Raw genomic sequence first — 71,719 nt, 5'->3', positions numbered from 1 at the left:
CCAATCACTCCTCCTCCTCATCTGGTCCTCTGAACTCACACCAACACCATCCATGGTCTTCACTGGTGTCTTCTGAGATCGAACCAATGCCAAGGAGTCAAGCTGATTGCAGCCAGAACATACCCAGATCGCCAGTATCCGTTGATGCTTCAAATGCACCATTTGCAGCCAAGCTCAGTAAAAAAACCATTTTGTCTTATTCCTCTGATAGACCTTAATTTGAATTCAAGCATCGTCATGATACCTGCAACCTGTAACTCAAAAAGCTCACAGCAGATCGTTAGTTCAGAGAAATCAGAAGTTGCAGAAAAATAGCAGAATACAAGTGACATCGCTGTGGATCGGTCAACAGACCGATCCATGGTTCTCTGGACCGATCAGGACACATCCTGATCGGTCTGGGATGGTGCTGATCGGTCTGTGGACCGATCAGGACTTAGGTGGATCGGTCCAAAGACCGATCCCCTCTTTCTTCTTCGATCTTCTTCGCTTCTGTATGATTACTGATCGGTCACCAGACTGATCCAGGTTTAGAGCTCCCAGCCCTAAACCCTACCTGGTCCTGAGAACGAGCTACCGAGCCCTCTCTAACCTAGTCAAAGCTACCGAGATACCGAGCTACCGGGCTACCGAGCTAACGAGCTACCGAGCTACCGAGCTCTCTCCGACTTCGTCTGGAGAACGAGCTACCGAGCCCTCTCCGACTCCATCTGGTCCAGAGAACGAGCTACCGAGCCCTCTCTGACCTAGTCCGGAGAGCGAGCTGCCGAGCTACGAGCTACTTAGCTACCGAGCTACCGAGCTACCGAGCCCTCTCTGACTTCCCATGCCAAGCTTCCTGCTTGGACTTCTCCGTGCCAAGTCTCCATACTTGGACTTTTCTCGTGCCAAGCTCCCTGCTTGGACTTTTCACCAGATGTCTGGTCAACCTTGACCTATCTGGATTTCCCTTGCCTGGCTTCACTCACCAGGACTTTCCAACTGCCTGGATTCACTCACCAGGACTTTCACCTGGCTTCACTTACCAGGATTTCCCGAATCAGGTCGACTCACCTCGGGTCAACCAGGTCAACCTTGACCAAAGATTGCACCCACAATCTCCCAAGTTTGTATTCTGTCAAACATCATAATACAACTTTTCTATTTTCGTCAAACATCAGAATAGAACTTTTCTATTCTCGTCAAACATCAAAATATAACTCGAGTCAGGTCAACTCGAGTCAGGTCAACCAGGTCAACCTTGACCTAAGGTTGCACCAACAGCAGGCTCATTCTTTTGAGTCGAAGATAAACTCTGCCAATGTCAGAAAACTCCAAGCCATCGAAGACCTAGGCAATAAAAACAAAGAGGCTCAAGTTTTGGCTCAAAATCTCAAGGAGGCAGAAGCTGCTATAGAGGCAAACGAGCTAGCCGAGTCATAGAGCAACCGGCAACCACGCTCAGGCTTGACACAAAAGATGTCGAGTTGGCTTCATTAAAGGTTTAGTTAGAGGCATCCTGAACGGCTTTCAATAAGTACCAGGAGGAGGAACCCAGTTGGTTGGAGGTTTTCAAGATAAATTATCTCTGCTTTGACCCATTCAATGATAAGCTCACCGACAGGGCTCTTTGCCTCTTTAATTATGGCATCGATGGGACCCTCCAATAGTTGAAGGACAGTGACTATCTCTCTTCAGAGTTGACCAGCAAAATTATAAACTGGGAGAAGCTCACCGAGTCGCTCCCGAATGACGTTCTCGACTACCTCGACTATCACTCTTTTTATATTTCTATGTAGTTTTTTGTCAATGAATGTGCGCCCATTCAATGGTTTCGAGTTTTTACTATAGGGTTTTGTTAAATATTCTAAGTATCCTTCCATGCGTCCCCACTCAGCTCTTTATAGCTATCCAGTTTCTCGTTTTGTAATCTCGTAACACTTGTGAAAATCTCCTAAGTATGAATCTTTGAGATCCTGCTCTTCTAAGTAATTATTTGCTAAGGTATCCAGCTGATCCTCCCAACTTAGGCCGAACAACCTGTTTACCTATAAATTACCTACTCGGGTCCAGAGTCTTCAGGCGCGAGAGCAAAGCTTCCTTATAACTCACCTGATTGGGTTGAGAGCCTTTGACGTGCCCGATTTGAACCCCGTGGTAATTATATTCAGGCATGTGAACAACACTATCTTATAACTCACCCGATCGGGTCAAGAGTCTTTTATGCACTTGGTCAAATCCCCATGACAATTATCTTCAGGCGCGAGAGCAACGTTCTCTTATAACTCACTCGATAGGGCCGAGAGTCTTTGACGTGCTCGGTCTGAACCCCGTGGCAATTATCTTCAGGTGTAAGAGCAACGCTCACTTATAACTTCCCCGATCGGGTTGAGAGTCTTTGACATGCTTGGTCTGAATCCCGTGGCAATTATCTTCAAGTGAGAGAGCAATGCTCGCTTATAACTCGCCCGATCGGATCGAGAGTCTTTGACGCGCCCGGTCTAAACCCTGTGGAAATTATCTTCAGGAACGAGAGCAACGCTCACTTATAACTTGCTCGATTGGGTTGAAAGTCTTTGACACGCTCGGTCTAAATACTATGGCAATTATCTTCAGGTGCGAGAGTAACGCTCACTTATAACTCGCCCGATCGGGTCAAGATTTTTTGGCACGCCTGGTTTGAACCACGTGACAATTATCTTCAGGTGCGAGAGCAACGCTCGCTTATAAATTGCCCGATCAGATTAAGAGTCTTTGACGCGCTTGGCCTGAAGCCCGTGGTAATTATCTTCAGGCATAAGAGCAACGCTCATTTATAACTCGCCTGATCGGGTCAAGAGTCCTTAACGTGCTAGATCTGAACCCCGTGGTAAGTATATTTAGGCATGAGAGCAATGCTCACTTATAACTCGCCTGATTGGGTTGAGAGTCTTTGACACGCCCGGTCTGAACCCAGTGGCAATTATCTTTAAGCGCGAGAGCAACGCTCGCTTATAACTCGCCTAATCGGGTAGAGAATCTAGGACACTTAGCATTTTTTCATTCAAAATTTTCTATATCCATAGAATGAATAGCATTATAGGTTATATCATTGTAGTTACAAACTTACTACCCAGTCCGATAGGACTGTAGATGATTCACGCTCCATGGTCGGTCAAGCTTCATTTTGTTCTCATCTTGTAGATAATATGACCCTGAGTTGAGCTTCTGAACTACTTTGTAGCGCCCTCCCTATGGGGTTTTCAACTTGCTAACATCGCCGACCGACTTGACTCTTTTCTAGATAAAGTCGTCGGCCTAGAATGACCTCGACATCACTCATCTATTATAATTTTGCTTCATCCTTTGCCTGTACGCTATCATCCGAATAGCAGCTTTGTCTCGCCATTATCTTCATCGTAGAGCTGCACCCGATCGGACTCCACTCCCATCTCGACCAGCACTACAGCTTCCCCACCGTATACTAAGTAGAATGGGATAATGTCGGTTGTCTCTCGAGGCATGGTACGGTAGGCACACAGCATGCTCAACAGTTCATCTGCCAGCTCCCCTCGGCGTGGTCGAGCCAGGTCTTGAGTCCCCAAAGGATTACTTTATTGGTGACCTCTACCTGGCCATTGCTTTGGGGGTAAGCCACCAAAGTGAAGGCTTGCGTAATACTATAGTTGGCGCACTACTCTCTGAGTCTTCTTCCTTGAAATTGTCTTCCATTATCAGAGATGAGCCTATGATGGACGATGAACCGACAAATGATATTTTGCCATAGAAATTTTATGACTATCTGCTCAGTTATTTTGGCTAGCGGCTCAGCTTCCATCCATTTGGAAAAGTAGTCCACCGTTACTAGGTGAAACCTCCTTTGCCCGGTAGTCATCAGGAAGGGTCCTATAATGTTCATACCCCATTGGTCGAACGAGCATGACACTACGAATGCCTTTAGTTCTTATGTTAGCATATGTGGTATGTTCTAATATTTTTGGCAAGAGATGTAGGTCACCACTGTCCATGCGGCGTTGGCTTATAGAGTGGGCCAGAAATATCCTGCCAGTAGGATTTTTCTTGCCAATGACCGTCCAACCGGGTGACTTCCACAGGAGCCTTGGTGAACTTCTTGCAGAATGTATTGAACATCATCCGATCCGATGCACTTGAGTAGGGGTCTTGAGTAAGCTCTCTTGTGCAGGTGGCCTCCAATCAATGTGAATCGTCTGACTCTCTTTTTTTTAGTATCCGAGCCTGCTTCCGATCAACCGGCTTGTTCCCTGATCGGAGGTACTCGATTAGAGACATCCTCCAGTCGTCAGCACCTCCAACGGTTAGCCTATCGATGTGGGATACCAACATCACCTGCTCGATCGACTTATCTAACACCACCGGAGTCAAGACACTTGCTAACTTTGCCAATTCGTACATGTATTGGTTCTCCACTTGGTAGGGGGGGTCTTTTGAATAATGACTTCTTGAAATCCAGCCTTGAATTTCTCGAATGCTTTCGTATATAACCTTAGCCTAGCATTATTTATTTCAAAAGTCCCTCAGAGCTGCTGCACCGCCAATTGAGAGTCGGAGTGGAGCATCACCTATGTAGCTCCCACCTGCCTTGCTGCTTGCTGACCGACTATTAATGCTTCGTACTCTGCCTTGTTGCTCATGGCTTTGTAGTCCAACTGAATGGGCAATTGCATTCGATCTTCATGTGGTGATACCAGAAGTATGCCCACGTTGCTACCTTGCCGAGTGGATGACCCATCCACATAGATATTCCAAGTTGCTTCCGGTTTGACGTTTTTCACTTCCGTCACAAAATCAGCTAGGGCTTACACCTTGATCGTCATTTGGAGCTGATACTAGATGTCAAATTCGCTCAACTCCGTAGTTCACTTAATTAGCTGCCCGGATGCTTTGAAGTTGATGAGTACCCGCTCTAGAGTGTTGTTAGTCAACATGATGATTGGATGTGACAAAAAGTATAGGGGCATAACCTCCGAGCGATGAGGACCAGCTCGTACGCCAACTTCTCGAGACAGATGTAGCGACATTAAACATCTTTTAATATATGACTTAAAAAAATACACCGGCTATTGTTCAGTGTCGTTCTGCCACACCATCGTAGTGATGAGCTTCGCCAATACAGGTAAAGAAGTTAGATAAGTCTTGAGCTCCTCCAGCATTTTATTGCATTCAGTGTCCCATTGAAATTTTATAGCCTGGCACAGAACCTTGAAAAACTGAAGGCTTCGATCAGACGATTTAGATGTTGGAACCCCAAGGTTGTTTTGGTGTGATCAACAAGTTAAGTTAGGTCCTGTATTGTTTTAACCTTGTGTCTAAGTGTGCAGGAGCTTAGGAGCACAGGTACTCGAGCGGAAGATGCAACTAGCGAGAAGGACGGCACGCGGTGCGTCCGAGGGACGAGGTGCTGCGGAAGAGTGCCCCGGTGGACGAGAAGGAAGCGTGTGGTGGTTCCGAGGGACGAAAGCCGAAGCGGAAGATTGCTCGGGGAGCAAGAGACGCAGCTAGCGAGAAGATCGGCACGGGGTGCGACCAAGGGACGAAGACTGCGGATGAGTACGCTGGTGGACGAGAAGGAAACACGCGGCGATTCCGAGGGACGAAAAGCCGGAGCGGAAGAATGCTCGAGAAGACCGGAAGTTGGATTCGGGTGAGCCCTATTCCGGATGGCAGAGATCACCCAAGTAAGCGGATCCGGAGCGGAAGACCCGGACCGAGGCGGGACTGAAACGGAGCAGAGGTCCCCGACGAAAAAGTCAACCAGAGTTGACTTTCGGGGCCCAGGGCGCCCGGAGCTAACCGGGGCGCCCGAACCCCTCCAGGGCGCTCGGAACCCTTCCGAGCGCCTGGACCAGCCTTTTGACCAGGATCGAGTTTTGACTCGATCTAATCGTTGGGGGATAAAATTTATCCCCCCCCAGGGCGCCCGGAACCCTTCGGGGCGCCCCGACCAAGGCTATAAATATAGGCTTGGTCCAGAAGCTTTTCAACAATCACGAGCATTTCATTTCCAAACACTTGTACGCTTTAGTTGTAGTTAAGCTTCTGTTTCTGCGCTTTAACGTTGTACGAGGCTTCTCCGCCTGAAGGAGTTTTTAGTGAGCTTAATCTTCCTTGGATTAACGACCACATCGGTTGTAACCAAGTAAATCCTCGTGCCTCACTTTTTCTTTATGCTTTTAATTTATCAGCTTACTTTATATATACAAGTGTTAGCTTAAAGAGTTCGAGGAAGGTTGTTGTTTGCTTTTTGTGTTTACAGGACTATCCAACAACCCTCTCATAGCCGGCCCAACGGTCCTACATTAGAGATGAACCTAGATAATGTTGTGATTTGGCTAATCAATCGCTGAGCTTCCTTCAGGTTGTGAGGTGGTGACATGTCTTGAAGAGCTTTTACTTTACTGGGATTCACTTTGATCCCCCGCTCAGTCACTATGTAACCAAGGAAACGTCTACTTCTTGCTCCGAACAAACACTTGTTTGGATTGAGTTTGATTCCATACCTTCTTAGCGTTTGGCAAGTCTCCTCAATATCTGCACAAAGATAAATGGCTCAGAGGGATTTTATCAAAGTATCATCGACATATACCTCCATATTTCTATCGATCTGCCATCGAAACACCTTGTTCATCAGTCTTTGATAAATGGCTCCTGCATTGTTCAGTCCGAACGACATCACATTATAGCAAAAAGTTCCGTCGGTCGTTATGAAGCTGTCTTTCTCTTGATCTTCTCTGGTGAGTGGCACTTGGTGGTATCCCTAGTATGCATCCAGTATGCATATCAACTCATAGCCTATCATCAAGTCCACCATTTGATCAATGCCCGATAGCAGGTAGTAATCCTTTGGGCAGGCCTTGTTTAGATCTCAAAAGTCGATGTAGACCCGCCATTTATTTCCCAGCTTGGGGACTAGCACCACATTAGCTAGCTATTTCGGGAACTTCACCTCGCGTATATGACTAGCCCCCAACAATTTGTCTACTTCTGCTCGGATGATCTAATTTTGCTCCAAGCTGAAGTCTCTTTTCTTTTGTTTAACTGGCCTAGAGTTCAGTCAGACGAGTAGCTCGTGTTGAGCAACGATCGGTGAGATGCCCGGGAGCTTGTGTGTCACCCATGGGAACACATCATGATTTTAGCTTAGACAAGCAACTAGCTCCTTCTTCTTTTCGGCAGCCAGGTCAGCGGCTATGAAAGTGGCAGCCTCTGGGCAAAAGGGGGATTATTCAGAGCAGGGGAAAATTGATTTTACGGTATAGACGCTTATTCGGGTTGGATGAATTTGGACTTCTTCCTTCTCATCGTACACCAATGCGAGAGGTTCCTCCATGATTGCATTTACCTCAAGCCGCTGGGCCTTCCAAGCGGCTTTCAACTCGGTCTTGATTATCTCAATGTAGCATCGCAGAGCGACCAACTGATCACCCTTCATTTCTCTGACTAAGTTCTCGACGGGGAACTTGATCTTCTGGCAAAAGGTGAAGACAACCGCTTGGAATTCATTCAAAGTAGGTCATCCCAGTATGACATTGTAGGCAGACGGAGCATCCACACGATGAAATTCGTCATTCTTGTCCTCTTAAGTGGTTCTTCTCTGAGAGATATGTTCAGCTGAGCCTGGCCGATCGTGAATCCATATAAGGGAGTCATCATGGGATATAACTACCTCTGGTCAATTTGTAGCTGATCAAATGTCTTTTTGAAGATGATGTTCACCGAACTATATATATTTACAAAAGTACGGTGAATATATGTCATCGTAAGGGACCTCCACTCCCTCTAAGTCTCAAGGACCAAAACTAATCTCCGATTCGACTGCTGCTGCTTTGCTGCACCGATAGTGTGGATTTCCAGGTGTCGGGCTATGACTTCTGGGCTCGATTGGAGTCGCTATCGGTCGGGCCCCCTGCGATCATTCCTATCTCACCCCGAGCGGCGTTGTGGTGGTTCTCCTCTTCCCAAGCTAAGGTTCGTGACCACTCAGCTGATGCTCTCCAGTTCTACGTCGGTTGTCGATGTTCTTCGACTAAGTGCCTTCTCTCTTCCCGTCGTCCTCCTGATCACCTGTGATAGTGACGGTCAGGAGATGAGAATCGACAATGTGGTCATGACGAGGTCACTTATCGGGCTTTCGGCTTGAGACTATAACAATCTCTAGTGTTGTGTGTCACCATCCAATGAAATGAGTAGAAGAGTGGTTTCCATGGTCGTCTTTCAATGGATCTTCCCCGTTTGGCTTCCACATGCTGGACCGTGTGTGTACGAGGTTCTTGTTGTGATGCTCCTACTCGAGGCCCTTTTGGTGATGGGTTTGAATGGGCTGTTCGAGGTTCCGATATGACTGCTAGCTCAGGAATCGGTTCTCTCCTCCGAGTTACTTGGGCCTCCTCCATATTGATATACTCGGTAGCATGTCTAAGCAGATGACCAAAGTCCTTAGAGGGCCTCCGGATGAGCTAGCGGAAGAACTCACCCTCCAACAGCCCTTGTGAGAATACACTCACAAGGATCTCTGGCGTGGCCGAAGGGACTTCCATAGCTACCTGGTTAAATCTTGTGATGTAGGCCCGTAGTGCCTCCTTAGGCCTCTGCTTGACCGCGAACATATTGACGTTCGTCTTCTGATGGCGGCGGTTGCTCACGAAGTACTGTAGGAATACCGCTCGGAAGTCTTTAAAGTTACATATAGAGCCGATCAACAGTTGCTTGAACCACCTCTAAGCCGATCCAGAGAGTATAGTGACAAACACTTAGCATTTGACCCTGTCGGAGTATTGATGGAGCATGGACATGTTGTCAAATTTGATGAGATGATTCTCGCGATCGGCCACCCCCATGTATTCTCCAATGGTTTAGCTGCACATAGTGTTACGGTAGTCAGTCGTCCAGGATCTCTTGAGAGAATTATCTGTTTATCTGTTTGAGGGAGTCATCGAGCCTTGGGGCTTTACCCTTGCACTCATCCCAAGCAAGCACTTTCTATTATGAGGATCCTTGGGTCCTATCTGCTTAGCTTTATTCCTCTGAAGGGGTGTGGAACAACGCCCGATGATAGGGAATTGGCGCATCTGATATGTCTCTGAATGTGCCGACTGGCTTTGTTCGGTAGACGAGCGGTGGCATTTCCTGCTTAGTCTCTATGATCGACTTGTTGACCTGTTGCCGATGCCGCAAGTTCATTTACTTGGCGACCGACAATTGCATGTTGTTGCTCCAACATTTTCACCGCTCGTACTTGCACCAACATGTTGAACTCCTCTTGCGTCAACATCACCGCGGTGAGTCATCCATCGTCCTCCATCCCAGTGTTTCAATTTTATGTAAGGTTCCCACAGATGATTCCAAATATGATCATCTCCAAAACTAGCTAAAATGGCAAGTGTTGGGATATACCCGATGTGGTGTGTGCTAAAACATGTTTCGTAAACATGCGCAGCGAAAATAAAACAATAATAATTCCTAAATTATTACATCACACGCACCACACACATACAAGGATACAACATGCCAAACATGATCATATAATTAAATTTTTACAGAAAGTAAGTTTACGCTGGGTGTACCTTACGGATGACCTGTAACGATAAGGACATCAACCATAGCGACGTTGTTGAACCTCGCCTCTATTCATATCCATGCCGAGCTTCTCAAAACAACTCCTTGAGTACAAGTCTCTCCTTCAGAAGTTACTAGCCACGAGTAAACAAAAGGGATCAAGAGGAAGAGGAAGAGAAGCACACAAGGAAGAGAGGTCTTCCTTGTGGTGGTCACAACAACAACGGGAAAGGCTTCCCTTTGTTGGCGACGGCAAAGAGAGAGGGGAGAGGAGAAGAGAAATTGGGTTAAGGTTTTCCAAAAACCTTACAAGCCAATTAATAATCTCATGTGTATAATCTTCTCTAAACTATATCAATATATAACCTTCATTAATGAGTTAGATTAGAAATCCCTAATCCAATCCATTATCCCTTAATCAAAAATTTGCCCATTAACCACTTGGTTTGGTTCACAACTAAACCAAGTTGGTTCATAATTAATTCATAATTAAACGAAATATGATCCAACTCTTCCATAAGAGATGTGATCCATCCATGCTTCTATTGCGATAAATATTGTTAGGATCCTACGTACTCGGCTAGAGAGGGGGGGTGTGAATAGCCGCCCCAAATCGATCGCGTTTCTTCCTACGATTAGGTTAGCGCAGCGGAAAATACAACAAAGAAACGAAAGAGAAGAAAATCAAACCTTAACACAGCGATGTACGAGGTTCGGAGATGATACTCCTACTCCTCGGCGTGTCCGTAAGGTGGACGAGCCCTATCAATCCGTCGGTGGATGAGTCCCCGGAGAACCGGCTAATATCAACTCCTTGTGGGTGGAGAAACCTCGCCACAATCACTTGCAACAGCAAGCTAAGAGTACAAGAGAATAGCAAGAACAAAATGAATGTAAAACAAACAAGCTTGCCTTCTCGTCGACTGAGGTCCCGGATGAAGTAGCAACTCCACGGACAGATTCAACAGCAAGCCAGTCGAGAAAACTGTCGGGGAAGCTCACGCGAAGCTTCAGCAGCGGTTGAGCTCAGCAAAGCTCGGAGCACCAGAAGAAGCGAAGTGGAAGCAAGAACTTCGAAGGAAGAAGAAGAAGAAGGAGGCTCGCAGCGTCTCCTTTATAACTGCGAAGAAGGCGAAGAAAACACGAAGAAATCTGGCGGTTGCGTCATAGCGGCTGGTACTGAATCGATGCGTGGACCGATCGGGCTCCATGTGATCGGTCCACGGACCGATCCATTCCTAACCGCTTGTTCGTCTCGATCGGTCCATGGACGATCGAAACTCTGATCGGTCCGCGATCGATCGGGAACCTCTGATCGGTCCGTAGACCGATCGGCTCTCTCTCGAACTTCTGCGCCTCGATGCGTTGTCGATCGGTGCGGCGGGCCGATCGGGAACTATCGATCGGTCACGACCGATCGATGGCAACAGAGCTTACGTTGATATCGATCGGTCACGGGCCGTCGAGTAAACAGTATCGGATCGGTCGGTGACCGATCCAGGATTTTGCCCAAACCAAGTCCCAAGACTTCAAACCAATATCCGGTCAACCTTGACCTATTGGTACTTCATCCCTAGCATCGGTCACTCCCTTGACTGCTAGAACTCCTCGCCAAGTGTCGGTCAATCCTTTGACCTACTTGGACTTTCAACACCAGGTGTCCGATCATCCTCCATCCAGGATTTTCCCTTGCCAGCTTCACTCACGGGACTTTCACCGGCTTCACTCACGAATTTCCAGCCTAACATCCCGTTAGGACTTTCTCACTGCTTCACTCACGGGACTTTCCCACTACCTGCTACTCACCAGGACTTTCCACGCCGCCCAACATCCCAGTTAGGACTTTCCACTGCCTGGCTTCACTCACCAGGACTTTCCCACTGCCTGGCTTCACTCACCAGGACTTTCACCTAGCTTCACTCACTAGGATTTTCACCTGGCTTCACTCACCAGGATTTTCCAATCGCCTAACACCCCAGTTAGGACTTTCCCTTGTGCCAAGCTCCCTGCTTGGACTTTTCCCGTGCCAAGTCTCCATACTTGGACTTTTCGCGTGCCAAGCTCCTTGCTTGGACTTTTCCGTTACCAAGTCTCCACACTTGGACTTTTCAGGTCAAGGTCAACCTTGACCTAAGGTTGCACCTACAATCTCCCAAACACCTATTCTTGTCAAACATCAAGAATACAACTCTCTCACGAGTGTCAAACATCAACATGCAACTCAACTAGGTCAATCTTGACCTAAGGTTGCATCAACAATCTTCCCAAGTCAAACATCAAAATACAACTCGAGTCACGTCAACTCGAGTCGGGTCAACCAGGTCAACCTTGACCTAAGGTTGCACCAACAATCTCCCCCTTTTTGATGTTTGACAAAACCATAATCAAGTTAGGTTAACCCGATAACCTAACTTAGGTTTTCAATCATCTTCCAATGTCCAATGTTCTTTCCTTGAACATTCTCTGGACATTCTCCCCTTAGGTTAACCCGATAACCTAACTTGGGTTCTCCAATAATTCTCCCCCTTTTTGACACACATCAAAAAGAATTCCAATGTTCTTCCTTGAACATTCCTTGACATTCTTTCCCTAACTTAGGTTAACCCGATAACCTAACTTGGGTTCTCCAATAATTCTCCAATGAACACTCTCCCCTTTTTGACACACATCAAAAAGGAAAAGGAGAGTATCAAGGTCAAGAGTTTCTTCCTAATGAAAGTCCCATACCTTTCATTGAAACTCGTAATTTCCCCCTTGATACTAAACTCAACAATCAATTTAGTGATAATCCCATATCACTAATCCTCAAAAGTCTTAAGGAGTACAAACTCCCCCTAAAAGTCAACTCCTCTTGACAATTAGGTAAAACTCCCCCTAAAGGTCAACTCCCCCTTGACCATTGCACCAACAATGTCTTTGAGATTTCCAAACCTTTAGAAATCCACAAAACCCAACTTCCAGCTGAAATTTCAGACCAACAGCAGAAAATCAGTCCCCAGACCGATCAGAATCCCCCTGGATCGGTCCCCAGACCGATCCACGCTTCACTTATCGCACTGGATCGTCACTGATCGGTCACCAGACCGATCAGTACTTCCCTGGATCGGTCCGGTGACCGATCCACACTCTGAAATCAGAGATTTCTGATTTCCCTTCCCGGAAATTCAGAAACTCCTAATAAATTCCAGAAAATTCCAAAAATCGTAAAATTTTGAGGATACACTCCTCATACCATATACTATCACGGAAAAATAATTGTCTATGGAAATAGTTTCCATTTTTCAATCTTGATACAAAGTTCAAAAACTTTGAAATAGTTCAAGTTTAACTTAACTTTGTATCACAATGTTCAATGATGAATGCTATCACTAGGAAAGCTTCATCAAGGTTTTTCAAATCAATTTTAAAATGCTTTTAAAACCATTTGAATTTAGGACCATAATCTTAGGGCTAGATGTACATGACTTGTACACAAGCTTTCCCTATGATCCTCAATTTCTTGAATTAGAGTCATCTAGGTACAAGAACAATGCACCTTGATCCTAACTCATGATCCTAATATCTCACACACATCTAAGGTGTATCAAACCACATTCAAGTCAATTTGATGTGAGATATGGGTTAAGGTCAACTTAGGCTAAGTTCTCATGCATTTTCTAAACACCAATTTGATCTCAATATCAAAAAGTGTTTTTATCCTTAGATCAATTTCATTGATTATTAATGCAAGAGATGATGACATGGCATAAAATGGTATCATAAATGAAAACATGTGCCAATGTCATGATGTCATGGCATAAAGTTTGAAACTTAAATAAACATGACATAAAAACTAGCCTAAGCATTATCATGACATTTCAAATGATAATAAATTAAATATGATGTCATGACATGGCATATGGCAAACAATCATGGTAAGTTAGCACAAATGAAATACCTAGATTACCTATCTAAGTATCCTTAATCACTTAGCTAATTTAACTTCTAATCCTAGATTGCCCTTATATCCCTAAGAGAAACCAAAATCTCAATTATGGTATTTCTCTAGGTTTTCCTCAAATTGTACCACTTAAGATTAAAAATGATATTTCCACCATTAGGCACATTTAGCTCTTCAAAGGAGTAAATGATAATTCCACTTCATTTTCAAAGGTTCTCAACACCTTGAAAATGCTCCTTGAGTGTCAATTTCCTCAAAGTTGGGTTAACTACCCTTCTTATTGGAGTTGACACTCGCTAACCCATTTATGGGGTAGAGAAGATGCTCCTAGGAACCCAATACCTATTTGAGCTCATTGGGTTCACTAAATATTCACTAGGGATAACTTCCCTAGCAACCCTCCTAATGACCCTCTTAGGCTTTAAAGCCTTGGTCATTTGGGTCTCATCAAGATCAACTTTAGCGGTGACTCCCCTTGTGACCTTGGCAATGGTCTTCCTAGCCCTAGGTTTTGTTCCATAATCGAATGGAACATTATGATAAGTGGGCTTGACCATTTGGGACTTAGGTTTGTGACCCAAACCTTTCTTGTCCTTGGACTTGGGTTTTTGACTCTTAAACCCTAGAGATGACTTCTCCATGTTTTTAAGAGCCTTTTCTAAATTATCAAGTCTTGACCTCAAGACTTGATTTTCCCTCTCTAATACCTCAAGTTTTAATTTGTCATTTTCTCTTGAGATATTCCTAGGCATGTGTCTAGTTTTCTTGGGATTTCTACCTAGGTTTTCCTTAACTTTAGAAGCGTTAATCCTAGGGTTGGTATTTCTAGTGTTATCCTTACCTAGGCTAACATGTTTAGCTCCTAAGCACATGTATTGGTTCCTAAAGTTAACATGCTTATCATTATTAACAATTGCAACAAAACTACTAGCATGAGTTTTATTAGAATTGCAATAATGAACCTTAGAGATTACCTTAGGGTTTGCCTTAGCTCCCCCTATTGATGTGCTCGGTCTCTTGTCCTTGTGAGATTGCCTCCCCCTCGGACATTGGCTCCTATAGTGTCCCCTTCGCTTGCATTGGAAACACACCACGTGCTCCTTGCCCTTGCGTGTCGGGACTCCGGCTTCCTTGACTTTTGGCGCCGGTGGAGTCTTTCTAACCCTCTTTGGACACTTACTCTTGTAGTGCCCAAATTCCCTACACTCAAAACACATTATATGCAATTTACTTGAACTTAAAGTGTTTGAGTTACCTAGGGTTGAGGATGAATGGATGCTCTCTTCTTCATCCCTCCCGGAGGTAAAAGCTTCTTCTTTGTGCTCCGATCTTGAAGAAGAACTCACTTCCTCTTCTTCTTTAGATGTTGAGTAACCCTCAACTTCCAATTTGCTCCCTTCATGATGTGAGCTACTTGGCTCACTAGGCTCCTCTTCATGGCTTGAAGTGGAGCTCTCTTCATGGTACTTGGCCAAGTTATCCCATAATTCCTTGGCATTGTTGTAACCTATCTTACACAAGATGTTAGTAGGCAATGAAAATTCAATTATTTTCGTTACCTCTTCGTTGATTTCGGATTTGTGAATTTGTTCTCTTGTCCACTCCTTCTTCTCAAGTGGTTTTCCTTCCTTATCCACCGGAGGAGTAAATCCTTCTTGTACACAAAACCAATTCATTATGTTAGTCATAAGAAAATACTTCATCCTTACCTTCCAATACGCGAAGTCGCCGCATTCGTAGAAGGGTGGAATGGTGACATCTTCTCCATAGAGATCCATTCTCTAGCTTTGCTCCCACGGGTGTTGATCCGATGAAGAGCGAACCTTCGCTCTGATACCACTTGCTAGGATCCTTCGTACGGCTAGAGAGGGGGGGTGTGAATAGCCGCCCCAAATCGATCGCGTTTCTTCCTACGATTAGGTTAGCGCAGCGGAAAATACAACAAAGAAACGAAAGAGAAGAAAATCAAACCTTAACACAGCGATGTACGAGGTTCGGAGATAATACTCCTACTCCTCGGCGTGTCCGTAAGGTGGACGAGCCCTATCAATCCGTCGGTGGATGAGTCCCCGGAGAACCGGCTAATATCAACTCCTTGTGGGTGGAGAAACCTCGCCACAATCACTTGCAACAGCAAGCTAAGAGTACAAGAGAATAGCAAGAACAAAATGAATGTAAAACAAACAAGCTTGCCTTCTCGTCGACTGAGGTCCCGGATGAAGTAGCAACTCCACGGACAGATGCAACAGCAAGCCAGTCGAGAAAACTGTCGGGGAAGCTCACGCGAAGCTTCAGCAGCGGTTGAGCTCAGCAAAGCTCGGAGCACCAGAAGAAGCAGAAGCAGAGGAGAACTTCGGAAGGAAGAAGAAGAAGGAGGCTCGCGGCAGCAGCCTTATAACCTGCGAAGAAAACGAAGAAATCTGGCGTTGCGTCGCGGCTAGTACTGAATCGATGCGTGGACCGATCGGGCTCCATGTGATCGGTCCACGGACCGATCCATTCCCTAACCGTGCTTGTCTCCGATCGGTCCATGGACCGATCGAAGCTCTGATCGGTCCACGGACCGATCGAGGAACCTCTGATCGGTCCGTGACCGATCGGGCTTCTCTCCGAACTGCTGCGCCTCGATGTTATGCGATCGGTGCGGCGACCGATCAGAACTAATCTGATCGGTCACGATCGATCAAGAACAACAGAGCTTGTTCGATATCGATCGGTCACCGACCGATCGAGTAACAGTATCCTTTGGATCGGTGCGGTGACCGATCCGAGCTTGGTTTTTGCCCAAACCAAGTCCCAAGACTTCAAACCAATATCCGGTCAACCTTGACCTATTGGTACTTCATCCCTAGCATCCGGTCACTCCCTTGACTGCTAGTCCCCGCCAAGTGTCCGGTCAATCCTTTGACCTACTTGGACTTTCAACACCAGTCCGATCATCCCGATCCATCTGGATTTTGCCCGGCTTCACTCACGGGACTTTCACCAGCTTGGCTTCAATTTCCACACTGCCTAACATCCCGATTAGGACTTTCTCCTTTCCCAGCTTCACTCACGGGACTTTCCCACTACCTGGCTTCACTCACCAGGACTTTCCACACTGCCTAACATCCCAGTTAGGACTTTCCACTGTCTGGCTTCACTCACCAGGACTTTCCCACTGCCTGGCTTCACTCACCAGGACTTTCACCTAGCTTCACTCACTAGGATTTTCACCTGGCTTCACTCACCAGGATTTTCCAATCGCCTAACACCCCAGTTAGGACTTTCCCTTGTGCCAAGCTCCCTGCTTGGACTTTTCCCGTGCCAAGTCTCCATACTTGGACTTTTCGCGTGCCAAGCTCCTTGCTTGGACTTTTCCGTTGCCAAGTCTCCACACTTGGACTTTTCAGGTCAACCAGGTCAACCTTGACCTAAGGTTGCACCTACAATCTCCCAAACACCTATTCTTGTCAAACATCAAGAATACAACTCTCTCACGAGTGTCAAACATCAACATGCAACTCAACTAGGTCAATCTTGACCTAAGGTTGCATCAACAATCTTCCCAAGTCAAACATCAAAATACAACTCGAGTCACGTCAACTCGAGTCGGGTCAACCAGGTCAACCTTGACCTAAGGTTGCACCAACAAATATTTCCATATTTGTTTTATGTATGGTCCAACCAAACATTTATCTCTTGATCTAAAAATCCTATTCTTTAACTTGTTTTACGTCTTTTAGAGACTTGTTAGTGTGTGTGACCCAATAGGTTCCCAGTTTATCTTGGTCGTCCATAATTAACTACTTAATTATAGAACGATCATGAGTGACACCTAGTAGTACATCATGATTCCCAAATAGTCAGAAAATCATAGTTGTTCTTAGAATTAATTCTAAACCCTTCAGCAGCTATAGTGAGTCGTGTCTCGTTCCTTTCACTCGTCTTACACTCACTTGGTTCAAGACATAGTCTATGTGTCTTGTCCCCACTAGGCTGACTATGTCACACCTAGCCTAAGTAATACTTCCTCGTTCTACGGATTCAAATTACTCATACATGTGTACAAGAGTCTCACACTCTTAACATGTGGTACTTTGGCCAAAGACTTTGAGTAATAATCCTAACAAGTGACCATAGGGTATACGTCTCCTCGCAAGGAGCGGTGAATCCTCTGTGGGCTATTCAAACACCTTCGGGCACTTCAACTTATACCCAATCATCCCGGGTCCACATCTCAATGAGATGGTTGCTTAAGATGTCAAAGTATAAGTCTCTATGACCAAGATGACTTGTATACCTCAAGTCGAAGGAAACTTATACTTGTGCTGCAGTAAGAACTTCACAGACATATCTATATATATATAGAGAATCATATGAAGTCTTACAGTGAGTCACTCCAATAAACTAGTTACCATAACCAACATCCACGATTAACTCTCAACATCCTAATGTCTCCAGCTAGTGAGAAAATAACTGCTTGGCCGAACCAAGGAGTATAACCTGTGTTAGTCTTACAGAATTGATGATGTCCGAATGCATCAATTCAACGACTAGGGAAATTTTAATATATCCATAATTGCACATGTAGTGATATTCACTAGTTGCGATTCTATCATAAATTCTCTATTATTATGAATTATATTACGAGCATTCAGTAAATGAGTTTAAGACAATCAAACATATAATATGCACTCAAATAATGAATCTATACTTATCAAATAAATGGAAAAACCGTAAGGCAATTGCCTTAGTGAATGTGCCAATTGGCTTGTTGTTCGGCCGACAAGCGGCAGCATTTCCCGCTTGGTCTCTATGATCGACCTGTTGGCTTGTTGTCGATGCCACAAATTCTTTTACTTGGCGACCGATAATTGCTTGCTGTTGCTCCAACATTTTTGCCGCTCATGCTTGCACCAGCATGTCAAATTCCTCTTGCGTCATTGTCACCATGGTGAGTCGTCCAGCGTCCTCCATCTCAGCGTTTCAATTTTAGGTAAGGTTCCCACAGACAACGCCAAATATGATCTTCTCCAAAATCAGCTAAAATAGCAAGCTGGGGATGTACCTGTGCGGTTGACACGACAAAGATTCCATGTAGCTCAGCAAAACAATAAACGTCAGTGCCGGGCCGAGAAGGGGTTCTAAGTGTTGGCCCTCCGACGCTCAAACCAGTGTCCGGTGATCTAAAGAAAGGGGAATTGTAGCAAATAGATGTAGAAGATGAAATTGTGCATACCTTTCCCTATTGTTAGGAACCTCCTTTTATAATGTCAAGATGGTACTTGTGCATGCATCTCAAGACATAGGTACATCTTCCTAGGTATTCTAGGAAGAGGTAGGTCAAAAAGTGTCCCTGACACTATACCTTAAGCAGTCATGCAATCCTCTGATGTGACAGTCTGAAAGCTTCTAACGTATGATTGCCTGTTGGACATGCCCTACTGTCAACGGCACAAACTCCTAAAAGGATTTGACAAGATACTTATTGGGGTCATGCGCAACCGATCGGGATTCGCTCGGCTGGGCAGCCTCTGCTCGGCGGTGTGCTCAGGATTTGCCGACTTGTCATTTTCCTTGCTTCCTGATTGTCCACGGTTATCCCCCTCAGACCGGACGCAAACCTTGGTCGACGAGGCCAGCTATTACTTATTTCTCTTTGTTATCGAAGGGCCATTTTACCTGGTCTGGGCGGAGCTTGGCTTACTTGTCCATGTAGCTATCACCATCCGCTCGATCGTAATCGGCTCATTCGCTCAGCACTGAATGGTTCGCTCAGCACTGAATGGTTCGCTCGACGGACTAGATACCCCGCTCAATTTTATCTTCAAAGTCAGCCGGTCTTCCTTACTTTGACCCACCTTTGATGGTACCCCATATCATCACCGGATCACATACCATTGTAGATGATGAGAAGCAGAGGCTAAAACACCCATCATACCTTCTCACTTCATTATGAAAAGAAAGTATTGATTTTGAAACTTTTGACGTCGCCTAAGAGGGACACACAAAACATTATGGCAAAAAAGACGAATACGCTCGCCTCTAACGTCCCCACCAACCCGTCCCAAGGCCAATACGGATGAGGTAAATCACGGACGGCTACTAACCTTTAGAATAGTCACTAGTACATAAGGGAGATATTTATCTCAATTTTACCAAGATTCGAACCTCAGACTTCATTATGATAACATCTCATGCGCTAGCCACTAGATCCATCCGAGGGGACAGAGGAATCGAAATGAATGTGTGCTTTGCTAAATTGCAGAGTATACTGATCAATTTGGAAATCTGAGTGTGTCCTTTAATAAATTACCGATACTTCTTAGCCGATGTCAGTTTAATATAATTTAAAAAAGAAAAATTAAACACTAAAAAATGAACTATTTTATCTCTTCTAGCCACATACAGTTAGACCCGACCCCGGGCCGGGTCTGGCCCAGACCCGGCCCGGGCCCGTAACCTGGTCAACGGGCCAGTTGCCCGTTGACCCGGTTCGCCGGGTCGAACCGGAACAGGCCCGGTTAACCGGCGGGTTGAACCGGCGGTTCAGCCGCAAATTTTTTTTTTTTTTTTTAAACGGCTTGAACCGCCGGTTAACTGCCGGTTCATAGCCGTTGTGAGGGTTTTTTAGGTATTTTTTTTCAACGGTTAGGATCATTTGATCGTTTTTTGATCAATGACTATGATTTAGTGTCCGTTACTATCAAAACTCTATAAATAGAGAGCTTATTTTATCATTTTTTACACACATCTTCTCTACTCTTAATCTCATTTTCGTATTCTCTAATCTCTACACGCTTTCGTTTTCAATTTTCAATTACAATGGAAGGAGGCCGCGGAGGTGCATCATCTCGAGCTCGGAAGGGAAAGCAAATAATGAATCCGCGGGAGGAGGACCCCAACATTCAATCCATCGATGATGAGATCGAGCATCTTCCGAATCCGACACCCGACACACAAGGAAGTACCGATGCAATTACTTCTAAGGTTCGGGAACTTCCTCCTCTAAAGTCTTCTATTTTTACTAAACATTTTGAGAATGTCACTCTTCCGTCGGGAGAAATGCGTGCAAAATGTAAGCACTGCAATGCTTCCTACAAATTCCAAGCCGGCGACGGCTATGGGTCGTTGAAACGACATGTAGAAACGAAGCACCCGACGGAATATGGACTCGACCGTTCTCAAACACAATTATCAAGATTTTCTTCAACTAGCGGTAGTACCGATTCCGGTTTATTTTTATATTCGGATAATAAATTAAGAGAATCATTAGCTAAATTTGTTTCCGTAGAACATCTTTCTTTTAGTTTTGGATCTAAATGCACATCTGAAGATTTTTGTAAAGAATCTCTTAATTCATGTGCTAAACGTGTTCCTAAGACTACACTTACTCGTACAATTAAAAAATTAGTAAAACAAGGAAAAAAGAATTTAATTGATGAATTTAGTAAATTAGATAATAAAGTTTCTTTATGTTCCGATATTTGGAGTGATCATTGGCAAACACATTCGTATATGGGTGTGATTTGCCATTGGATCGATAACTCTTGGAACCTCCAAAAAAGATTATTGGCTTATAGAGTTTTTGATGAATCACATAATGCTCATAATATCGCACAATTATTATGTTTAATTTTAGAAGAATATGGTTTAACTCATAAAATATTTTCAATATCATTAGATAATGCTAGTTCTAATACCGCTTGTATAGATGATCTAAAATTTGTTTGTCAACTTATTATTGGAGGTTTATTTTTTCATATTCGTTGTGTATGTCATGTTTTAAATTTATGTGTTCAAGATGGTTTAAAAATTTTAGAAAGTTATATTAAACCAATTAGAATTGCAATTTCTTATTTATGGTCTCATCCATCTATAATGAAACAATGGGGTAGGTTTTGTAAAATTAATGGAATGAGACCTAAAAAATTTCCACGTGATGTACCAACACGTTGGAATTCAACATACCAATTATTACAAGATTCATTTCAATATAAAGAATTATTATGTTCATTTTTTGCACAAAACACTAATACTAATATATATTTATTTTCACAACAATGGAATATTTGTAGTAGTATTTGTGAAATTTTAAAAGTATTTAATGATGTAACCGAACAACTTTCCGATGTTTATTATCCCACTGCTCAATTAGTTTTAGAAAAATTTTCTAATATAGTATTAGTTTTAAATGAACATATTAATAATGAATCTTTATCTCCTTACATCTTAGCTATGAAAACTAAATGGGAAAAATATTTTTATTTAATTCCTGAAATTTATTTAATTGCGTTTGCTTTAGATCCTAGATTTAAATTAGAAGTTTTACAAGAAATGTTAACTTTATATTATGATGTTTTAATTCCAATTAAAGATTCTTCTCCTCCTGATCCAGCTAATATTATATATAATGTTAGAATTTATTTATATGATATTTATAATCAATATTATGCAAAATATGGAACGCAAATTAATATTTTTGAAATTCAACAAACTACTAGTAGTAATTTAAGACTTACAAAAGCACAACTCTTATTAAAAGAACAGACAAAACGTCCACGGGGATCCTCAAGTTCCACACAGGAACTTGAGAATTATTTTACGACTTCTTTTGATTTTAATGAAGCGGATAGCGAAAACTTCGACATCTTAAAGTGGTGGTCACAGAAGGCTCAAAGCTTTCCCGTTCTCTCCGTGATCGCAAAAGAAATTTTAGCCTGTCCAGTGTCAACTGTTGCTGTGGAGCAGACGTTCAGTGCCGGCGGCAACATATTAGATGAACGACGATCAACTTTGTCTCCCGACTCATTGGAAGCCCAAGCATTACTGGACGATTGGACCAGAGCGGAGAAAAGAATCCAAGGAATGCAACTTTCAGATGACGAAGTTGAAGATTTTGATACTGAAGTGAATGAAAATATAAAAGGATAAAAATATAAAAGAACTACTGTGGGCTTTGATTCCCCTAAAGGGATATGTAGGCAACTTAAGCCCTTTTTTTAATAAATTTTAATTTCTAATTTTTAATGTTTAATTTTTAATTTTTAATTTTTAATTTTTTTTAACATATTAATCTTGAACTGTGACGAACCGTGAACCGGCGGCTCTGAACCGTGAATTGTAACCGTCTTGGACGGTTAAGGTTCGACCTACCTGAAACCGTCGAACTGGCGATTCCGAACCGTGATCAGGTCTACATACAGTTTTAGAATCATGTTAGGAGTTCGCTGTGAAGTCCGATGTCAGTTGAATTTGAAGAGTTGCTTCGACACCCAACATCTAAATTTATTCATCTGTAAATATGAATCTTAATCCGTGTTCTCAAGGAGGACATAAAAATCGTGTAACTTGAAATAACTACGAAAAGAACTAAATGCAGATGATGATAACTTCAAACACGAAACTTAAGCAAAAACAATACGTAATTGAAGTAAAATTCCAAGTTGATATTAGAAAACCATCAAAAACTGCTATTGATTTCTAGACTACCAAGACAAATAGATTGTCAATGAACTGATAGGACACAACCAACTGGCAAAATCAAGAAACACTACCGCTAGGTCCACTAGCACTCCAAACTCCAGCAAACAAGTAGAGCATCAAAAAGCTTAGTCAACCTCCTCCATCTTGCTCTCCTCAGCGTCGCCTTCCTCGAGGACAGGCATTTCAGTGTCTTCTACCTTATCATCCTCGTCGATGCTGAGACCTAGCTTGAGCATGCGATGGATCCTGTTGCCAAAAGTGTTAGGATCATCGAGGCTGAAACCAGAAGTGAGGAGGGCAGTCTCAAAGAGCAACAGCGTCAAGTCCTTAACAGATTTGTCATTCTTGTCAGCATCTGCTCGCTTCCTCAACTCTTCCATGATTGGATTCTCTGGGTTGATCTCCATGGTCTTCTTGCTCGACATGTAACCAGACATGGAGGAGTCCCTCAGAGCTTGTGCCTTCATTATCCTCTCCATGTTTGCAGTCCATCCATATTCACCAGTGACTAGGCAACAGGGTGAGTCAACAACACGATCAGAGACAACTACCTTTTCAACCTTATCGCCCAGAACTTCCTTGATGACCTTGCAGAGCCCTTCAAATTTCTCCTTTAGATCTTCCTTTTTCTTCTTCTCATCCTCACTCTCGTCCAGCTTCAGTCCCTCTTTTGTCGCAGACACCAACTTCTTGCCTTCAAAGTCCTTCAGCTGGCCAACTGCATACTCATCAATTGCATCAACCATGAACAGAACCTCATAGCCCTTCTTCTTCAGCTTTTCAAGGAAAGGAGAGTTCTCCACAGCCTTTTTGCTCTCACCAGTGATATAGTAGATATCATTCTGGCCCTCCTTCATTCTTGTAACATAGTCCTTGAGGCTTGTCATCTCATCACCACTCTTGGTGGAGTGGAACCTCAACAACTCAGCAATCTTCGACCTGTTCTGAGAGTCTTCATGAATACCAAGTTTGAGATTCTTTGAGAATGCCTCATAGAACTTATTGTAATCCTCCTTGTTCTCAGCAATTTCAAAGAAGAGCTCAATACATTTCTTCACCAGGTTCTTGCGGATAACCTTGAGGATTTTGTTTTGCTGGAGCGTCTCTCTTGAGATGTTGAGGGGAAGGTCCTCGGAGTCTACAATTCCCTTGATAAAGCTCAAGTACTCAGGAATCAATTCCTCACAGTTGTCCATGATGAAAACACGACGAACATAAAGCTTGATATTGTTTTGCTTCTTCCTTGTATCAAAGATATCAAAGGGAGCCCTTTTAGGCACAAACAGAACTGCCTTGAACTCAAGTTGGCCTTCAACCGAGAAGTGTTTCACAGCCAAATGCTCCTCCCAGTCATTGGTGAGACTCTTGTAGAAAGCAGCATACTCTTCCTTTGTGATCTCTTCAGGCTTCCTCATCCAGATAGGCTTCTGCTTGTTGACCAATGACCATTCATGGGAAACCTCCTTGATCTTCTTCTTTTTCTTCTCTTTCTCTTCCTTCTCCTCATCAACATCTTCCACCTTGCCTTCCTCAGTGTCTTTCTTGTCTTCTTCATCCTCATCATCTGAGATTTCTTTCTCTGTGGTTTTCTCAGTCCACAGGGAGATGGGGTAGCTGATGAACTCAGAGTGCTTCTTGACCAAGTCTTTGAGGCGCCGTTCCTCAAGATATTCCAACTATAATAATGCATACAAAGTTAACAATCAGTATCATCAACTATCTTATTTTTCAAGCATGAAAGATCAAACAATGAAACCAAAATGAATAGGCAACGTGTAAATTACATCTCCAACACAGTTGCTATAATAGCTAATAGACTGCAAATATTAACAACCTCACACAGTGTCATCCATATATTTGCTAAAATATTAATGTGTCAAACATTGGTATATCTTGAAATAACACATGATGATGCAAAGAGATCTGCAGAGAAAAATAAACCCAATACATTTTTTCAGAATAATTTGCTATATGGAAGATTTCTACCCATCTCCATCTCCAATGTCATTTCATAAATAATTTCTCTATGCTTCCATGTTGACATATAAACTAATTCAATACCCTTATTTGAATTCAAGATATACCAGTGTTTGACATTGGTATTTCAAGATATACCAGTGTCAAACACTGGTATATCTTGAAATAACACATGATGATGCAAAGAGATCTGCAGAGAAAAATAAACCCAATACATTTTTTCAGAATAATTTGCTATATGGAAGATTTCTACCCATCTCCATCTCCATCTCCAATGTCATTTCATAAATAATTTCTCTATGCTTCCATGTTGACATATAAACTAATTCAATACCCTTATTTGAATTCATATCCACAAATTCTATGATTCCAAATAGACCATTCGTTGACAGCTTGTTCCAAAATTGATAGAATAAAAAAATTATACTATGTTCAAAAGGAAACCATATATATCGTATTTGGTAAACAAAACATACAAATAATATCAAATCAATAATACAAAGAGTTGCTTTTCTCTTACTTCATGATAAAATACCTTTTGTCACGCAATAACAAATATATATACACTTCATAACTCACAAAAAATTAACTTTTAATTATAATTTTCACACATATCCAAAATAAAATTAAAGAAAGTGAATGGAAAGCTGAAAAATTCCCAACTGATAAAACAATGTGAAATTGGAGTGTATACACAGCAGAAGCTGAATCTATATATGCATTAAACTATTCAAATAATTCTGAACTTTTCTTCTCAAGTCCGGCGAAATAAAATGTTCATGTGACGACAAACCACAAAATGCTTCATTCATTTTAGAGTGTACCTGATCCTCCTTGAGGAAAAGAGTTATCTTTGTTCCTCTTCCGAGGTTCTCCCCTGAGGTATCCCGTGTAACCGTAAAGGAACCCCCTGCTTGAGACTCCCAAACGTACTGCTCGTCATCGTTGTGCTTGGTCGTGACCACGACCCTCTCAGCCACCAGATATGCAGAATAGAACCCTACTCCAAATTGACCAATCATGCTGACATCAGCCCCAGCAGCGAGAGCCTCCATGAACTCCTTTGTACCAGACCGAGCAATTGTACCAAGATTGTTAACAAGATCGGACTTCGTCATGCCGATACCGCTATCGATGATAGACAAGGTGTTGGTTGCCTTGTCTGGAATGATATGGATAAAGAGCTCAGGCTGAGCATCGAGCTTGCTCTTGTCCGTGAGACTCTCGAACCGTATCTTGTCCAAGGCCTTCATTACGAAACATAGCGGAAATAAAATACGATTTTTTAGTAAAAAAAAAAACAAAAATCTGTGTTGATGAACGAGATTATGGAGAACGAGAACTCACATCGGAGGAGTTGCTTATGAGCTCGCGAAGGAAGATCTCTTTGTTGGAATAGAAGGTATTGATGATGAGGCTGAGAAGCTGGTTGATCTCCGCCTGGAAAGCAAAGGTCTCTGTCTCGGTCGCCATGGCAGAATCCGAAGGTAGAATGCGATCTAATTCGAAGATGCAGGCGGCGTTGAAACTCCGTGCGAGATTACGGACTAGGGTTGGAGGAAGAGGAAGAATATATAGCGGAGAGAAGAGAAGCAAAGACGTGCTTCTAGATTTTTCTATAGACCCACAAGACTAGATCAAGCAACAAAATTGCAGGATCCAAATCCGATAAGGGTTCTAGATGTTTCTATGGTAATTAAAAGACTATCCATACTTTGTCTAATTTATTGAAATAATTATCTATAAATAAAAATAAAAAGCAATAAACATTTTACAATGTTATTTAATTATATAATTATATAATTAATTTGACAGACAATAATTAATATTAAAATTGTAGAGAAATATGAGAGAAAAAAAATCCGGTATAAAGCCTACTTTTATTTTATTATTGTCTTCTTTAATTAAGCGAGAGAAAAACACACCCATTAAAGCACGGGAGTTGTTTTTCGCACCCCTTCTGACGAGGTAAAATTTTCTGTACTATTTTTTGATTCAGAATATGTCATTTGTATTTATAGTTAGATCATGGTTATAATCCGATCACAAATAATTATGATCTTTTCTTGGAGTTCACTGTCTCAACCTGGTTATAATTTTTATTCGGAAGTCGTCCGGAGGACATCTTCGTTCGACGCTCAGTAACTTGGCCACTTATCCATTACCGGAGGCCTTCGGACGGCCTCTGGCTATCCGATTCGAAAAAAACTATAACATGATGGGGACGATGGACACAGGAAGGGATCACAACCATTTACGATCGGATCACGATCGTAATCCGACCACAAATACAAATGGCACATCTTCTAAATAAAAAAAATGGTCCAGAAAATTTGTGGCACACCCTTCCGTCCACCCCATCTCCCATTTTAATTTTCTTTCGTTTCTATTTTTTTTCCTTTATTCGTTTTTTTTTTAGTTTGGTCCCTTATTCGTTTTCGTGTTTTTTTTTAAGTTTTGTTTTTTTGTTTTTTTAATCAGTTTTTTAAATTTTTTATCAATTTTATTTTTTATATAATTTTTTATTATATATTTATAATCTTTTATTTATTTTTAGTTATAAATTTTAAGAAAGGATTATTTTGACATGTATCAAGGATTGGAAGATGGGTAATTTAAAGAGAATAAGAAGTTCTAAGAGCAACCACAGTGGGAGCTCTTTCCGAGCTCCCACTGTGACGTGGAACAAGTGAAAAACCTCCCTCCCATAGTGGGAGGGAGGTTTTTTGATTAAAACGAAGAAGCGGCTCTGCCGCTGCAGAGCCGCTTCTTCGTTCTTTTAATTTTTTTTTATTTTTTTAATAATTAAAAAAAATCAAAAAATCTGGATACCTGCTTCTCATTTCATGAGCAACGGCTAATTTTTAGCCGTTGTTCAACGGTTATAATTTAATTTTTTAATATATAAAAAATCTATAAATATGAGATCTATTTCATTCATTCCATTCATTCTATTGCTATCTTTGCTCTCAATTCAATTCTTCCTTTCATTCCCTATTTGTATTCGAGATGGATGAAAATCTCAATACTTCCTTTACAAATCTTTTGAATTCTTCAAATACGGAAGGAAATACATCTTCTCAAAATACTCGCATTCCTCCAAATATCCAATATCCTCAATTTTTCTCTCAACCACAATATCCTCCAAATTTTCAAAATATTTCATATGTTCCACAATATTCTCCAAATTTTCCAAATTCCCAAAGTTCTCAAAATTTTTTTCAACCGTGGAATCAAAGTAACACCGCCTCAGCTCCATTTGGTATGTATCCATCCCAAGACTGGTCAGCAATGGGTAGCCAACTTGGGATGTCTTATCCTTACGGGGTTTCTCCTAATCAACCACCTGTCATACTTTCGAATGAATCTAGAAGGGCGACTATTGATCCATCTATCAGCGACAAAGAATCTCTAACGCCATCATCTGTTCCAGCAACTCAGGTGCCACCACACTCATCACAAGAAGAGCGTGAAGTTGAGCTGGAGGAAAATGAATCGAAAAGAAGATTCTGGTCTCCCGATGAAGATGTGGTCCTTGCGAAGTCATGGGCAACTATAAGCACTGATGCAATCATTGGTAATGACCAGAAGGATCAAGCTTTTTGGAAACGTATTGGTGATTACTACAACAAACATCGCCCCGCTGGATCTATGATGAGAAGTTATCAGCGTCTGAAATCACATTATTACAGGTTTGCACCGATGGTAAATGAATTTTCTGCAACTTATAATAATTTTTATACTCATCGGCAAAGCGGTTGGAGTGACGAAAATGTGTTGGAGAATGCACTGAATATGTGGAAAGCCAACAACAACAACAAGGATTTTAAGTATATGCATGTGTGGAGGGTTCTCAAAGACTACGAGAAATATATTCCACAATCAGTTGCTCATTACTCTAACAAGAAGGCAAGGACATCCGAGTCAGGAGGAAACACTTCAACATCAAATCCAGATACAAGTGTTGATTTAGATGACTCTGAAGTCCGCATTCGTCCGATAGGGCAAAAGGCAGCGAAGAGGAAGGGCAAATCTAAAGCCAGAGAGGGCGACACAATGGAACATAACATCGACAAAGAATGGCAAGATATTAAAGAATATCAAATGCAAAAAATGGCTCTGCGGGAAGCCGAGATCTTTCATAAGGATTATGAAATTCTTATGAAGGATACCAGTGAGATGACACCAGGACAACTTTATTTACATGAGAAAATGGTGGAAAAAATTAAACAGAGACATGGCCTGGTGTAGATGAGTTTACGTTTATTTTTATATATTATTATAATGTATGTCTTTTCATTTGATGCAATGTAATATTTATGTTTTTTTTAATTATTAATGTTATTTCATGTTAGCAAGTGGTAAATTTAAATTTTATAAAAATTTAATGGTGTTAATGTAAAATATGAAGGATAAATGAGAATTATATATAATGAAAAATGTGGGACCCATGAAGGAGTTGTTGAGAGGTTTTTTTATAGTGGAAAGAGATGTGAGGTTTTTAACTTTTGATGTGGCGTAGACGTGGCAACGAAAGAGCTCACAGTGAGGTTTAACCACTGTGGATGCTCTAATGTGTGTAAGAGTTGGGAAGTGAGATAATTTAAAAGGATAAATTTTTTTAACATGTAGAGCTCCCACTGTGACGTGGAATGAGTGAAAAACCTCCCTCCCATAGTGGGAGGGAGGTTTTTTGATTAAAAAGAAGAAGCGGCTCTGCCGCTGCAGAGCCGCTTCTTCGTTCTTTTAATTTTTTTTTTTTAAATCTGGATGAAAATCTATAAATATGAGCACTGCTTCTCATTTCAGTGAGCACAGCGCCGTTGAGCAACGGCTAAATGCTCCGTTGAGCAACGGCTAATTTGTAGCCGTTGTTCAACGGTTATAATTTATTTTTTTAATATATAAAAACTCTATAAATATGAGATCTATTTCATTCATTCCATTCATTCCATTGCTATCTTTGCTCTCAATTCAATTCTTCCTTTAATTCCCTATTTGTATTCGAGATGGATGAAAATCTCAATACTTCCTTTACAAATCTTTTGAATTCTTCAAATACGGAAGGAAATACATCTTCTCAAAATACTCGCATTCCTCCAAATATCCAATATCCTCAATTTTTCTCTCAACCACAATATCCTCCAAATTTTCAAAATATTTCATATGTTCCACAATATTCTCCAAATTTTCCAAATTCCCAAAGTTCTCAAAAAATTTTTCAACCGTGGAATCAAAGTAACACCGCCTCAGCTCCATTTGGTATGTATCCATCCCAAGACTGGTCAGCAATGGGTAGCCAACTTGGGATGTCTTATCCTTACGGGGTTTCTCCTAATCAACCACCTGTCATACTTTCGAATGAATCTAGAAGGGCGACTATTGATCCATCTATCAGCGACAAAGAATCTCTAACGCCATCATCTGTTCCAGCAACTCAGGTGCCACCACACTCATCACAAGAAGAGCGTGAAATTGAGCTGGAGGAAAATGAATCGAAAAGAAGATTCTGGTCTCCCGATGAAGATGTGGTCCTTGCGAAGTCATGGGCAACTATAAGCACTAATGCAATCATTGGTAATGACCAGAAGGATCAAGCTTTTTGGAAACGTATTGGTGATTACTACAATAAACATCGCCCCACTGGATCTATGATGAGAAGTTATCAGCGTCTGAAATCACATTATTACAGGTTTGCACCGATGGTAAATGAATTTTCTACAACTTATAATAATTTTTATAATCATCGGCAAAGCGGTTGGAGTGACGAAAATGTGTTGGATAATGCACTGAATATGTGGAAAGCCAACAACAATAACAAGGATTTTAAGTATATGCATGTGTGGAGGGTTCTCAAAGACTACGAGAAATATACTCCACAATCAGTTGCTCATTACTCTAACAAGAAGGCAAGGACATCCGAGTCAGGAGGAAACACTTCAACATCAAATCCAGATACAAGTGTTGATTTAGATGACTCTGAAGTCCGCATTCGTCTGATAGGGCAAAAGGCAGCGAAGAGGAAGGGCAAATCTAAAGCTAGAGAGGGCGACACAATGGAACATAACATCGACAAAGAATGGCAAGATATTAAAGAATATCAAATGCAAAAAATGGCTCTGCGGGAAGCCGAGATCTTTCATAAGGATTATGAAATTCTTATGAAGGATACCAGTGAGATGACACCAGGATAACTTTATTTACATGAGAAAATGGTGAAAAAAATTAAACAGAGACATGACCTGGTGTAGATGAGTTTACGTTTATTTTTATATATTATTATAATGTATGTCTTTTCATTTGATGCAATGTAATATTTATGTTTTTTTTAATTATTAATGTTATTTCATGTTAGCAAGTGGTAAATTTAAATTTTATAAAAATTTAATGGTGTATAATGTAAAATATGAAGGATAAATGAGAATTATATATAATGAAAAATGTGGGACCCATGAAGGAGTTGTTGAGAGGTTTTTTGATAGTGGAAAGAGATGTGAGGTTTTTAACTTTTGATGTGGCACAGACGTGGCAACGAAGGAGCTCACAATGAGGTTTAACCACTGTGGATGCTCTAAGGGTTGAAAGAGAGATAATTTAAAAGAATGAAAGGTTATTGTTTGCACCCCTTTGACACACACCTTCCGTCCGGCCCACCTCTTATTTTATTTTTCTTTCGTTTGTATTTTAAGTTGGGTCCCTTATTTGTTTTCCTTTTTTTTTAAGTTTTGTTTTTTTTAATTTTATCAATTTTATTTATTTTTTAATAATTTTTTATTATATATATTTATAATCTTTTGTTTATTTTTAATTATAGATTTTAGGAGAGGAGTATTTTGACATGTGTCAAGATTGGAATGTGGGTAATTTAAAGAGAGTGAGAAGTTCTAGAGTTAGAAGTGAGATAATTTAAAGGGATGAAAGATTTTGATATGTGTCAAGAATTGATAGGGGGTAATTTAAAGAGATGAGAGATTTTGACATGAGTAATTTAAAGAGAGTGATAAGATATGTAATTTAAAGGAAGAAAATGTTTTAAACAAAAAATAAAAAAATAATAAACAAAATTGATTAAAAATAAAATTCAATAAAATTTTAATAATTTTTTTAAAAAAATAATCAAAATTAATTTAAAAATAAAATTAAATAAAAACTAAATAAAATTTAAAAATATATAAGTATTAATAAAAAATAAATTAAATTAATTAAAAAATAAAACTAAATAAAATTTTAATAAAATAAAGAATATATAATTATTATGAAAAAATAATAAATAAAATTAATTTAAAAAAAAAAAAAAAAAAAAAAAAAAAAAGAAAGAACTCTCATTTAACAGGGAGAGAGAGAGAGGGAGAGAGAGAGGAGGGGAGAGGGGTGGGGTGTCAGATCGGGAGGGGAGGGGGAAAAGCAATTTACTTAAAGCCTCGGCCCAACATCTTATCTTTGGTGGAAAATTAAACCGGGTTTTTGCTACGGTTTAGGTTTTGGGCTACGTCGGCGGCTGGCGAGTGCCTCCTCCTCCCGCCATGACGTCCGTCCGCTCTGCCTTGTCGACTGCCCTTCCTCCGATCCGTGCGGCGGTGTCTCGTATGAAGCAGGAGATGGTGCGGCGGGAGCTGGAGAACTGCCACCTCCTCGCCGGGATCTGGTGCCACGGCCTTACGGTGCGCCAGCTACAGGCCCTTCGTGGATCGCTTCCTCCCACCGCTAAGCTCATCGTCGCCAAGAATACGCTCGTGGAGAAGGCCATCGCCGGCACCAGGTGGGAGCCCCTCCAGCCCTGCGCCAAGGGGATGAACGCCTGGCTCTTTGTTCATTCCGACGAGATCCCTCCCTCTCTCAAGCCCTGCCGCGATTTCCAACGGGATTTTAAGCTCGCGCTCAATGACTTCACCGGCGCCGTCTTCGAGGGCCGCCTTTACGGGCCCGACGACTTTCAGGCCCTCGAGACGATGCCCACGCGGATGGAATCGTACGCCTATTTCCTTGGTTGCTTGCAGACTCCCGCTGTCTCCCTATTGAGCGTATTGGAGTCGCCGGAGAAGGGTTCTGACCAAGCCGCTGAAGGAGCCGCTGCAGTAGCCACTTCTGAGAAATAGAAGCTAGATATTTGCAGTATGCAATCCCTTATCTCATCGCATTTCTCTTACATGGCTTTTGTTATATTCCATTGATTGCTTTTTTAGTGTCTAATCCTTTTCTAGAAGAGTATTCAGCACTATAAGAGCAACGTGAACTTGCATAACTTACAATTAGGACCTCCTCCTCCATGAACTAGCAGCCTAATGTGTTTCTACAAGTAACAAGTTGTTTTTGGTTTGCATTCCGTGAATTTACCAATTGATGTGAGAATAAGATGATAATCTAATTACTACAACTTATTTTTCATAAAATGAAACAAACTCTATTGGAGGTAAATTTGTGAATCTAATATGAATCAGAACATTAGGTTTTAACTATAGATTTCAAGCTAGATTGTAATGGAGACTGAGTTGGTAAAGGAAATATACTATACATGTGTTTTCAGTTTGCTTAGTGGATTATTCATAAAAAACAATGCTATACAAATGAAATTTTCATGCTTTCACCTAATGTCTTTCTTGATCTCTTGATGATCAATGAAATAGTCAATTGATATGAATTAAAAGAGGATAAACTATCTTCTATATGTATTATGAAATAATAAAAGTAGTTTTATGATAGGTAAATTGTGAATCAAATATGAGTCACAACACTGGTGTTGGGTATAGATTTCAAAGTAGAATGTAATTAAGAGTGAGTTGCTACAGGAAAGATTTTATGCATGTTCTTACTTGCTTGTATAGTGGATTATGCTAAACAAATGGAACTTTGATACCAGCAGCCTAATGTCTTTCTGCAAATGAAAGGTAATAACTTGATTTTCTTTGCTGCTTGAGTGGTTCTTCTATCTTATCAATATACAGTTGCTGAATTATACAATGGATGTGAAAATAAAGAGGACAATTTAAGTTCAACATATTATGAGAAAATGAAACTAACTCCACTATTGGTTGACTGTGATTAAACTGAATTGTAATGGAGAGTGAGTTGGTAATGGAAATATATTACACATGCCTTCTTGTTTGCATAGTAGGTTATGCTTGGAGAAAAATGCCACATAAATTGAAATTTTCTGGTTTATTTCAATTCTATGCGTATTTATTATTAACCTATCTTAACAAAATGAAACAAGCCATGCCATAGTTAAATTGTGAATCTTACATGAGCCAGATTACTGGGCTGGCTACATATTTTAGACTAAATTGTAATGGAGAGCGAGTTGGTTAAGAAAATATATTGTACATGTGTTTTCTTTTTGGATAGTGGATTTTGCATAAAACAAACTATTCAACTAATGGAATTTACTTGTAAGGTATTGAAACTAGAGATTAGCAGTTTAGTTGATTTTTGATCCTCGGTCTATCTAGTTGGACAAATATGCTCTTTAGGCATCAGTTTTTAGTCATAAGAACATTGATTGGCGCAATTATGATAAGTAAATAGTTCATTAGAACATTTGACTCACAATCTTAGCTAAAGCAGCAACTACTATTCAAGATTGAGACTGAAACTTTGTTATGCGGAAAACTAGTGAACCACTAAAGTTTCATCAATTGTCTTCCATTAAATATGTCATGTGCATATGGTTCTCTTAACCCCCCACCCCCGCTCTCGAGCTATGGTGCAATGGCAGGGCATCCAGGTTGTTATCCAGATACTCGCGGTTCGATCTCCAATTATGGTGAATTTGTAGGAATTTTTCTTCCAAATGGAATGTGCAACCAAAGGATGCTAGACTTTTTGATCGGCCGTCCGAGCACTTTCTGATTTACCCTGGTGGCGGGTAGAAAAATTCCGTGGGTCAGGTCGGTCAGGCCCTAGGGTTAGTTAATGAGGCTAACTTGGTATATCATTTTTCTAACTCCATCCTATAAAGTAACATAGACTACTAACCTCCCGCTATGGATTTTTAATGTATCAAAGCTGCTAACGTTTTCTATTTCAAGAGAAGATTTAGTAATCATGTTTACAGTTTTCACTAGTTTTGATGCTTCGTTTCACTGTTGTTGGTTGTTTGGGGCTGTGTTTCTTCTCATGCTGCGTTTTTTGTTTTGTTTTGTTATTCCTTCATTCTCTACACATTCCTTCATTCTCTACACTAAAATTTAATTTTATTGTATGCAGATTTATTGTTGTGCTGACTGAGAATGAATCGAGTTCCTTACATGAACATATCCCAAGCAAAGATTCGGTGTGCTAGTTTTCATAAGCTTGGTCCTGGATTTTAAAAATTCTGGGTTGTATTACCCTTCGCCCGGAACTTCTCCCTTGCCCTATGGTACTCATCCATGGCTCAATCAATCCATTTTTGTTTTGTTTAGAATATTTTGTCATGAAAATAAATCTGCACTGCCTTTCAACAATGCATGCATCTCCATTTTGATAACATTTTGTAGGATAAATGAAATAAATGAACCAAACATGGGTTCAATATTTAAATAAAGGAATAAATAAACAAATTGTAATTAATCTATTTTTTCTTAAAAGAAAATACATAATAGAGCTCTACCCATTTTGACCTAAAAATGGTCAAACAAAAAAATAAGGAAGAAGATTGAAGGATCAAGTTAATTTAGATGGGCAAAAACATACCTGAACAACTTGTAATAAGGCTCAACCAAATTTTCCACTGGATTTGGCCATCTTTTCCCATAACATTCTTGAATTTAGTTTAATCTCTTACAATTACTACCATCTCAAGTTCAAGAAAACTGTGGAAAAATATAAGCCAACCCATAGATAAACATTCTCGTCTACCTCAAAATATATAAGACCTACAACATCCTGCATGCATAAATTTATTATAAAAAAGTTGAAAATAATTTTGAAAAGAGAAAAAACATTAATAATAACCAGCATGAATGCTTACTTTGCACCATAAAAGGGCACCAACCTCCAACAAAAGTTGGGGGAAAAAAATAGAATGAAAGGTAGTTTGATGAGTAAATCTTATGTTTATATATGGTAAACTCTAATTCGGTATATTTAGTTCTGGTTGGTTGCTTATGATTGACCAATGGTTAGAGGTTACCGTGCAACTAGTCATGGTTATGCTAAAAATCAATGTTATAGAATGCAAAGGCAACATATGTATGTACACTTTTTAACCTAATAGAATGTATGCAAAGAATCTATGTAGTGATCATGAATCCATGCATGTTTCAGAGAAAAGATGAAGATTGGGAGAGAATGCAATATGGATGGAACCCTAGAAATAGAAAAGAAAAGCATGAGATGAATTAAGGAGGGGGAGGAGGACTTCATGCAGGTTGAGAACAATGAATTGAAGGTGATATAACAAGGGAGAAAAGGCTGGCATGAAGCATTTAGAGAATTGAAAATATTGGTATGGGTCTCCATGCCCACAGAGACTACATGTCTCCTCTCCATGATATAACCTAATGAGATACACGGAGATCGATTTGCGGCAACCACTTGGATTTGTTTAATCTACATGCATGCGCATGGCTTTCGATCCTGTTGACTCCATGAAACGAAGAAAACAAATTGTACGCTACATTAATTTGCTTATATACTCAAAGGAATTCTGCAACAAGATATAGTGCTAGCCTGTCAGAGTTCAGCCTTCGGGGCAAGATTAAGTTAGCTAGTATAAAGTAGAATTATTATCATATGATAAGCGTTAAAATCTTAATAAAGTGGAGGGAAAAAAAATTCTTCTTTGTAGATTTTACCTTTCACTATCATAGTCGAGTTCATGTAAGATAAGGTCATGATACATTGAAAGAAGTCTCTTCAGATGAATTTAGTGGTTAACGTATGAGGTGTTATCATCATAATATCCGGGGTTTGAATCTCGGTAAAATCGAGGTAAATACTTTCCTTATGTGTTAGTCACTATTTCAAAGGCTAGTAGCCGTCCGTGATTTACCTCCTTCGTGTTGGCCCTGAGACGGATTGGCGGGGGCGCTAGAGACGAGCGTATTTACCTTTTACCACCATGATACATTGAAAGAAAGACAGAAAAGACATGTCAAAGTCCCAAAACACCCTCAAAAATAACAAATATGTACCTTAACGAAGTAAAAAGTGATAATATTTATTTAAACGGTTCAGTATCATTAGTTTTTAATTAAATATAGATAAATAAATTATAGAAGATATTTTATTATAACACATTGATCTTTTATATGAGGAGGTTAGATATCTAACAAGACATTTTATATCCATTAGAAATTAATCTTAAGATCTATTAGAGCAATCATCTATGTAATTATCAATTGTACCAACCAGTGGAGGCAACAAACATGAGCCTCACGATGCTAGAGTCGTGAGCGTGACTAAAGAGATTTGTTGGCAGATTATTCATATATGAGTAAAGACCAACACGAGGAATGTCGTGGATGGGAAAAAAATCTATTACGATTTTTCGCAATAGTATTATATTACCTAGATTATCTATCTAAGTATCATTAATCTTAGCTAATTTAAATTTAAATCATAGATTGCTCACTTTTCTCAAGAAAATGTCACACTCTTAATTTTGATATTTTTTTCTTTTCTTAATTTGTGTCAATTTAAATTAAGCATAATTCCTCAAAGTTTGACACACTTTACTCTTTCAAAGAGTAATCATTTTAAATTAAGGCCTAACTTACCCTTAACTCTCTAAGAAAATACCAAAATCTCAACTTGACATTTCTTATCCTTTTCTCAAATGTGTCAGTTTAAATTAAGTCCAATTCCTCAAATTTTGACACATTTTACTCTTCCAAAGAGTAAACAATTAATTCTTTACATTTTCAAAGGTTAACAAAAACTTTGAAAATGTCTCCAAGTGTCAACTTTATTAAAGTTGGGTTAACCACTCTTCCAAATAGAGTTGACACTCTCTAACCATCTAGGGGTAGAGAAAATACTCCTAGGAACCCAAAACCTATTTGTGCTCCTTGGATGTTTTAGGTATTCACTAGGGATGACTTCCCTAGATACCTTCCTAGTGACCTTGTTAAGCTTCTTAGAAGCCTTAATCAGTTTCTCTATATCAACTCTAGGGATAGTTTTCCTTGTGACCTTCTTAGTGACTTTGTTTGCCTTCTTAGAAGTCTTAGTCACTTTTGTCTTTGCAAAAATACTTCTGGGGATAGCTTCCTTTGTGTTTTTGACTTGACTATTAGACCTAGGGTTGGTTCCAAAGCTATGTGAAACCCTATGATAAGAAGGAACATCTTTCTTGGCTTGAGGTTTGTATCCCAAACCCCTCCTACAATTGGATGGTTCTTGTCTAATTCTCTCTAACCCTAGATTATGCTCCTAGATTATGCTCATTATGACCCTTAAGAATGTTTTCCATTTTCTTTAGGGTCTTTTTCATTTTATCAAGCCTTAATCTCAAGACTTGATTTTCTTTCCATAAATCCCTAGATTTTGGTTTGTTATTAAATCTTTGAGTATTTCTATTTTTGGGCTTGTATTTATTATCCTTAGTGTTTTTGTCCAAGTAGTTATCTACTTTCCTAACCTTAAGTGAGGTAGTTTTAGCATGAAGAGCTACATATTTTTCCTTAACGCTATCATGCTTTCTATTTTTATGGTAAATGAAATTAAAATAATATAAACTAGAATTAACATGCTCTTTACCATTTTTAAGAGGAATTGTATTAATAAATGTTACCTTGGGTTTGCTCTTAAGAGCTCCCTCTTGACTTGTGCTTCCTCTTTTTGGCTTAACCGACTTCTTCCCCTTTGGACATCGACTCCGATAATGTCCTTTTTTGATTATATAAGAAGCAAACTATGTGCTTCTTGCTCTTCTTTGTTGTGGGGGGTAGTCTCCTTAGGCTTCTCCTTGCCCTTTGGTGTCGCTTGGTCTTTCTTCTTGGCCAATTTAGGGTACTTATTCTTGTAGTGCCCATGTTCCCTACACTCAAAACATATAATATGATTTTTATTATTAATTGAAATTGTTATACCTTTGCTTGTAGGAGTGACATCTTATCCTTTTGATCCGGATGTAGATGCTTCCTCTTGATCCGACAATGATGATCTTCTAATTGATTTGACTTGACTTTTGGAGGTAGAAGCTTCTTCATCTTCATCCCTTCTTGATCCGGAGATGGAGGCTTTTTCATCCTCTTGTACATGAAACAAGGAATATGCTCTCTCCTTGCCCTTTTCATTGCACTCCATTGAAGATGAAGCTTCTTCTTCTTCCGATGTTGAGTATCTCTCAACCTTGGTGTCTTCCTCCTTTTGATCTTGCTCCAATGAGTTGCTCTCTTTAGATTTCTATTGGTTTAGTGTAGTAGAGGGTTCTTCATGAATCTTGGTCAATTTGCTCCACAATTCTTTTGCATCTTTAAATTCTCCAATTTTGCATAGAATTCTGTTTGACAATAAACTAACCAAGAATTTGATTATCTTGTCATTCATCTCGCACCTTTGGATTTGCTCTAGACTCCATTTGCTCTTCTTGAGGATCTTGTCTTTTGAATTTTTTGGAGCTTCGAAGCCTTCCATTAGAGCAAACCATTGCTCTATCTCCATCATAAGGAAATTTTCAATTCTTGATTTCCAAGAATCGAAACTTGTTGATATGAATGGTGGAGGCACCCTTGTGTCGAATCTGAGTCCATTTCGAAATTCCATCTTGAAGTTGAGTTCTTGATGAATTCTTTAACTTGATGAATTTTGCTCCAACTTCTTCACCCTCTAGCCTTTTTACCCCTTTCGACAATGATTCCGATAAATAACGATCTTGTTAGAGTTGTTTGATGCTAGACCGGGGGGGGGGGGCGCTTGTTGCTTGCTTCTTTGATGATGATATGCAACGAAAAATACTCAAGCAATGTTAACACTAGGATTTATTTGGTATCCACCTCAAAAAGAGGTGACTAATCCAAGGATTCGATCCTCACTCACTTATCCACTATGAAAACACTCCTTTACAGTAACTATCAAAGGCGGAGAAGTCTTGTACAAGCTCACACACAAAGATATACAAGAAGAACAAAATACAAGCTAATACAATATCAAATCTTACAAGATTTACACAGCAGAAACCTTAGCTTACTTTTCTTCTTACTTGAATACACCTTTTAACTTGCGTGGAAGTGCAACAACACTCCTCTTTAAGCCTCCAAGATTTGGTGTGAGCTCAGTGGAAAATAGATCGTGAAGATTGGGGAAGAAGCGCTCGAAGTCGTGTCGAAGAAATCACTCACAACAACTTTAAACCTGCGCAACGGTCATCTCCTAATCAATTGGCTGATCGATTGGGGAGACTGAATCGATCGGTTGATTGATTCAACCCTCTTCTGTGCTCTTTGGATGCTTTCTCGCGATCACGCGAGAAAACTGAGCCCAATCAATCGGCTAATCGATTAGCAACTTTCAATTGATCAATTGATCAATTCAAAAGCTCACTGTTCGTTCAGAAACTCTCTCAATCAGTTGACCAATAGATTGGGGAAGTTTTGATTGATTACCCAATCGATCACGACAATTTCTGTACCAAATCACGTCAACCAATTGATTGGATGATCGATTTACCTCCCCCACCTCCCCCAATCGATTGGTAAGCAGAAAAATGTGTGGAGCTTGAAACGAGCTTTGTTTCGCATCCGGGATCACCTCATTCCGATATCCGAGTCAAAAGTTATGACCTTCGGAAGTTTATTACGTCCGAACTTCCTAGTTCCATGCCAACTCCCTATTGGACTTACGACCGCTAAATGTTCAGTCAATTTTTGACCCATCTGGATTTTCTCTTTGCTAACTCCTCGTTGGACTTCTGATCACCAAGTGCGGTTCTCCTTGACCCACTTAGATTTATCATCTCGTGCCAAGTGTCCGGTCCTCCATGACCCACTTGGACTTCTTTCCACCAGATGTTCGGTTACCCTTGACTCATATGGATTTCCTTGTGCCAAGTATTCGGTCAATCCTTTGACCTACTTAGACTTCTCAATACCAGGTGTCCGGTCAATCTTGACCCATCTGAATTTTCACGTGCCTAGTTTCACTCACCAGGTCTCTCCATCTACCTAGCTTCACTCACTAGGACTTCCCATCTGCATAGCTTCACTCACCAGGACTTTCACATAGCTTCTCTCACTAGGGTTTTCACCTGACTTCACTCACCAGGATTTTCCCACTGCCCGACTTCACTCACCGGGACTTTTACCTACCTGGCTTCACTCACTAGGACTTTTACCTAGCTTCACTCACTAGCATTTTCCAACTGCCTAGTTTCACTCACTAGGTCTTTCACCTGCTTTCACTCACTAGGACTTTCAACTACCTAACCTCCAGTTAGGACTTTCTCAGTCAAGTATTCGGTCAACGCTTTGACCTACTTGACTTTTCTTCACATCTAACTGGTCAACCTTGACTAGATGAGAATTGTATCAACAATCTTCCCAAACGGGCGATTGCATCTGCAATCTTTATGTATTGTCAAACATTAAAGCCCAAACATCAAGAATTAAGCTTGAGCCAACTCAAGCTTAGTCAACCAGGTCAACCTTAACCTAGGGATATTGCATCAACAGTTAGTAGGAAAGGAGTATTCACAGAGAAAGAAAATTGACTATGATGAGATTTTCTCTCCAATGGTGAGACATACGTAGGGGTGTAATCGAGCCGAGCCGAACTCTTGAATGTTTGAGCTTGGCTCGTTTATAATAGAGTCGAGCTCGAGCTTTATTTAACGAATATATTCATGGCTCACGAGCTTAATAAATATAAATCATCAATTTAAATATTCATTAAAAACTAAATTATATATTTAGAGAAAATTATAATAATATTATTAAAATTTATAATTTTATTCTAATAAATAAATTTAATATATTTATCTATATTTTTTATAAGTAGAGTGTAGAATCTATAAATTTAATATCAAAACTATTTTTTTTTATTTAAAAGTTACTTAATGAGCTTAACGAACGTGTTCACGAACTAACGAGCCGAATATTGCGAAGCTTGAGCTTGGTTTGTTTATCTTAACGAGCCTCATTAAACGAGCTCAAACGAGCTTTTATCGAATCGAGCTTCGAATAGCTCGCGAGCGGCTTGGTTCATTTACACCCCGTCACATACGTCAATTATAGCGTTGTTGGTCTTGGTGGCATATCATGATTTACAGTTGGAGCAAATGGATGTGAAGACGATATTTCTTTATGAAAATTTGGAGGAGTAAATTTTATATCACAACTTGAAGGATTTAGTCAAACCGGACAAGAGTGATTGGTTTGCATGTTGAAGAAATCACTCTATGAATTAAAGCAATCTCTTAGGCAATGGTATAAGTGTTTTGATTCATACATAATTTTAAATGGTTATAGAAAATGTGAGTACGACTATTGCCTATATGTGAAGAGCCTAGAGGATGAATAACTGATTTTCCTATTACTATACATCGATTACATGTTAAGTGTTGCAAAGAAGAAGAAAGAGGTCGATAAATTGAAGGGGTTACTAGCAAGGAATTTGACATAAAGGACTTAGGCGAAGCCAAGAAAATTCGGGGGATGGAAATTTACGGGGATAGGATTGCAGGAAAATTATGGTTGTCTCAATGTAATTATATGGAGAATGTGCTAGATATGTTCAACATAAAGAATGCGAAGACAGTGAGCATACCTCTAGCGCATCATTTCAAGTTATTTAGTACACAATGTCCAAGGACATATGAGGAGATACAGGAGATGTTAAAGGTTCCATATGCTACTACAATTTGTTGTCTGGTGTATGTCATGATTTGTATGAAATCATATTTAGCGCAAGTAGTTAGTACGATAACCAAGTTTCTCTCCAATACTGGTCGACCTCATTGGGATGCAATGAAGTGGATTTTTACATACTTTAGCAATACAACTTATTATGACATATGTTCTATATACAATCGAAAGATACTTCAGTTTTAGGATATGTGGATGCAGACTGTGCAAGAAATCTATATAACAGGAGGTCTACTATAGGATACGTGTTCACTATAACTGGGGACCTATTTGTTAGAAGTCAATGATACAACCTATAATTGCATTATCGACTACGGAGTCAAGTACATGGTTGTAGCTGAAGCAACAAATGAAGCTTTGTGACTTATAGGGCTAATCGGAGAACTGGGGTTCAGTAAAATGAAGTCAAGTTATTGTGTGATAGTCAGAGTGTTATCTATTTGGCAAAGAATCATGTGTATCATGTGAGAATCAAACATATTGATGTAAGATATTACAAGATCAGAGAGTTAATTACTTCCGAGGAAATTAAACTTGAGAAGATCCACACTATAGGCAATGTTGCATATATGTTGATAAAGTCAATGACCACAGAGAATTTGATCTTTATTTCTAGATGCTAGAGGAAAAAAGTCCAGACCTAGAGATCCAGTTGGGATTTTGTTCAGATACTCATGTTCTTCAAAGGGGTGAATATTTGTTATGGTGAAGATTATTGGCAGACGACTCATATATGAGTGAAGGTCAATGTGAGGGACATCACAAATGAAAAAATAAGTTTATTACAATTTTCCGTAATAAAATTTTGTTATAATTTTTCATAACATAATTATGTTACGATTTATCAAGTTTGTTTTGATATGTTAGGGTTTGTGTATATTTATACGGATCATTGGTTTTGTAGAGATAATTCTAATAAAGCTTCTGTCATTTTATAAAGTAGGCACGCCGTCGAATTATGATAAGTTTTCTCTCTCTTCTTTTTTCTCATGTGTATTCTTTCTTGTGCTTCTTTGTCTCATTGCTCCGTGTGATCTCTTCTTCTACGTTAGAGGTTGAGAGGTGTTATCCTCTTTGCACAACAAAGCTCTTAGTGCTTGTGGGTGAGGTTAAGCCTTTGAATGACAAGGGCAATATATAGACTATGGATGAAGTCCTGCAGACTTCATCCGCGACAATAGTTAAGGCGAATCCAAGTGCCTCGAACGATTCAATATATTTATTATTATTATTATTATTATTATTATTTTACTCCAGGGTTAAGACAATTGGATTTTATTTTTAGAGTTTAGGAGTTGGGCTATAGTGTTATGCTAAAAAAAATTAAAATTAAAAAAAAAAAAAAGAAATAGGTGCACACAGGATATTTAGTTAGGTTGTCTAATAGTATTTTTTTTATTATTTATTCTTTTTTTTTTAACTCCGAGGGTAAGCCATTAGATTTTAATTACATTTAGGATTTAACATCATGTTATAATGTTTAAACTAAAAAAAAATAAAACTAAATTTTAGGTGCTAGTATAGTATATATATATATTTAGGGGTTAGGATTTGGGGAAATATTAAATTTTAAAAAATAAAATTAAAATTGAATTGAGGCACCTAAATTTTGATCCAGACACTTCCATTCACTATGGCAGAGACGAGTCTCTAGCATAACTTACCTCTATACATGATACGAGTTATGATAAGTGGACCCTTTATAGGAGAAAGAAAGGGGATGACAGGGATGAGGAAGGCTGGAAAGGGCAAGATGAGGGGTCGCCTAGAAAAGGTCTAACCCGATAAGGGCGTCACTACACATATGACAAACAGAGATCGGTTGAACTTAATAAATCGACCGAGCATATAAGTTCGGCAGGCAAAGGCCAACCGATGGAGGGTCGATCGGGCGAGAAGGTTTATATACGCATGACCGATTAACTTCAACCGATAGGGCATGGTCGGCCGAGCTCCATAGACCGGCCGAACACAGTAGATCTGCGGAGCATATAAGGCTGGCAAGCAGAACCCGACCAAATATAAAAGACCAATCGGGTATGAATGGTCGGTCGAGCATAAAGGATCAACCTGGCATAAAGAAAGTTTAATTTTAGGCAGTCTGAGGCATGGTAGGGTCACTTGAGCATATGAGTTTGGTAAGCAAAAATCGATCGGACACAAGTACTCGGTCGGGCATAAATAACCGTCCGAGCATAGAGAATCAGTTGAGTGCAGAAGTTCTTAACCTTGCGCATAACAGACAAGGATCGGGCGAACGTATCAGACCGACCAAAGACCGGCCGAGTATAGGATACCGATCGGACATAACAACACTTAGCATCAAAGTTGTCTTGAAGGCCTATATACACCCGACCGGTTGGTCTCGATCGATAAAATAGGACCGATCGTCGATCGAGCTTAACAGACCAGTTAAACACAAAGGTAGTTAGTAGCATGCGACTAACCAGAGGAAGGGTTAGCGGGCAATGGTGTTTTTACACACCCAACTGGTTAATCTCGGTCGACAAGGTGTGATCGTCCGGGCTCAATAGACCGGCTGAATATGAAAAGTAGACTGAACATAAAGGTCTTCAACCTTACACGGTTTCTGGTATATTTTAGTAAAGTCCCGATCGAGTATGAATAATCAATCGAGTATAGAATACCGATCGAGACTAGTATAACAAAAGATATTCCTCATATATACAGAATGGGCTTTTGTGACTAACCAGGTATATGTAACAGGTGAACCATAACAATATGTAATCATATGACAGCTTAATTAGTTTGGCGGCAAATAACTTCTAGAAGTCTCTACAGGTATGCTAAACGACAAAGAAGGTACATCTGGGGTAAGAAAAAGATTCCTTAAATTATTGTTGCAGTTCTGGTTTACGTCATCTCTTAACAAACCTTAACAAATCGGGGTCCACCTCATGACTGTGGAGGTTAGATGAGGTGAAATAAAAAGGAGAATCCTCTCCACTGGCAAGATACGCAAATATACATATTGCATCCAAATTAAACCCTAATTCTCATACTTCTTTTTCTTCTCGTCGGAGACTAACTTGAGTGTCGGAGGGCCTAGCCAGGGATTCTCACCTCGGTCTTAGATCACTAACGCTTTGTCGGCTGGTCTCATCGTGTGCAGGAAGATGAGATCATCTCATCTATTGGATTGCCGAGCTTTGATCGGTCCACGGAGTCACCTCACTGGAATTCCTTTTTGCAAAGTATTATTCATAGATCCACTTTGGTCTTCTCGGATCTATTGTTCTGCATTTAAGTGTTTGGGAGATTCGATGTGGTTTTCTCGGGCTCTTCCGCGTTCGTCGACATCAGAGTCACTATTAGCCACCACTCGTCGTCGCCCAGTGCTTCATCTCGCGAGCTCTCAGACAGGATCAATACATATAAAGAGTGAGCTACTCTACTACGGATTATATGTCGCATGTGCGCTACAGTGATTCGGGCGTTTGGATTCAATTTTTTCTTAAAGATGAACATTATGTCTCGTGAATATTTAAAATTTTTAACTCAAAAGGGAAGTCTGAGCCCTAGAGGAAAAATCTTATTAGCTGAAATTCATTATAACTCAACCCCTAAATGCTTAGAACATTCACATCAGATACCCTATTTAAAGATTTTACCCTAAATTTTAGTTAAGATAGCCAAAATTTTTTTGCATCAGCTACCTTATTCATTCCTTAAATTATGCATTTATAAACAACACTTCTCTAAATTTAGATAATAGATTATATTTCCTAAACATTATAGAAGAGAGAAGAAATAGAAAAGTTGATATATGGTGTATTGAAAAGTGAATATTCAAATTTAATTAATTTTTTTACCTTAAATTATATATTTTAAATAGAGAAACTGATATAGATGATCTAAAATTTTAAACCCTAAATATATATAATATAATATATTTTATAAATATTTAAAACTTTTAATCTTGAGTGAAGCTAGAGAGAAAATTAATATTTTATGATTTAATTTTTTTCAATTATTCTATTTTATCACCGTCCAAATAAATAATTTAATTATTATTATTATTTTTTAAATTGATCACTTTCAAAATTAAAATTAATTAAAGTAAATTGGTCACACACATCTTCTTGATGGCTGTTTGTAAGATTTCGTACGGTATCAAATCTCAACCATCAATGATAGTCTTTATCCATTAATTTTATTTTTTAAATAATTTAGATATTCAATTTTTGACTGATCTAAAGATAGGTGGTCGATCGACTCGATCCGACTCAATATTATAAAAAAAAAATTCACGGCCCGCTCTTTACGAAGTAGTCGTGAAGAACATCTATCCAATTATGAGGAAATCGAACACGAAAAATGAAAAGATACAACTCTTTACATAGATGCGTAATGATTAAAATATGAAATATTATCATATAAAATTTTGAAATTAAAATTTGATAAGTTTAAACGTGTCTTTTTTCATATTTTAACTATTTATATTAATATTTAATAATTATTTATGATTTATCTCCTTATATTAATTTAGAAATAAATTGACTGAGACATTAAAAACGAATGACTCAAGAATGAGTTGCTATGCAGATTTGTGTTAATAATCTTTATTTTAATCCCAATAATCTTTACTTAAGAAAGTCTTTTTAGGCCTAACAGGTCTTAATTTCCATGTATATTAATATTTTCTTGATTTTAAAGAGAAAAACAAAAGATTTTTGATTGAGCACAAAGAAATAATTTAAATTCTCAATAAAAAAAGATATCTAAAACAATATTGTTTTTTAAAGAACTATACCGCACGACACTTTTTAAGATTTTAATGATTTATATAAAATGAGAATAAGCTATTAAGTGTAAAATTGATAAATTTTTAGCCCATCCAATTATTTTATTAAATTATTTTGACTAAGTATTTTATGAAATAACTGAATAAACTAAAATTACAATAGAAATAATTAATGTCTTAGCGTACATGATAAACATATTAATATACCGTTTCAGTAGATTGACTGAAAAAATAATATTTTTAATCTCGTAATTTGCTTTATTCTGCTATTTTATTTGGCTTAATCTTATCTAATTTTTTTTATCGATATAACATTACCGCCTCTTTATTTTTTTTTTCATTTATATTAATTAATTAACTGATGGACTCGTGTTGCATAAGTATAATTAATCCAAAAATCCTATATAATTAATTAGCTCAGGTTGCAATTAATCATTAAATTATTCAATTAAAAGTGCTAATCTTAACCCAAAAACAGAATGTATTCTTCAATATACTAGAAAAAACATTGAAACAACTAGATATATATTTTTTTAAATAAACTATTTGTTTAGTGTTAAACTCACAAATTGAATCAAAATTTAGTGTTTATTGCGATTTCAATCCGTTGATAAATAATACAAATATTTTTATTTAACCAAATTTTGTTTGAAAAAATATTATATTAAACATAATCAGAAACATCGAAAATCATATATATTTCGAATCCTACCAAACTATTATTTTATTTTATTATTTTAATTGACATTATATATTCAATTTATTAATTTAATATTATTAAATTGACCGTATTCATCTGTTAACTGATGAAAAGCTGAGAAGACCCAGAGCTAAATTATAATCTCCTCAAACCAAATGTTGATGGAATATAATTAATCATCCCAACATAAAACCAAAGTTTTAGCACGCATATCGATTTTAATCCAGCAATGAATACCAACACGCAGAATGTTTAAACTAAAATTTCATCTAATGAGCTGGTTCATATTACAATTAGCCAATAGTCGCAATCCAATTCAGAATTGAAAACCAAAAAAGTGGCAATCCAATTCAGAATTAACATCCAATTAACTCACTCAGAAATCAACCTGAAAGGGAATAGAAAAACCTCCAATTCATACCGAACATGATCAAAGTCTGATTAACAAAATAAGAAAATTAAAATAGTTTTGCAACACTCCCCTTCTCCAGGGTGAATGCTACGTTATTCAGAAGGAAAGTTTGGGTGTTACACTCGCAACATCTATTACAGAGTTCATTAATCTTCGCCTCAACATGAGCCTCATAATCCTCCAGGCGTCCAGCTATTGCATCCTTCTCCCAGCGAATGAGCGTGGGCACACCCTTGAGCTTGAATCGAGGGTCCACCCTCCATGGATGACTGGGGTTTCTCCATGTAGGTCTATCTCCAACATATGCTCTCAGAAGTCCCACATTGCTGCTTGATGCTTCCAGCTTTTTGTATATTACAGGCTCGGCAACATTGCAATCTGCAAATTGCAAGTCACTCACAATGCAGCAACAATTTTGCAAAAATAAACTTGATTAACCAAAGGTATTCCTTGTGGCAAAAGGTGATACGTTCACCCCATGCGCCCCTCCACACCCGCCCCAAGGCATTAGGAAGGGAGGTAAATCACGGTGACAATCTATCACCCGAGTACCAACTCGGATATGCCCATGGGGGCACCAAAGGTATTCCTTGTGAAGTTTATGTTGGTGGATCAATATACAAAGAATGAGTATCTTACCTAAGCAAGAAAAAACCTGGCAATAGTGTGAATTAGATTCATATTGTGCATTGTAAGAGCATATGAATCTATTAAGATTCACTGTAGAAAAATCTCCAAGAACTACAGACATCATATTGTGCATTTTTCTATGAACCTATTAGGATTCAGGTTATTAATTCGACGACAACAACAACAATACATTGAGTTAACTGCATGAGAGGAAGTGAAGCAACTGAGTAGAAAGCTTCATCAATTGCACTAATGACATCAAAATGATCAGACGTAGACCAAACAATAAATGCAGTGGTTCTTGAAGACACAAAATTGGCTCTTAGAGATTTCAGGTGAACCAAACAAGGATGTCGTCAAGATGGATTCAGACAAAGAAAGAGACTAGTAGTCATTTTGCATAATCCTCCAAATAATTCAGTACAAAAAAGCAAAAGTGAAAAAGCAACAAAATTTGGGAAAATACTATGTCACTTTATGCACAATTGAGATAACTTGCAATTGGAGAATAAGTTGGTAGTAGTCAGCTGTTGATTCACTTTCAAGCATAGAAAATCTCCAATAGGAAGGAAAATGATGGCAGACATAAGTGACATTAGGAAGATGATCAGTGCAAGCCCTTGATTTTTTATTTTAAAAAGACCAGAATAGGGAAAAACTGCACATATGGTGCAGAGTGGTTACAGACCCTGTTAAGCAAACATGCCACAGCTTCTACCACCACGGACTATGGCAGTGGTGAACCTTGTTATTGTTGCTTTTCCATGCAACAATTGCAACAACAAGCTGTGGGTCACGGTTGGCTACATGGAATCTTGTTTCATCAGTGCACTTTATGTAATAATGTTAGTAATATACAGACATCAAAAATTATTTTTAATTAAAATAAAGTATAGCTCTCCTTCACCCTGCACACCTTTTACTTGCTTACTATATAATTTATTGATTGATTTTGAACATATACATACCACATTAACATGCTTTCTCTCATTATACCATCTATTGCTGTGACACTATATCTTCTCTAACACTAATATCCTAAACTTTAAAATATGAACGCATTAAGCGTCTATGCATAAAATCATCTAGAAAGATTAGCAGTCGCGTTAGGCTTGGCATTCAGCGATGAAGTACAGAACACAATTGGTCATCTCGAATAATTTTATTTTGTATGATCTTGTGAGATTGAATCTAGTGAAACTTGTGCTAGTTTCTCAATAGAGCCAAGATACCCCTATATATGTCTCTCTATTTTCATAACCTCATGTTTGCTGCTTCTAGATCAATTGCTACAGCTAAGTAGATAATCAAGGATAGTTACCTCTATCACGAGGTTTAGTAGAATTTACAGGTTTAGCTTCCAAATTTCTTTATAAAGATACATTGATCTAGTAGCCTATACCATTTCGCTTCGATCAGTGTTGGAGAGCAGATGGATATAATTCCCCAAAACCTTTCATATGATCATGGATAAGGGTGGTTTTATAAACTTGCGTGGATCAATTTTACTATCAGAAGCTGATGGCAGATCATGAAAAGAAACACGATCATCAAACGAAAGGCTTACAATCTATCATCTCATAAATTCGCACCGAAAACACATAGATCCAACGCGCAAGCAATCATGCCACTTAAGTGCCGTAACGAAGCCCTAAAAATCATTTTTACTGCATTTCTAAAAGTAAGGAACGTGAGGCCGATTTCGACATCTCAGCGAGCAGTTCGCAATCGGATCACGTTTTTATGTTTCTGATTCAGTTCATACAAAATCGCACTAGATAAGAGAGAATATTATAAACAAAACGTACACAATCTATCAATTTACAGTTTGCACCAAGCACATAGATTCAACGAAAAAACAATCTCGACATGTAAATACCATATCGAACCCCCGATAAACGATTTTTCCCAGTATTTCTTAAAAAAATATGAACGTGGGCAGTTATCAATCGGATAAGTATCACTTTTTTTGCTCCTGATTCAGTTCATAACAAATCGCAGCAAAGAAGAGTGATGAGAGAAGACGGGTATAGAACACAAACCAGGGCACCAGCTAAGCTTGGTCGATGGGTCTTTGTCGGCCAAGAAGAGTAGAAACTTGAGCGCCGGTTGGGAGGTTTTCGCACCCTGGAATCCCTCGAAAACTCGATCGAAATCGGAGAGGGTAGCGTCCAAGATTTCGAGCGGCATCGATTCACGAAACTGATTCTTCCCCAAAAAACGGTGTGGAACTTCGAGAAGGCGATGAATGATGACGATATAAATAGAAGAAGCAACTAGATGTACTCGAGAAGGGAAGGGCAATTACGTCCATAAAAATCACGAATTGTTTGGGATGTGACATCATAAAATAATGAGTTTTGATACATCAAAAAAAAAAAAAAAAAAAATCTCAAACAAAATTTTTAAGGATAGACATAGAAATGATGACATTTCATTTTTTATAAGTCCTATCATTTTTATGCGTTTGGTTCAAATCATCATGTATAACCTTAGTTATGGGGAATAAAACATAACTAAATGTTATTGGTATTTTTTTACTTTTTTATGTGTTTTTTTATTTTTTAATGTTTTTATATTTTTTATATTATTTATATTTATATTTTTTATTTTTTTACATTTTTTTAATTTTAATTTTTATTTATTTATTTTATTTTTAATTTTAAATTTTTTTAAATTTTTATAAATTTTTTATTTTAAAAAAAAAATAATTTTTTTAAAATTTTTATTTTTTAAAATTTTAAATTATTTATTTTAAAAAAATTTTAAATTTTTAAATTTTTTTAAACATTTTTTTTAAAATATTTTTTTATATTTTTTCATGATTTTTCTTATCGGAGGGTATTTTTGGTAAAAAAAATTCGTTAACCCCGGAATCAAGAAAAACTTTAGTTTTCTGAGGTTTTCCGATTCCGGGCTACATGACCCTTTTACTGACGTGTCGGGCATGGAACATTACTCGGGAATCATCGAATACCTAAACCAAACAAAATTTTTGTTGATAACCTTGGATGGATAACCAATATTATCAAGAATAACCTCGAACTAAATGCATCCTAAGAATTTTTCTTAAGATTTTTCCTTAAGAATATTATTTCTCTAAAATAATAGCATGCCTAACTTACTCGAATAAATTTTAAATTAATTTTTAACGGATTAAAATGTATTGTTGGGTGTTTGTAAAAGGACGCTGTGCTAAAATAAGCACCTCGTGATTTAGCCTTTTCGGAAAGTGCAGTCATCTTGACTTCGTTATGCTCCAAAAATGTGCTTATTTCATAAATTGATTTGCGGGAATGAGGAATGATACGATGAATAAGATGGAATCCTCTTAATCAGATCGAAGTTAAAAAGTTCAGTTGATATAATAGTCCAGATTAAAAAGGAGTCAATATTCAGAGTTAATATTGTTGTATGTCTTGATTGAGCAGTCTAGCCGATCGGATTATTGGTATGATCGGATCCCAAATCTCTCAGAGTCGACGAAACCACAAGTCGTATCAGCACTATTCGAAACTAAGTCAAAGTTTCTCATTGAGACACACCACTCTTGTATAGAGGACGAGTACATATCGAGTCCTTAAGAGTGACATCCATCCTGTATCCGACTCGATCACGTCTGCAAACAAGAGTCGGTCGAGCTACCAAGGGTACTCGATCCGCCATATTAGGGGTCCATCAACCCTATAGTTTAATATTTCCATTTGGTGTTTTGTGCGACAGTTGTCAAAGGAATAAAGGAATATTTCTTATGCAGTTTTTAGGAGAGAAGCTTCTACTCTACAAATCACAGAGATGATAGACCCATTTCTAGAAAGAATGTCAAAATGTCAGAAGGGTCGATCTGTTTTTGGCAATGCTTCGAGATTCGTACGGAGAGTACAATTAACACTATGAAAGAGAGTTTCCATCTATAGACGCATATACGTAAACATATCATCACACAACCTAAGGCACTCGATTCCATGACTCATTTTGCTACTATTCACTACATTTTTCTCTCAGACACATGTTTGATTTAAGCGTCGGAGTACCTGCACCAAGAACGCCTCCCTGGCCCAGTTGCTAACGTTTTTTCCCCTCCATTCTCTGTTTTTGATCTGCATGGCGTCGTCAATTCACAACGTGGAGTCTTTTCATGGTCACAATCAAGCCACATTAGAGCCACGTGCCCGATGTTTCGTCTCCCTTGATTTCAAATAGAATCAAGTTTGACACCGTCTATAGAAATCTTCACCTGAATATGAAATGTGGAGATGGAAGAGACTAGACGACTCACTATCGTTATTTTGTCTCAAGAAGACTTATAGCTACTAATAGCCGCCCGAGTACTAAGATTGGTACAATAGCAACAAGCAGCAGAAGCTGGGTGCCCTTTGTCGAATGACCTAGCTACATCAATGATGGACCCTCACATCGAGTGAGGGACCCGAGGGGAAGGGCAGACTGAGCTCCAACCAATTCCTCCTCCTACGACTGGCTTCATGCAAGCACCTACACAGCCAATTAGCTTGCCGCCTGTGCTGCCTGCCATGGTTGCGTATCACAGAGTATTGTTCCATATGCCATTTGAGGATATGGGTCGAGCGGAAATGCCCCAAGTATCATCCTCTAGAGATGCACCCACTTGGGATCTTTGAAGGGGGAAAACCCCGATGGCAAGTAGCTCCTCGAGCGAATAAGTATGTTATTCTCCTAAGAAATTTTACAGGACAAACTGTCGAATCATTTCTGACCATTGACAATTGACGTGTATAGAGGAGCGATTGAACCAAAAAACCATCTGTTTAAATTTGAAAATGTAATAATCCTTCATCAATACATGGATGACATCAAGTGTCAAGTGTTCCTTACCACACTCTCTGGCTCAACACAAAGATGACTCAACTGATTGCCTGCCAAGTCTATTTGTTGTTTCAAGGATTTTCGCAAACCATTTCTTCATAATTTCGCCAACAGCAGACAATACTACAGACTACGTTGAGTCTATTTTCCTTTAAATAGGGGCTTAAGGAGACGTTGAGTGCTTACATCAAAAGATTTAACCAGGTGGTTATGGACATTCTTTTGGCCACCCTGAGTGAGTGTCTTCTCCCCAGGGTTTGCAAATAGAAACTTTTCTTTATCCTTGATTAAGAATTAATCCAAGGACTTCGACCATGCAACCAAGTACATTAATATGAAAGAGACCCAATCTAGTCGCTCTCAGTCATTCCTAGAGAGAGAAACTCTCCCTTCTCTCTAGAATTTCTAGAGAGAAGTTGATTGGAGATTGGCGATCTACCGGAGTCCCTCTCCGGCGACCGGTCTGAGTGTTCTCGTTCCATTTTCCCCCCCCCCCCCCCCCTAGCTTCTTCCTCCTCCTTTCTCTCTTTTCCATCTCCGGTACAAGGTGGAGGTTCCTTCCGTCGGATTCTTTCCCTCTCCTTGTTCCTCTCTTCTTGGTTCTTCTTTCTAGTTTTGTTGGCCTTTTTGGGTTCTTCAGCCACCGATCAAAGGGGTTGTTGGTTTCTAGAGCAGCACCATTTCCCGGCGGTGAATTCCGTTTGCATGCAAACCATCTCCGGCCAAGATTTCACAAAAAAGGAAAGTGTTCAATGCCAACCATTTTCATTAATTAGCATTCAATGCATTAATTAATTTCCAAATATTTCCCCATTGAATTGGCAAATCTTAGACGGTGGCAGTTGTTTCCATTGTTTGGCAATTCCTTAAACGGTGGATTTGTTTTCTTTGATTGGCAATTCATTACTCGGTGGATTTTGTTTGCAAGCTAAATCCTTATTCGGTGGCTTCTTTGAAGAGTGCTTAGGTGTCAATTTTCCACCATGGGGAAAAAAAGGGCTCAAATATTCCTCTTTAAGTCAAGCCCGTAGATTGCAATTGGATTCATATGAAGAGCAACGGTTCACAAATGATTTTTATGAAGTGGACAAGGAGCATGAGGTGGACTCTCTAATTGATGAGGTGGATCAATCTATGAAGGATGCTTTTGTTGATCACGCTTCCAATACCAAAAGTGGTGCTGAGGTGGATGAAAAAGGAAGCAATGTGGAGGAGGTTGCTGGTGAGACCACCAACGTGCAAAATGGTGCTGAGGTGGATGAACAAGTAAGCAATGTGAAGGAGGTTGCTGGTGTGACCGCCAACGTGAAGGAGGTTGCGCCAGCGGAGGGAGTGATGCTGAATCCAGTACCGGCGGCCAGAGATAGTGATACTCAGAAGGATGGGTTGCCGGAGGTTGTTCCACCTACCCAACCAGCACAGGAGGCGCAAAAGAAGAAGACTTGGGCAAGTTTATTCAGAAACAATCGGAAGCCAACATCTGGTGTGTCTCTGCAGCAATATGAAGCTAAAGGTGAGAGGCTAGCTATTGATTTTGATGATATTGATGACATTGAAGACTCCCTGGGCTTTTGTCTAGTCGGTTGTTTCATGGGACAACATCCAAGGAGAAATGGAGTCTATGCGGTAGCCAACTAGTGGGGGTTCACTATAAATTCTTTATGCATAAAAGTGGATGGGTGGTCTACAGTTTTGATACAAAAGAGGATCGCGATAGGGTCTTGTAGGGAGGGCCTTACTTTGCTTTTGGAGTTCACATCTTTCTGAAGCTTATGCCAAGGTGTTTTCTCTTCCATGAGGATGATCGACTTGTTCCTGCTTGGATACAAATCCATGGTTTACCATCTGATTGTTGGTCACAGAAGGTCTTGAGCATGATTGGTTCGGAGATAGGGAAGCCTTTATACACGGATAGCTTGACACGATCAAGGGAGCGGCTGGAGTATGCTTGTCTTTTGGTGGAGGTTCCGGTCATTGGGGATAGAATTTATGAGGTTCCTATCACATTACCTACCAGAGTGCAGCTTGATCTCAGAATCGTCTATGAAATGGTGCCCGAATACTGTGAGACTTGTAAGAAAATTGGTCACCAAAAAGAAGACTGTGGCGGTCCGTCTCGTGCAGGGAGGGCAAGATCTAAATCAGCAGGTCACTGGGGGAGAAGGAGATCAAAACCGAGATCCAGAAGTCGGGCATGGCGACCAAGACAACAACCGTAAAATATGGAGGATCCAGTGGCACAGAATGATTTAGCAATTGTGGTGGTGACTAGTTCTCAGCCTGTGGCAGTTATACATCCCTTAGATCGTGATGAGTTGGATGCACAAAATACACAACATGAGGAGGCGGCGAATGCCGAGAAGTTGTCTACTATACCGGAGGTTTCAAGTAGCAAGGAGGCCTCTTCTTCTTCAGCGAATCATCGGTCTCAAACAGATAGTGGTGGTGCAAATCGATCCTTGATGCCATCCTCTTCGACACCATCATCTTCAGCAACATCATCCACAGCTGCATCCGTAACATTGGGATCGACTTCTTCAACATCATCTCTGGTTAATTCTGTGAGACATAAAGGGAAGAGCAAGGAAGTGACTGGAAGTATAGTGCCCCTACAAAGTGGATGACAACTAGGGTCCGAGCAGCCCGAGCGGATGGTGTCAAATGAAGGTAGCGACATGGAACATTAGGGGCTTCCACAAGCCCCTAAAACATGGGGGAGTGCAGCACCTCCTCAGGTATAAAGACATCCAAGTACTCGCTCTATTGGAGACGAAGCTGAAAGAGGAATCTCTAGCTCCAATAATGCAACGACGTTTCATAGGTATGGGGTGTGCGCATAATTTTAATATGTCTAACAATGGTCGTATTTTACTTCTTTGGGATTTACAAAAGGTAGACATGGAGGTTCTTAAGACAACGGATCAGATCATTCACTGTCGAATCAAATGCAACATATCGAGAAGGAGTTTCTTGGTGACGATGGTTTATGGACTGCATTCAATTGCCACTCGGACACCGCTATGGGAGACACTAGAGGAACTTGGTGCCGCTATTTCTGAACCTTGGATGGTAATGGGGGATTTCAATTCTATATTATCTATACAGGACAAGAAAGGAGGCTCACAGGTTACCAACCATGAAATGCGGGATTTCCAGCACTTTGTGCAAGCGTGTGAACTGGTGGACCTTCGCTTTATTGGATGTCGACTTACTTGGACAAATAGTACGGTCTCCTCCAAATTGGATAGAGTTTTGGTTAATTCTTTCTGGTCAATGGCAGGATTTGATGCGTATGCGGAGTTTATGGCACCGGGATGCCTCTCGGATCACTCTTGTGGTATAGTGCACATATTGGCGAAAGACCGGCCTTCAAACCGGCCTTTCAAATTCCTAAATATGTGGACTCTTCATGAGGATTTTCAATCGATGGTGAGAGACTCTTGGATGACCCCCGCCATAGAACATGCTCAATTTGTACTCAAGCTAAAGTTGACACGGTTAAAAGGCCGATTGTGAGAATTGAACAAAGAAAAATTTGGGCACATCTCGGAGAAGGCAAGAAGAGCAAATGCAGAATTAGAGAAGATACAAAAAGATATATTAGATGGAGGGACTGCCCCTACAGAGTATATACATGTTCGGCGAAGAGCTACACTTTTTGCGGAGGCGGAAAAGCATTTCTACTAACAAAGGGCAAAAAATACATACCTAAAGAGCGCTGACAAATGCACTAAATTTTTTCATGATGTGGTGAAGAGAAACAACAAGATAAATGCTATTATTACACTCACCAAAAGGGATGGGGAGAAAACATCCAATATTGGTGAAGTGGCGGAGGAATTTGTAAGCTTCTTTCATGACTTGCTTGGCAAAATTGAAACTTGCAGCCCTATGGACAACAGTAATATCCTTGGAAGGAAGCTAACTGGATACCAATCAGATGGGTTGATAAGGGCGGTGGGTGAGGAAGAGATCAAAGAAGCCCTACATGACATTGGGTGTGACAAGGCACCGGGTCCGGATGACCATGGGGCGAAATTTTCACTTCATCGTGGGACATTATAGGTTCGGATTTTGTGGCAGCAGTTCAAGAGTTCTTTCAAGAAAGAAAATTGCTTAAACAATGGAATCATACACTGACCACATTGGTGCCAAAGGCGGATCATGCCCCGGGGGTGTCGGATTATCAGCCTATCTCATGCTGCAATGTTTTCTACAAGGTAATATCCAAGATCTTGGCGAGTCGATTAGTTTCGGTTTTGGACTTCTTGTTGGATCCGGCTCAAGTGGCATTTGTGCAAGGAAGATCGATAGGAGACAATATTAATTTGACCCAAGAACTCCTACGGAAGTACGCTCGAAAAAGAATATCACCAAGATGTATGATCAAGGTTGATTTGAGGAAGGCATTTGACACGGTGGATTGGGATTTTCTTATGGCGGCACTCATTGGTTTTGATTTTCCCCAACGGTATTGTGGATGGATTCGAGAAAGTGTAACTACGACCTCTTATTCAATCTCCCTAAATGGTGACATCTATGTATACTTTAGCGGACGACACGGTTTGAGGCAAGGTGATCCTTTATCTCCTCTCTTATTCGGTTTATGTATAGAAATGCTTTAAAGAAGACTACAGGTCGCTTGTTCGTCGCCCTCATTTCGCCATCATCCTATGTGCAAAGAGGTTGGCATCACTCATTTAGCTTATGCCGACGATTTAATGTTGTTTGCTCGGGCGGATGAAACCTCCATCAAGGTGCTAGCGGGCTGTTTGGAACAATTTGGTTGTGAGACAGGGCTCAAGGCCAATCCATTGAAATCTCACATATATATGGCTGGAGTTGATGTGGGGGTGAAGAGTCGGCTCCTACAGATAACTGGATTCCAAGAAGGTACTTTTCCATTCCGATATTTGGGTATTCCACTAGCGACGGAGAAGTTGCGGATTGCCAACTATGACCCCCTACTTGAGGATATTACAACGAAGATAAATTCTTGGCCAAAACATACATTATCATATGCGGGGCGGCTTGAATTAGTGCGATCGGTGCTACAAGGTATAGAATGTTATTGGCTTTCTTTACTTCCTATACTTGAAGGAGTTATTGAAAAAATTAAAGCAATCTGTCAAATGTTTGTATGGTCTACTAAGTTTCTTCCAATTGCATGGGACACTTTTAGTCTTCCTAAGCATGATGGTGGATATGACCTCCAAGATCTAAGTGCGTGGAATGAAGCTATATTAAATAAAACCCTTTGGGTAATCCAATCAAAGATGGACTCGCTTTGGGTAAGATGGGTTCATCATCACTATATTAAAGGGGTTGATTTTTGGCATTGGAAGACAAAGGCTTCGGACTCGCCACTTATCAAGAGACTTGTGCAAATTAGGGACAAGATTCAAGTCGCCATGAATGGAAGTGGGGCAGCAAATATGAAGTTGATTGAGTGGTTTGCAGCGACAAAAAAAGGGGTAGCAAATGCCTATGATTTCTTTAGACCGAGAGGTGCTTCAGTGACTTGGGGATCCTTGATTTGGAGGCCAGAAATTTTACCAAAGCATCGATTCATTGTTTGACTACTTGTACATGGCAAGTTACGAACTGCGGATAGGATGCTCTATGAATCAAACAAAGAGTGTATGCTTTGTCGACAACAAGATGAATCAATTGGCCATTTGTTCTTTGAATGCCCCATAACGTGTGAGCTGTGGAGGAAGGTCAAGCCTTGGTTGGAGTTTCAACAAGATTTCAAATCAGTAGGGGAGTTGCTACAAGTTTTCGGACAACATTAAAAAGGAGGCAACCGCAAAATGAAGGCTCGATACTTTGGCATTTTCAGTATAATTTATACTCTATGGGAAGCCCACAATAAATGCAGATATGAGGGGATAGCTCCTGATGTTGAGAGGATATTTCGGAAAATTCAAATTCATGTCCATCGGTTCATCGATCTATCCTCAGCCTAGCACTTATCCGTTCGTGTTGTCCTGATGAATTGTCGTCCAAGGGTTTTTGTTGCTGTTCAATTTTTTGAAGCTACCATACTGTTCATGGATTTGAAGATGTCCGTTGTTTTGAAGCTCCTATTGTTGTCCGTGGCTTTTGAAACCTCAAGATTTGTGTGGGTGCATGCAAGTGGATTGTTGGGGCTCAAGCATGATGTGGCGATGGGGTTAAGCATGAGGTGGCGTTGGAATTTATTCATGTTGGGCCTCAAGCATGAGGTGCCATTGGAATTATTCATGTTGGAGGCATATGCTATTGATAAGTGTCATGTGATCATTGGTGAGATTATCTTTTATTGCATGATTTTATCTTTTGTATGGGAGGTATGGGGGAGAATGGTGCATAGATCCATCATAATTGATCTATCTAATCCGCAGCAAACGGCTCGTGGTAAAGACAGTACCAAATCCGTTAATGGCTGGGGCTTTGCCAAAAAGCCCAAGAGGGTGAATAGATCCACCATAATGATCTATCTAGTCCGCAGCAAGCGGCTCGCGGTAAGGACAACACTAAATCCGTTAATGGTTGGGGTTTTGCCAAAAAGTCCAGGAGGGTGCATAGGTCCACCACAAAAGACCTATCTAGTCCACAGCAAATGGCTCACGGTAAAGACATGGTAAATCCGTTGATAGCTGACCACTTGCTAAAAGTAGGGCGACATTCTAACGCGGGATGATAATCTTGGTGATCCAGGCTCTGCTTGCTGTTGAGGCTTTTGGTGGTTCATTTGCTACCCGTTGTCTCGCTTACTGAGTTTTCAAAGTTGCTGTTCGAGTTGGCTTGCATCTATGATTTGGCTACTATCTGTGGTTGCTTTGGACTATGGCTCACATCCGTGCAAGGATGAGTGAGAATGGTAAATTCACGTGTTTTGATTGGGTAGTTTTTCTTGATGTCATATGTGGGTTTACATGCAAGTGTGCATGCAAAAATCCATTGTAGGCTTAAGAATGTGTGAATGCAAACTCGTGGTAAAGACACGGTAAATCCGTTGATAGTTGACCACTTGCTAAAAGTGGGGCGACATTCTAAGGCGGGATGATAATCTTGGTGACCCAGGCTCTGCTTGTTGTTGAGGCTTTTGGTGGTTCATTTGCTGCTCGTTGTCTTACTGACTGAGTTTTCAAAGTTGTTGTTCGAGTGGGATTACATCTATGATTTGGCTACTATCTGTGGTTGCTTTGGACTATGGCTCACATCCGTGCAAGGCTGAGTGAGAACGGTAAATTCACGTGTTTTGATTGAGTAGTTTTTCTTGATGTCATATGTGGGTTTACATGCAAGTGTGAATGCAAAAATCCATTGTAGGCTTAAGAAATGTGTGAATCATGTGTGGGTTGTGGTTGATTGCAAACAAGCGTGAATGCATCACATTGAGTGGGATGTGCTCAAGTGGTGTGAGTTGTTTACATGCAAGTGTGAATGCAAAAATCCATTGTAGGCTTAAGAATGTGTGAATCATGTGTGGGCTGTGGTTGATTGCAAACAAGTGTGAAATGCATCACATTAAGTGGGATGTGCTCAAGTGGTGTTGTGAGTGAGTTGTTTGGTGAGTTTGCCTCTACTTTTGAGGATCAAGCTCGTGATGGTTGTATGACTTGTTATGCAGTTTGAGAGTTTTTCTCTCTCAAACCAATTTTTATACATATGTATCTTTTTCCGTGAAGGAGACCCAATCTGCTCGGAAGAAGGAGGTTGTCGGTCCCACTCATGTATCTTCTCCCGAGTGTAGAGCCCCTCTCCCACCTCAACCACATAAAGGACTCCGATCGAGACCCCAACCACACCATTATGAGCAAAGGTCGAATGTTGTACAACACGTAGAGGCCGAGCGGATGCGATTCTCCAAGCCCCAGTGATGGACCCCTACTATTTTATACTTACCATGGTTTGGGAACCCACAACACTGAAACTATTACTAGTATATGCAGGGGACATGACGAACAACCAACCAAGGGTTTCGTTAGCGCTAGCCATCTCTTAGTAATCAGCATTACCATCAACCGAACGAACCACTAAGAATAGATCACCGAGACACCAAGCGGCATCCGCAAACACCCCAGAGGTAAAAGGAGAGGGCCCCCGTCTCCCGCCTGAGTTGAACATGAGAGTCCCTCGACTCGGAAAAAAGAGAACCGAAACAACGCCATTCGGGGAGATATAGGCATGATTGCTGACGGCCCGACTGATGGTGACTCCAACCGTGCGAGGAAGTGGCACGCCCACCAATTGGAAATCCATACGATTAGATGCAACCAAGAACAAGCACAAGCACAAGGATCCGAAATCAGTTTTGGTCCTAATGATTTAAAGGGGTGGAAGTACCCCACGATGATGTTCTAATCATTAAAGCTGTTATAGTTAATTATAACATAAATTGTACTTTTGTTGACACAGACAACTCGGCCAACATTATTTTCAAGAAAATGTTTGAGAAGCTACAAATAGAAAAAAGCAAACTCCAATGCCTCTGTATAAATTCACCTACAACGAAGTTCAACCGATAGGACAAATTAAGCTGGTCATATCTTTAGGGGAGGAACCTCTGATGAGCACTGGTCGGTCAACCTTCATCGTGGTGGATGTGCCCTTGGCTTACAACGTGATTTCAAACCGATCGGCCCTGAATGAGTCTCAAAAATATTTAAAAAATTCAATTCTTGTTAAAAAAAATCATTGCTCTCAAATATTTGATCAAATTGATATGTGAGGGGATGAATATAATCAAGAGAACTAGCCAAATATATAGGATCTAGTTTTATATCAATCCGAGATCGTTTAGTTTATTAGTCATATTTGGACAAATGAACTATTTTTTTACTATGTATATTGTACATCAATCGGAGAAAAACATAAGATGGAGTCTAGAACGGTTCCATACTCTCTCAAATAGGGTAAATCATAGAAACATTGACTTAACGCAACGATCCTTCACCTGGAAAACATTAGACGTCCAATGACACATTTGTCAACTCATGAGGGCTATCAAGTGATTAATAACGGTTGTCTATACAGCGGATGACAATATATCTTAGATAAATGTATCTTAAATTGCTTCTTTAGAATCTCGTTTGGTTGTTTTTAGTATAATGCATAGATTATTATTTTCCCCGTCACATTTGGTTTGTTACATGAAAATGGAATATGTTAATTTTTTATCAAATTATGATATATATATATATATATATATATATATATATATATATATATATATATATATATGGTGAGCTGGTAGGGTGATACTACTATTGACTGTAAAAGGACTCTGAGGTGGAAAAAAGATGACACTGAGTACTCCTTTCTGCACAAGATAGAGAGAGTAAACAGGACGTTAGAGCGAGAACTAGGAAAGGGATACCTAGCACAGATACTCTGACGCTCAAGTCAGAACAATAGCCGAATGAAGAAAATAAACTGTAAATGTGGTTGCATGTGCGTAGTAAAATATACCTCGCCAATGAAGATGACCTTCTTTTTATACCACCTCTAATAATCTCTGCAATAATGAGGCGGTAGAGAATGTCAGGTATTGGAGTATGTATAGTAGCTTTCCTCCAAGTGGAGAAAGGTTCTATTGCGGGGCACATGTTAGATTAGTGGAATATTCTCTGACAAGTTATTGTGATTCTCTAACAATGTCGTCTCCTAGAGGAGATCCAACCGGCTCTAGGGCCAAGCAGACATACGTTGGGAGTCGTACCCAGGAAAGATGAAGAACTGACTCTGGATGCCAGATCAGCTCTAGAGCCGGGCGGATATATGTTGGGAGTCATGCCCAGGAGAAGTAGGAGCCCCGTATGTCCTGCCGGCTCTAGGGCCGGGCGAATATATGTTGGAAGTTGTGTCCATGAGAAATGGAGAACTGAGTCTAGATGCCCGATCGGCTCTAGGACGGGGCAGATATATGCTGGAAGTCATGCCCAAACGAAGTGAGGAGCTAATCCATATATGTCTGGTAAGCTCTAGGACCACCTAGGTTTATGCTATGATTCTTGCCCATGAGACCACCACATCATCTTGACTGTTGACTGCCAAATCATCTTGACCGTTGACACTATGTTACCTCTAGGGTCACTCACAATGTGTTGTATCACAAGCCTCATCTTCAAATCTAGTAGAAGGAGGTGTGAGCTTGGCTGACTAGATAGTCCATCATAAAGCGGAATCATTCCTAATTATAGAGTCAAATTGTTGGGCCCGACGCATGATATCGAGTGAGTAACTGCAGTGATGTGTGATGCTGAGTGGGCGGCAATATGCAAGTAATGATCAGGTGGGAGTCATGCCCATGTAAATTGATGCTGAGAGTCTTGCCCAAGAGATTTAAGTTGGAAACAGCCGACCGGCTAGTCATTGAGCGTGTGAGTCATGCCCGCTTATAATCCGCAACTGGGGAGTGAGTCTCGGACGTATGCACGAGGGTAGTCTCGCTTATAACTTGGCTGAGTGGCACAAGAGTCTAGGATATAGGCATGAGGGTAAGCTCGCTTATAACTCGGCTCAGTGGCATGAGAGTCTGGGGCAGGCACGAGGGAAATCATGCTTATAACTAGGTTGAGCGGCATAAGAGTTTGGGACATAGACACGAGGGTACGCTCGCTTATAACTCGACCGAGCAGCACGAGAGTTTGGGACAAGCGCGAGGGCAAGCTTGCTTATAACTCGGCCAAGTAGCACGAGAGTCGGGGACAAGGGCGAGAGTAGGCTCGTTTATTACTCGATCGAGTGGCATGAGAGTCAGGGACATAGGCATGAGGGCAAGTTTACTTGTAACTCAGCTGAGCGACATGAGAGTTTGGGACATAGGCGCGAGGGAAAGCTTGCTTATAACTCAGCCGAGTGGCACAAGAGTCTGGGATATGCGCAAGGGCAAGCTCGCTTATAACTCGACCGAGCGGCACGAGAGTTTGGGACAAGCGCGAGGGCAAGCTTGCTTATAACTCGGCCAAGCAGCACGAGAGTCGGGGACAAGGGCGAGAGTAGGCTCGCTTATTACTCGATCAAGCGGCATGAGAGTCAGGGACATAGGCATGAGGGCAAGTTTACTTGTAACTCAGCTGAGCGACATGAGAGTTTGGGACATAGGCGCGAGGGAAAGCTTGCTTATAACTCAGCCGAGTGACACAAGAGTCTGGGATAGGCGCAAGGGCAAGCTCACTTATAACTCGACCGAGCGGCACTAGAGTCTGGGACAAGTGCGAGGGCAAGCTCACTTATAATTCGGTCGAGTGACAAAAGAGTCAAGGACAAGCACGAGAGCAGACTCACTTATAACTAGGCCGAGCGGCATGAGAGTCTGGGACACAGGAGCGAGGTCAAGCTTGTTTATAATTCGACCAAGCTGTTGGATCGTGAGTTTCGCTAGAGGGGGGGGGGTGAATAGCGATTTAAAAAAGATCGAGAGTACGCAGCGGAAAAGACGAAATCAAAACAATGCTAACACAAAAACCTTTTACTTGGTTCGGAGCCTTTTGGCGACTCCTACTCCAAGGCCCGCACACAAGGGTGCTTTCGATGGGCAATTCACTAGCAATTCACTAGCAATTCAGAAGTTATTACAAACTAAGTACAGGAATGCCAATGAAAAAATAAAATAATACCGACAAAGGAAGAAAACTAAAAGAGCAGCGCATTGTCGGAGTTTCGCATCGTCGCAGGAGCACATGAGAGCGGATTCTGAGTTGCTGTACTGACTCCAGCCTTAACCCTCTTTATATATGAGGTTCGAGTGCCTGGAACCTTCAGGGCGCCCTGGGTGTGACGTAACCGAGCCAACCAGCGAATTCCACGTGGCACAGCGACGTTGGGGATAAAATTTGCCTTCGAGCGCCCGGGTTCCTCCCGGGCACTCGGACCTCCAGGTGCCCGGGTACCTTTCGGGCGCCCGAACCTTGATTTCTAGCAGCTTCCTTATAGATCGTTTGAAGCGATAGAGGGGGGGAGGGTGAATATCACGCGTTAAAAACTTTTTCTTTAATCTTTTGAAACCATAGTCGTGCAGCGGAAATAAGAAAAGAGACAAGGTCTTTTACTTCGTTTGAAGCCTAGCTCGACTCCTACTTGAAGGCCCGCGGTCCTTGACCACACCGATGGGCAAAAACACTATAACTCTTCTTTCCGAAATCCTTCGGAAAGAAGTAGATCGTACAATGGAGCAAGATAGTAACAACCTACTATCTTGCTTAAATGAAATTACAATGCAAGCTTAAATTAAAATATACCGACAAGTAAATTGTAGATGAAGCTTAGGTCGGTACTTCCGGATGCAGTAGCTTGCTGAGCTGATGAAGATGAGTCGTTTGCAGAACAAGATTTTTTATCAGAGAGTTGTACCCTTGCCTCTGTCTTCGAGCCTGATTTTATAGGAGTACTGGAGGTTCAGTCGACCGATCCCTTTGTTCGGTCGACCGAACCAGCTTCGACCCCCTTCAGCTGGAGTCTGACGCTGGCTCGAATCTCTGGCATTAATTGGTCTTTAAGGGTTCGGTCGACCGAACCAACTTTTTGATCGACCGATCAGCTTCCTTCCCTGTTCGTCTTGATTTGCTGAGATCAACATTTATTGCACCATTAATGTTGATTGGATCGGTTGACCGATCTCCTTGTTCGGTCGACCGATCGGCTTCTTTTCCTTTGCTGCTGATCGGTGTTGATGATCTGTCCTGTGCTGAGTCACTATAGTTCGGTCGACTTATCTTACGGTTCGGTCGATCGATCAGGCTTTGATCTGACTTGGACTCAGTTCTGATCTGACCTGATTTCTGTGTTGATTCTGCTTGGTTCGATCGACTGATCCTACTATTCGGTCGACCGATCAGCTCAGATATGCAAAACAGTATTAGACAAAATTCTCCTACAAAACAGATGTTAGAGGAATAATATATAAGATAGTAGGACGGTCTTGATCTCAACTTTTGAAACCTTCTCGGTTTCTTCAGTTGGATCAACGACCTAAGGTTGTTCCCTTCGGGAACCCGACCTCACTGTCGCTCCTCTAATTATTTACCTCAACCTACCTGCCAAACTTAGATCCTCCAGATCTAGTTTGGACTTTTCACTTAACCTTGATCGGCTCCCCAGGACTTTTCCTTTGATCTTCGGTCCTCCAGACTTCTCGATCACACCGCCAAGCATCCAGTCCCCTCGACCCACTTGGACTTGCACCTGGGTTCCACGATCTGCTAAGATTTCTTCGCCTAGCCTCCAGCTAGGACTTTTCTGGTTGAGTAAACATCCTGCACACTCAGTCAACTTGTTAGATCATAACAAGACTTAACTTGAACCTTTGACAACATCAAAACTCATGTTTGATTCTGGTGCAACTTGCACCAACACTTCCTTCCTGCAAGAAAACGTTAGTCTGAGGCACTTATATCTCTTGCAAAACAGATTATTAGCACAGTTCATAGTTTAACATAAAAAGTATTAATTAGATTTCGTCTTTCTGAGACCGGAATCTAGTCAAGATCTCGACTTAGAGTTCCAAAATGGTTCTAAGTCGGATCGGCTCCTAAGTTCCCTTCCCGGGAACGCGTCCTCACAGTCACTCCCCTCCAGTAACTTACCTTTACTTACCTACCAGACGTCCGGTCAGCCCTTCGACCCGTCTGAACTTCGTGTCAGCTATCCGGTCAGCCCGTCGACCTAACTGGACTTCGTGCCAGACGTCCGGTCAGCCCGTCGACCCGTTTGGACTTCGTGTCAGCTATCCGGTCGGCCCGTCGACCTAGCTGGGCTTCGTGTCAGACATCAGGTCAGCCCGTCGACCTGTCTAGACTTCTCCTGCACACTCGGTCAGAGTGTTAAATCAACAATAAGACTAACTTAACCTATTTTGTCATTCATCAAAACCTAAGTTAGACCGTTAGTGCTAACCGCACCAACACAAGAGACATGAGAGTCTGGGATACAGGAACGAGGGTAACCTCACTTATAACTCAACCGAGTGACACGAGAGTCTGAGACAAGCGCGAGGACAAGCTCGCTTATAACTCGACCAAGCGACACGAGAGTCGGAGACAAGCACGAGAGTAGACTCACATATAATTCGACCGAGCAACATAAGAGTCTGGGATATAGGAGTGAGGGAAGCTCACTTATAACTCGGCTAAGCAACACGAGAGTCTAGGATATAGGTGCGAGGGCAAGTTCGCTTATAACTTGGCTGAGTGGCACAAGAGTCTGGGACAGGCGCAAGAGCAAACTCACTTATAACTCAGTTGAGTGGTATGAGAGTCAAGGATAAGCGCAAGAGTAGACTTACTTATAACTTGACCAAGTGGTATGAGAGTCTGGGGCATAAGCGCGATCGCAGACTCGCTGATAACTCGCCCGAGTGACATGAGAGTCAAGGATAAGTGAAAGAGTAGACTTACTTATAACTTGGCCAAGCGGCACAAGAGTCTGAGATATAGGCGGTGCAAGGGCAAGCTTGCTTATAACTTGGCTGAGCGACACAAGAGTATGGGACAAGCGCGAGGTCAAACTCGCTTATAACTCGGTCAAGCGGCATAAGAGTCAGGAATAGGCATGAGGGCAAGCTTGCTTATAACTCGGCCAAGCATCACGAGGGTCGGGGACAAGTGTGAGAGCAGGCTCTCTTATAACTCGGTTGAGCGATGTGAGAGTTTGGGACATAGGGGCGAAGGCAAGCTTGCTTATAACTCGGTCAAGCGATATAAGAGTCGTGGACAAGCGTGAGATTATGCTTGCTTATAACTCGGCCAAGCAGTACGAGAGTCTAGGACATAGGCACGAGGGTAAGTTCGTTTATAACTCGACCAAGCAGCACAAGAGTCTAGGACATAGGCACGAGGGCAAGCTCGCTTATAATTTTGTAGAGCGGCACAAGAGTCTGGGATAGGAGCTAGGGCAAGCTCTCTTATAACTCTTCCGAGTGATATGAGAGTCGAGGACAATCGCTAGAGCAGGCTCGCTTATAACTCGGCCAACCAATACTAGAGTCTTGGATAGGCGATAGAGCAAGTTCGCTTATAACTCGACCGAGCTGCTTGAGAGTCTAGGATAGGTGCGAGGGCAGACTCACCTATAACTCAACAGGGCGGCTCGAGAGTCTGAGACAGGAACAAAAGTAAGCTCGCTTATAACTCAGTCGGGCGGCTCGAGAGTCTTGGACATAGGCATGAGAGGAAACTCACTTATAACTCGACTTGCTTATAATTGTATGTAGTCCGGGGGAGTTTTGATGTGATCAATCAGGTTAAGTTAAGTCCTGTTATATCTAATATAGTGTCTAAGTGTGTAGGAACTTAAGAACACAAGAAGTTGAGCGAAAGACATAGCTAGCGAGAAGGATGACACGAGAAGTGAGTCGATAGACTTGGTGCATATGAGGGGTGAGGTGTTGTGGAAGAGTATATCGGTGGACTAGAAGGATGCGCGTGACACTTCCGAGGGATGAGAAGCCAAAGCAGAAATCTGCTCGAAGAGAGAAAGCCAGAGTTAGGTTCAGGTGATCTCAACTTTGGAAAATCGTAGAATCACCCAAGAGATCAAACAAGCAACTAGATAAGTCCCCTCTATGTTGACTTGTCCAGGTGTCTTGACCAAGTCTAAACGCCTGGACCACCCTTGTACCAATTAGAACGCCTCTTCGAGCCGTTGCAGTGTGGATAGGTTTTGGGTCCATGCCAGCAACACTCTAAGCGCCTGAACTAGTCCAAGCGCCTAGGCAGGGATAAAGTTTTATCTCTAAGCCATTGTGAAGCTAATAAACTTGCACCGCTGGGGGTGCTTGGATCGGGTCCAGGCTCCCGAAAGTGCCACATTATCAAAATGATTATTTTGACCAGTGAGCTATAAATAGAGTCCTGGTCCTAGCAGTTCAATAACACACTTTCTATAATCCCATTTCAAATTTTGTGGTTTTAATTTACGCTTTCAACGCTTGTACGAGACTTCTCTGCCTTTGAGGATTCGCTCATAAAAGGAGATCTTAGTGAGTTGTCATTACCTTAGAGTAGTAATTTTCTAATTGCAAACCAAGTAAATCTGGTTATCTCGTATTTCTTTTTATGTATTTCATTTTACTTTAATTAAGTGTGTATTTGGTACAACCCAATGATCGAGAAAGGTTAACTTTTATTTCAGGTAATTCACCCCCCTCTTATTGGCCGCACCAGGATCGAAAGTAGTATCAAAGCCAACTGTCTCAAAAAGACTAACCACCAACTGAAGTACTAAAACGATTGTCGGATTTAGCATTCACTCACCAAAGTTCAAGGAGGAGTTCACGATGTGGAAAAAGTGAATGGAAGTATTTTCCAAAACAAACTTTTGAAATTCTTTTAATAATAAAATATGGTTTTATAGCACTTAAAGATTAGCATAGAATTGAAAAAGAAGAATATATGTAGAACAACAAGAAATAAACTGACTTTGCGACGAATGACAAAGAAGAGTTTCATCTACTGAGCGTTCTTCCACTGCAAGAAATCAATCGGATCGACATCTATGATTCAACAAAAGAACTTTGGGAGAAGTTCCTAGAGCTGCACTAAGGTATCTCAAAAGTCAAGTTAGCAAGATGGGACATCCTCCGAAATTAACTAACAATCCTTCGGATGAACAAGGGAGATAAAGTGGCTCAACTCCATGAGAAGATCAAGGAATTGATCACGTAACTCAATAATCTCATAGAATCGGTAATTAATCGGAACTCAATCTGGTACACGCTCAATGTCTTTCCGAGAACACAAGAGTAGTCAACCTTGGTAGATGCATACTATATCTCTAAGGACCTAAAAATAAATACCCTAGAAGAATTATGCTCGACTTTCGAATTATACAAGTCTCAATGTACATGAGTTACAAAAGAAATAGAGTCAAGTCATAACCTAGCTTTGCGAGCCAAGAAGGATGAACCAGATTCTGACACATCACTCGATAAAGACGAAGCAGCTTTTACGATAATGAAGTTTTTTAAAAAAATTTAAGTCTAATAACTTTGGTAAGAAACAAGCGACGAAGCTTCTTCAAGGTAAAAGGAAAATCAAATGCTACAATTGCAATGAAGAAAGTCACGTAAAAGACAATTGTCTAAAAATGAAGAACAAGACAAAAGAGAAAGATAAATGGTCAAATAAAACCAAACACAAGAGCCTTAGAGCAAAGTGGGACACGTCATCATTCGAGGCTGAGCTGGAAGCGTATGGCAAACTAGCACTAATAGCGGATCACCAGAAAGGCAACGAAAGTGTTGGTCCCACTGTGGCGGTAAGAGGGGGTGAATTGCCCTAAAATTATAAATATACCCTTTTCATTCTTTTGACTTGAGTTAAACAAATACTTAATTAAAGTAAAATGGAATAAAAATAAAGTATGAGACAATTAGATTTACTTGGCTTACAATCAGAAGATTGCTACTCCAAGACAATGAAAGTTCACTAAGATCTCCTTCTACAAGTGAATCCTCAAAGGCGAAGAAGTCTCGTACACGCGTTGAAGAATAGAAAAGAAAGTGCAGAATGTAGAAATGAAAGTACAGAAAGTGTTGTTCTTAAATAAAGAGGATCAGGGCTCTATTTATGGCCTATTAGTCGAACTAGCCATTTTGTTGACGTGGCATCTCCGGACATCTAAACTCGGTCTGGGCGCCCCTAGCGGTGCACCTTATCTG

The 71,719-nt window shown here is 40.5% G+C and overlaps 6 protein-coding genes across 6 annotated transcripts; 4 read left to right on the top strand and 2 right to left on the bottom strand.

Moving 5' to 3' along the window:
* Positions 1-22,881: 22,881 nt before the first annotated feature.
* Positions 22,882-26,486, bottom strand: LOC122046013 (heat shock protein 81-1). The gene is made up of 3 exons (XM_042606483.1): positions 26,285-26,486; positions 25,762-26,184; positions 22,882-24,636 (listed from the first exon to the last, which is right to left on the bottom strand). Exons 1-3 carry the CDS (start codon positions 26,408-26,410, stop codon positions 23,086-23,088), a joined length of 2,100 nt encoding a protein of 699 aa, XP_042462417.1. The 5' UTR covers positions 26,411-26,486; the 3' UTR covers positions 22,882-23,085.
* Positions 26,487-28,228: 1,742 nt separating this feature from the next.
* LOC122048377 (glutathione S-transferase T3-like) lies at positions 28,229-29,188 on the top strand. Its single transcript, XM_042609949.1, has 2 exons — positions 28,229-28,629; positions 28,786-29,188. Exons 1-2 carry the CDS (start codon positions 28,229-28,231, stop codon positions 29,186-29,188), a joined length of 804 nt encoding a protein of 267 aa, XP_042465883.1.
* A 758-nt stretch (positions 29,189-29,946) lies between these two features.
* Positions 29,947-31,131, top strand: LOC122048376 (glutathione S-transferase T3-like). The gene is made up of 2 exons (XM_042609948.1): positions 29,947-30,629; positions 30,786-31,131. The coding sequence occupies exons 1-2, from the start codon at positions 29,947-29,949 to the stop codon at positions 31,129-31,131; spliced, it is 1,029 nt and encodes a 342-aa protein (XP_042465882.1).
* A 1,238-nt stretch (positions 31,132-32,369) lies between these two features.
* On the top strand, positions 32,370-35,379 carry LOC122046012 (50S ribosomal protein L10, chloroplastic-like). The gene is made up of 2 exons (XM_042606482.1): positions 32,370-33,049; positions 35,141-35,379. The coding sequence occupies exon 1, from the start codon at positions 32,461-32,463 to the stop codon at positions 33,031-33,033; it is 573 nt and encodes a 190-aa protein (XP_042462416.1). The 5' UTR covers positions 32,370-32,460; the 3' UTR covers positions 33,034-33,049; positions 35,141-35,379.
* A 13,195-nt stretch (positions 35,380-48,574) lies between these two features.
* Positions 48,575-51,483, bottom strand: LOC122046011 (thioredoxin-like protein Clot). Its single transcript, XM_042606481.1, has 2 exons — positions 51,270-51,483; positions 48,575-48,975 (listed from the first exon to the last, which is right to left on the bottom strand). The coding sequence occupies exons 1-2, from the start codon at positions 51,415-51,417 to the stop codon at positions 48,644-48,646; spliced, it is 480 nt and encodes a 159-aa protein (XP_042462415.1). The 5' UTR covers positions 51,418-51,483; the 3' UTR covers positions 48,575-48,643.
* Positions 51,484-56,294: 4,811 nt separating this feature from the next.
* Positions 56,295-56,696, top strand: LOC122048375 (suppressor protein SRP40-like). The gene has a single exon (XM_042609947.1). It carries the CDS (start codon positions 56,295-56,297, stop codon positions 56,694-56,696), a length of 402 nt encoding a protein of 133 aa, XP_042465881.1.
* Positions 56,697-71,719: the final 15,023 nt, after the last annotated feature.

The sequence above is a fragment of the Zingiber officinale genome, chromosome 2B (assembly GCF_018446385.1).
Source record: "Zingiber officinale cultivar Zhangliang chromosome 2B, Zo_v1.1, whole genome shotgun sequence".
NCBI lineage: Eukaryota > Viridiplantae > Streptophyta > Magnoliopsida > Zingiberales > Zingiberaceae > Zingiber > Zingiber officinale.
The sequence above is the reverse complement of the archived record's forward strand: the minus strand, read 5'-3'. Positions and strand labels throughout refer to the sequence as shown.

What these genes read in the sequence shown, in the direction of transcription:
- LOC122046013 (XM_042606483.1), bottom strand. Translation starts at nt 26,410, where the DNA reads ATGGCGACCGAGACAGAGACCTTTGCTTTCCAGGCGGAGATCAACCAG. An exon ending in TCATAAGCAACTCCTCCGAT is followed by an intron (nt 26,185 to 26,284) that starts GTGAGTTCTCGT and finishes TTCGTAATGAAG; the next exon opens with GCCTTGGACAAGATACGGTT. An exon ending in TTTTCCTCAAGGAGGATCAG is followed by an intron (nt 24,637 to 25,761) that starts GTACACTCTAAA and finishes GCATTATTATAG; the next exon opens with TTGGAATATCTTGAGGAACG.
- LOC122048377 (XM_042609949.1), top strand. Translation starts at nt 28,229, where the DNA reads ATGGGTAGCCAACTTGGGATGTCTTATCCTTACGGGGTTTCTCCTAAT. An exon ending in CTGAAATCACATTATTACAG is followed by an intron (nt 28,630 to 28,785) that starts GTTTGCACCGAT and finishes GCATGTGTGGAG; the next exon opens with GGTTCTCAAAGACTACGAGA.
- LOC122048376 (XM_042609948.1), top strand. Translation starts at nt 29,947, where the DNA reads ATGGATGAAAATCTCAATACTTCCTTTACAAATCTTTTGAATTCTTCA. An exon ending in CTGAAATCACATTATTACAG is followed by an intron (nt 30,630 to 30,785) that starts GTTTGCACCGAT and finishes GCATGTGTGGAG; the next exon opens with GGTTCTCAAAGACTACGAGA.
- LOC122046012 (XM_042606482.1), top strand. Translation starts at nt 32,461, where the DNA reads ATGACGTCCGTCCGCTCTGCCTTGTCGACTGCCCTTCCTCCGATCCGT.
- LOC122046011 (XM_042606481.1), bottom strand. Translation starts at nt 51,417, where the DNA reads ATGCCGCTCGAAATCTTGGACGCTACCCTCTCCGATTTCGATCGAGTT. An exon ending in CAAGCTTAGCTGGTGCCCTG is followed by an intron (nt 48,976 to 51,269) that starts GTTTGTGTTCTA and finishes TGCAATTTGCAG; the next exon opens with ATTGCAATGTTGCCGAGCCT.
- LOC122048375 (XM_042609947.1), top strand. Translation starts at nt 56,295, where the DNA reads ATGGAGGATCCAGTGGCACAGAATGATTTAGCAATTGTGGTGGTGACT.